At 40.3% G+C, this 72,089-nt stretch overlaps 3 protein-coding genes across 3 annotated transcripts in view; all 3 read right to left on the bottom strand.

Annotated features, from left to right (window-relative positions):
* Window positions 1-37,354: 37,354 nt before the first annotated feature.
* LOC139309789 (vomeronasal type-2 receptor 26-like) lies at window positions 37,355-50,035 on the bottom strand. Its single transcript, XM_070933996.1, has 6 exons — window positions 49,818-50,035; window positions 48,812-49,100; window positions 46,757-47,551; window positions 45,187-45,399; window positions 39,869-39,995; window positions 37,355-38,259 (listed from the first exon to the last, which is right to left on the bottom strand). The coding sequence occupies exons 1-6, from the start codon at window positions 50,033-50,035 to the stop codon at window positions 37,355-37,357; spliced, it is 2,547 nt and encodes an 848-aa protein (XP_070790097.1).
* A 3,466-nt stretch (window positions 50,036-53,501) lies between these two features.
* On the bottom strand, window positions 53,502-61,810 carry LOC139309788 (vomeronasal type-2 receptor 26-like). The gene is made up of 4 exons (XM_070933995.1): window positions 61,784-61,810; window positions 59,245-59,349; window positions 55,143-55,269; window positions 53,502-54,406 (listed from the first exon to the last, which is right to left on the bottom strand). The coding sequence occupies exons 1-4, from the start codon at window positions 61,808-61,810 to the stop codon at window positions 53,502-53,504; spliced, it is 1,164 nt and encodes a 387-aa protein (XP_070790096.1).
* Window positions 61,811-68,871: 7,061 nt separating this feature from the next.
* LOC139309787 (vomeronasal type-2 receptor 26-like) overlaps window positions 68,872-72,089 on the bottom strand; it is a 4,094-nt gene continuing 876 nt past the window's right edge. The window contains exons 2-3 of the mRNA XM_070933994.1: window positions 70,590-70,716; window positions 68,872-69,776 (exon numbers count right to left, since the gene is read on the bottom strand). Coding sequence (XP_070790095.1) covers window positions 68,872-69,776; window positions 70,590-70,716 — 1,032 coding nt within the window. The remainder of the gene's footprint in view (window positions 69,777-70,589; window positions 70,717-72,089) is intronic.

Below are 72,089 nucleotides of genomic sequence, written 5' to 3'. Positions count from 1 at the left end.
GAAGGTACCAGAGAATAGAAGAATTTTCCCTCTTTTAAGAAAAAAGATTTCTTCCCACTGTCAACTGGAAGAGGTCACACTTTAACTACAGGCATTTAAGGTAGGTGAGGATTTCCCCTTCAATCCTCTTCTGGTTCCGTAGAAGGTTAGAGGGGAGGAGCAAGGAGACCAAATTGGACAACAGCTGTTCCCCCATAAGTGGGTCACTTCAGAAATGATGTAGCTCAGAGGAGGGGCAGGCTCAACCCTGAGGTCACCTTTTCCATTATTATATGGTGGTAGAAGTAGGATAGTAAACACTAGAGAGTAACCAGGGAATCAAGAGGGTATTTTTAAAACTCCCCTGACAATCAGCAGAGGTCACACACCGACCACAGGTCTTTATTATTTTTTCCCTAGAAACTGGCAACAATGGAAAGGCCAGGTAGTGCTAGGACATTCACACACCTGAGAAATGATTGGAAGTATCAGTATGCCAACCCTCTCAGTAAGGCACAGGCCATAAAGATGTCTGTTACAGATTTCTCACTAGAAGGCAGAAAGTCCATTCAGCACCTCAGCCCAGAGAAGCTGGAATGGGAGGCTAAGAGAGAGGAAGCTACAAAGAGGGTGAAAGCTGATCAGAGCCAAATGAATGACGATTGCTGAGAAGGAGCACCAAACCCAAATAGAGCTCTTGAAGTTGCAATACTGTATCATCTAACACTAACCCTTCTGCTCCCAATAGAATCAGACCTGGATTGAATTGAAATACCAGTTCGGAAAGAACCATGAAGGGAAAATACAAATATTAATTATTAATTAATTTTATTGTTTGGTTATTACTTTAGATTTTAATTTGATTAACGTAACCGTTTTTATTTCCTTGGATTTTAAATAACCTATATTGTCAAACAGAGGCAAACGAAGCATACAAACCAACAACAATGGCTATCAATAACCAATGATGAACTGTGAGCATAAGAAATAATTTCATTGTCAGTTCCCTACTTTTATCATCAAATGTTCCTTAGTATTTAGATCTGGTCTCAGGATAATAATGTAGCACTTGGGGAAGAAGATGCAACCCAACAGCCCAGCACCGGAGGCCAAGATGGAGAAGACCTGCACGGCCACCATGGACTTTCCTTTGGCACTCAGGTAGGTGGGCAGGAAGGAGATCCAGACACTGCAAAAGACCAGCATGCTGAAAGTGATCAGCTTGGCTTCATTGAAGGCCCCAGGCAGGTTTCTAACCAAGAAAGCTACTGTGAAGCAAATGATAGCTAGGAAACCCATGTAGCTCAGGACAACATAAAACATGATGACAGAGCCTTCGTTGCATTGCAGGATGATCTCTCCAGGCTGGGAGTGCATGTCAGAGTCCGGGAATGGGGGAGAAACTCCCAGCCACATGGCACAGATGAAAATCTGGCCAGAAGAACAAGAAAGGATAATGGAGTTGGCCAAGCTCTTCCCCAACCATCTTCTCATCCTGTGGCCTGGTTTTGAAGCCAGGAAGGCCAGCATCACTGTGATAGTTTTGGCCAACACAGAAGACACAGCTATTGAGAAGACAATGCTGAACATTGTTTGTCGGAGAAGACAGGTGGCTTTTTTTGGTTGGCCAATGAAGAAAAAGGAGGACAAAAAGCAAAGCTGGAGGGAGACCAGGAGGATGAAGGAGAGGTCCCGGTTGTTGGCTTTGACAATGGGAGTTTCTAGGTATTGAAGGAATATGATTAAAACAAGGCCTGTGATTAGGAACAAGAGTAGGGCAAATGACACAAGGATGATTCCAAGATATTCTTCATATGACAGGAAGGTTATTCTTTTGGAGATACATTGGACTCTTTTCTTGGTTGGATATTGATCATCTGGGCACTTGGTACATTTTTCAGTATCTGAAAAAACAAAGTAATATTTCTTTTATTGTCTTTCAAATTTCAAGAAAACCTTTGGATGAGATATGATACCGAGGGACAGGAAAGTCTCACTAATAGTATATTCTTACACTAGCAAAAAAAAAAAAAACAAAAAAAAAACCCTAATACATACAACCTATAAAAACAACAACAAAAATGAAATAAGATGAAACTATATAAACAAGAACAACAAAATAAAATTAAAAGAAGAAATATCTGGTGCCACAACCTCCCTTCTCTGAGAAAATCCATCAGATTCCTATCTTGCACTGAGCTTACCACAGCCCAAATGCCTGAGAGATGTAGCAAGTCTCCAGAGGTTTTGTTGGGGGCCAATTGAATGTTTTAGGGAACAGATCTTTTGCACGCCAATTATATCTGGTCTGGTGGGACAAACAGATACCCTCAAGGAGAGGAAGCTCTGCAGATACCCTGGTTCTGTCTCATGGAGGGGATTGAAGGTGAATTTAATTGCACTTGAAAAGAAACGGGGAGCCTGTGCAGCTTACACAATAGGGGTGTACCATGGAAGAACATAAGGAAACACTGTTCATGCCATTGGATTCTGGACCATCTATAAATTCCAGATGGGTTTTAAAGAGCAACATGAGTATAGGATAGAAACACTGGAACAGAAAACTGACTGAAGGAAAAAAAAAAAACAACCTCCCTTTGAGGGTTTTTTTTTTGTATTTATTTATTTATTTATTTATTTATTTATTTATTTATTTATTTATTTATTTATTTATTTATTTATTTATTTATTTATTCATTCATTCAATTCATTCATTCATTCATTCATTTATTGGTCATAGCTTTATAGGAGGAAAACAAGAAAAAAACTCTACCTCTGCCTCCCAGCATCCATCTGGTATTCATCTAGCTAGCTTACTTGCAGCAAACAGCCAACAGCTTGGTCAGCTTCAGCATGTTATCGCAGGCTCAGCACGTGGCTCGTCGGAGGTCTGCTCTGTTGCGCCTACCACCGGTCAACTGAGCTGAGCTGCTGCCGCTGCCACGGAACACTGGAGACTTCGCGGCCGAGTAGCTGATTGGCAGTTGGATCGGCCTCCCAGAATACCGCTAATCAGCTATTCTAGGCAGTGTGGATTGCCACCACCACTTATTGCTGCCCATTCACTGCTGCCCATTCGCTGCTGCCAATCGCCGCCACCCATTCGCCACCGCCCATTTTCTGTGGCCCGTTCACTGACAATCACCGCAGCCTGTTCGTCAACATCCATCAGCAAATGAGCAGTAGTGAACGGGCAGTGGCGATCGGGCTCGGGTGAATGGATGGCGGCAATCAGTGACGGCAAATGGGCAGCAGCGAATGGGCAGTGGCAAATGGGTGGCAATAGGCAGTGGTGATGGTGGTGATCCCCACCACCTAGAATCTAGATAGGTGGTATTCCGCTGCTCGGCGGTGAAGGCTCCAGCATCAGCCACCTCCCGCCCACCACAATATTCACTCAAACATGCACAGAGACTTCCACCCACTTTTTTTTGGGGGGGGTGTCTTATAGTGCGAAAAATACAGTATGTTTATCCCAATAATGTTTAAACTCAGTTACTGATGATTGACCCACCATTCATGCTCCCAATAAACTTCTCTAAAAATATGGAGCACAAGATAAAAGTTGTCTGACATGGAGAATGTGTTTAGTAGGAAGTGCACAATTGCTTACTTCAAAGTAAGTCATACAGCCCCTTCTAGGAAAAGAAAAATCATTAACAACCCTGAAATTTAGAGTATCTCCAGACTATGAGGCCCTCTAGAAATCCCTTAAAATGTAATAGTTTCCAATAGTCCTGGAGATCCCTTAACAACAGAGTCCTGTGTGATGGTTGCATGGTAGGTAGCATCTTGATGGATTCCTCTCTTGCTTTCTTAGCATTTAGTTCTCATTGTTTAAATTTTTAATTTGTGGTTTAATTGTGTGCCACCAAATGTCCCTATGTCTGAAATACACAACCATATAAATAAATTTGAAAGGAAAGAGATCTTAAGGAAATTAATTCATGAAGGAATTCAAGAAGAGGAACTGAATTTGTTACCTGCAAAATCTTTTTACTCTATAAAAAGGAGAAAGTGAAGCAATATATTTCTATACTCACTAGACTTGGCAACAAATTTAAAGAGAAAACGAATTCAACATTGGTATCAATGGATATTAAGTAGATTGGTCTTTTATTAGTTCTCCATTACCCCCCTCCTTTCTGTTTCTTTTAATCCCAATACTGTATATTAATGTAGTCTTTTTTTCCCTTTCAGAATCACATCTCTATTTCTTTTTTGTTGGTGTTATAATTGTTTGTATCTCAATATTTAACAACAATGAAAATTGGAAAAATAAGAAAAGGTGGGAAGTAAATAGCTACTTGGTGATTTTATGGTGAAATTTCTGTTTGGTTTTCATTGTTCTTTCAACTCAATTAGATATTTCAGTTTAGAAGGATTGATGATCTTCATACAGATTAACTGATGAAATGAATGGTTGATTGATGTATCTTTGGACCTGTAATGTAAAGTCAGGTTAGGTGAGCAAAACCATTGATTTAAAATCATTCCTCAGGTTACAAAGGATTCAAATATTCCTAAGGAAGATAAATATGGAAAGACACATCCAAACTGGTAAATAAAAGAGAGATTTCCTACCAATCCACAACATCCTTCTTCCTACCTCATCCATCCAAATCTTTTTCTTATCCCTCCCATTATGGAAGAAATTGGATACAATGAAAATAAGAACAAAACCATCAAATTTATATATGTCTTTAAGATGTATATTGATACAAGTGGTCTGGATGAACCCAGTAGGTTTCCTTATGGTGTCACCCACCTTCCTGAGTGGAGATGGTCCCCTCTGGACAAGGAATGCAGTCGTAGCAGCAAAATGGCTCTCCTTCTCGAGCCTTCTTCACAAATCCAGCTTGACATTTTTCCACACATTTGGACTGAGGCAGAGACTGAGAAGAAAAAGAAGAAATATGAGAGAAAATATATTGAGACTCATCATCCATGTAAGATGGAGATAGATATGAACATTAGCCAAGTAGTCTCTGGACTTCGCATAGGCAGATATGAAATCTCTGAATTCTTCCAAATAGTTACATGAGATACAATTGCAAGCAGATGCTTCATTTAGTTCCTCCTTTTTTCTTGGGGCATATCGGATTGCAAACAAAAGTACCTTTTTATTTACTAAAGACTGGAGGGATGAAATAGTGAAAATATTTAAGCATCAAGTAACAACCAGGGGTTTCCACCTCACGGTGAAATTACCACATTCCTCTCTTCTTCATATAGGCATGATTTTAAAATAAGGTATCCACTCATACTAAGTTGTGAAGTAAACTTTACTGTAAAAGATTTATTAAGTTTTTATTCCATTAGATTTATTAGAATAAAACTGTGATGAAGAAAGAAAATTCTGACCAGTGGGATCTGGAAAGTTTTTTTCCTGGAGTACATAAAACATTGCAAATCTGTTTATCCTTGAATGCAGTCCAAAATTATCTTCCAGTTAAGACAAAAAGTGGGTGGAGCCTCGCACCGCCCCTGCTACAGGTTTGCCCGAACCGGGGTGAACTGGTAGGAACCCACCACTGGTATGAGCCCTGTGTGAGAAAGGGATATCCAACACAAGTTCCTTTCTGTTGAAAGACTACAGTTTGATTTGGTCCCTCTCAGTGTGTCCTAAGTTAGCTAACAGTCAAAATAAACAATTGCACTGAAGGGAATTTCAGATGAAGTACACTTTTACAAGCCAATGCCAAAATCTAAATAATATTTCCCTCAAAATTGTCCCTTATTGCTTCTCATATCAGGATTATTGTTATTTTATTTTTTTTGCACCAAAGTCATGCTTCAGTACTTCAGTTTTCAAGCCATTATCATGAGCAGCAAATAAATGTACTGAATAAATGACTAAATAAGCTCACAGATCAGAACAGTCATTATAAGTTCATGAGAACGGAAAGCCTTGGACCTCCTTCCTCAATTCCACTATCCCAGCGGGGTTAAAGAGAGGCATTTATAACTATGGTCTCAGCTGATTAAAAGCATCACAGACTCTAGACCTGCAATTTTAGGAGACCCTGACTCCAACCAGGACATGATAAAGCTTATTTCCCAATTGAACCAATAATACTGCCATTCAATCTTGATTCCATTTCATCAGATTCAGCCCAAACCTGAATTCAACAGAATTGATTCATCTTTGATAATTGAAGACAAGGAACAAGTGTACCAGAAGCTATTTACATGAAAATCTTCAGCATATGAGGCCCTCTCTCACCTGATTTATGGTGTTAAATTGCAGGAAGGATATTAAATGGCAATGATTTGTGTCCTAAATAATTATCACCCCAAATCTCATTTTGGATATAGCTGAATCAGTTTATAGCAGTACTCAGCATTATAGCATCTGAAGGATATCTTGGTCAATAGAACTGAAGCCTCCCTATCTGTCTAAGAAAATTATAATGTTTTACTCCACATATTCAATTCTCAGTGAAGGTTACCCACTTTCTTGACTAGGTTTAGTCCACTTGAAATGGGTCCTAATTATTTGGAAAAAAGAGAAAAGACATCAATATTTTCCTCACCTTGTTGAGCCACTTTAGCTGTGACAAAGCATCTTGGTTGATTCTAAGTCTCTGCCTTTCAAAACTCCCCAATTCCTTGTCGATGGGATCGTCCTTGGGCAAAACCACCCTACTAAAGATCTGCAGATCTGCTACTACGTCTCCATTTTGATCCAAGTACACTTTTAGCAGAGAAAGATTGTACAATTCCTTCTTCTTTAGGAATGGATGAAACTACAATGGAAACATCCAGGAATTTTAAAAACAGAAATCTTGGTTTCTAATTCTTATGTCTTTTTACATTTGAATCTTTCTTCTATGGTTTTTTAACTTGTAAATATTTTGAGTTGGGAGAACAAGTGTTGCCACTATCTTCAAAACATAAGAACAAAGGTTCAGTAATAGTTGTCAATCATACAATATATCAGAGATGGCTAACCTTTTTGCCGTCGTGTGCTAAAACTGGGAGAACGTGGGGGGTCGCGGTTGCATGTGCCCACATCCATAATTCAATGCACCCCGCCCTCCCGCGCATGCGCATATGACCCCCCCACACTTCCCCCTGCTTTTGGCACGTGATGGCACAGTGGCCCCAGTAGGCCCGTTTTTCCACCTCCCCAGGCTCAAGAGGCTTTCTAGGAGCCTGGGGAGTGCAAAAACAGCCTTCCCCATCCCCCCAGAGACCGGAAACAGCCAGTTTTCTGACTTCCGGTGGGACCGGACGGCCTGAAAATCAATTGGCTGGCACACGCATGCATGCTGGAGCTGAGCTAGGGCAACGCTTGTGTGCCCACCAATATAGCTCCACGTGCCACGGCATGATAACTAAGTGGATGCATCTTTAAAATTGTACTCAAATAAATTTTAATTTTATTGATAAAATTGGTGAGTTATGAAAAACAATTGAACCTTGGTTATTGATTCTTCTATATTTTCATTAATAAAGGAAGTAGATAAACTATGTCGGATTATTCATGAGCTGGCAGAGACATGGTAACAAGGTCAGTCAATGAATAGGCATAGCAACTAAGTCAGCCAATTGGGAGCTGAGACAGACTGGAGCCAGTGCGTGTCTTAGTTTGCAGCTTCTGAGTCTGTGCAGAAAATTGAAACTGAAACTAGGCAGTCTGTGTGTGCTTGTCTGCTCTGTTGAAATGAAACTATGTTCTCTCCTGCCTTATGTTGTAACTGCTACTACGTTGAAGAAGAATCAGCTATTGATATTGTAAATATTTCATTTGTTATTACGTATATAAAGAAGTTAATGAATCCAGCTGAATCACTTATCTGTGTGTGCTTCTGGATTTGATTTTTGCTAGAAACTCTGATAAACTATGCTTTTGGGATACAAAAATTATAATAATGCTTGAACAAAATTATTTTGACTTCCTTTAAAAAAATTCCCTGCTTCCACAAAATAAAAGTATGTTTTTGTGATAGAGAGAGGTGCTTAAGTAAAGTTCAGTTGGAAACTAGTTTTTAGCATTTAGGACTTGATACATGATTGTATCTTGGATAACAACAAATGAATGGCAGCCACAATCTTTATCTTTCTTTAAGATTTCATTTGTAGTTTCTCTCACATTATTCTATATGTAGATGGGTTACTGGTTATAATAAAGTAGTAGTAAAATTTTAATGATATGATAATAACCATGTTATTACTTTGACAATAATGTCATTAATGATCCAGTGGAATCATACCAGGTTCTCTTGTAGGAAACATTTGTAGAAGACATTGCACAAAATATTCATCAGCTTTAGGCAAGGACAAAAAAGGCAAGGAAGAGCTCAAAGGAGCTGCTTTTAGCCTTGAGGAAAGACAACAAGGAGGAGAGCCATGTTGGTTTACAGGGAGCTTAAAATCAGAAGGAATCTGGGAACAATGTTTTGAATATACAAGTTGTTCTTGCAATAACTTAACAGGTGCTGGTTACCACCTTCAAAGCGCTCCATGGCATAGGGCCTAGCTATCTTCGAGACCACCTGCTGCTACCGACGACCTCCCATCGACCCGTGTGCTCCCACAGAGAGGGCCTCCTCGGGGTGCCATCAGCCAAACAGTGTAGGCTGGTGACCCCCAGGGGGAGGGCCTTCTCTGTGGGGGCACCTACCCTATGGAACCAGCTGCCCCCTGAGATAAGGAGAATCCACGACCTCAGTGCCTTCCGTCGTGCCCTTAAAACCCATTTTTTCAAGCAAGCCGGGCTGGCTTAAGAATTTTTAAATGTTTTTTAAATGTTTTAAATGTTTTAATGGGTAGTGAGTTTTAATTGGGCCAAATTTCTATATATTTTAATTGTTTTTTAATATTTGTCCTGCATGTTTTTTAATTCTGGCTGTATACCGCCCTGAGTCCTCAGGGAGAAGGGCGGTATAGAAATTCAATAATAAATAAATAAAAATAAATAAACAGATGTTGTACAGAAGTTTAAGATCTTAAACAACCAAGCTCAGACAGCACCAAAGACTCTGAAAACGAATTCAGTTTGATGGATCCTTGTTGGGACCCCATACCTTCCATGGCTGCAGCTTTGAAGTTCCCAACCTCTCTTCTCCCTCCTTTCTTCTCCTCTTGACATTGGACATTGCAGCGTTTATGGCATGTGCCAGAATCTTAATGACACTATAAGCAAAGCCTGTATTTCTGATCCACATTCTGTTCTTTTTCTTTTGGGTATCTAGTGGTGTTTTTTGGGTGCATCTTCTCTGACCTTTGACAGAAAAGATATTTTTTGAAACAGAACATTGAAAATACTCATCTTGAAACTCAGGCTCCACAAAGAAATGATCTTTATAGGCATTATCTTTTTCCCAACTCTTTTTCCACTGAAGAGGAAAGGTCCAAATACTATGGACATATTTGAGAAGGTTGTCCTTTGTCATTGAATACACTCCAAGCATTGTCATGATCCAGACTTTCCCTTCAATGGGTCCTGGCAAACCTTCAAGTGCTGAATGGAAAGGAAGAATTCTGTCCCAAATGGAATCAAATTCTATGAAGTGAACAAAGACATTGACTTGTTTCCACTTGGAGAGGGCACCCCTGAGAGGTGCTGTATGTCCAGTTTCTGAGAATTGTTGTGATAAAACAACACAAATTCTATTCTTGACAAGCATAGGAGTAAAAGTCCTCATGAAATTCTCCCCGTTCTCTGTGTCTGGAGCAAAGAGACCAATCAGGATCCATCCAAAATGGAGGAGCAGTTGAACAATTCCTGGGTACTGGAAACCGCCTTTGGGGAGCATCGGATGGAAAAAGGGGAGTTGACTTTTATCATTCAGAGCCTCTGAAGCAATTCTATTACTGAGCTGTGAAAAGCAATGAAGTGCTGGTTATATTTAGGGTCCTAACAACTTCCAATTTTTAGCTTTTAATGAATCCAACTTTTTTCTCATGCACATATCCTGTTTCCCCAAAAATAAGACCTTTTTTTTAAACGTATGTGCCTAATATAAGCCCTACCCCCAAAATAAGCCCTACTTAAATGCCCATGCAGACAGTTGGCTGCCCATTCTGTCTGGGCAAGCAGAAGAAGGGGGCCGGCGGCCTTGCAGAGTCATGCTGGATGGGGCTGCCGGAACTGATGATGTGAGGTGAGGCAGGTGTTGGGCATGAGTGGCCTGGCCTTTGGTCTACATAAACTCCTTTAATGTTGAGGGAGCCAAGATCTAGTCACAGAGAAAAATACCCCAGGTAAGAAAAGGTATGAACTACCTCTATTGGCTCATCATCGAATAGCCCTATATGGCAATGATATCATTTTCCAAAGACCATAACCTTTGACTTTGGCTTATCAATAATCAGATAATTCTTATGAGAATAGGAGTCAAGTCTTCTTAACAGTATATGAAACCCAAATGTCATATGGGCAGTACCCTTGTCTTACCTTTTGGTAAGGATCAGTCCTACTTCTTATGGCTCCATTGATCCTACAACAGGGTACCCCAATCTATGGGCCACACCTACTAGTGTCGCTGTGAGAATATTTTTTTTTTAATTTGATTTATATGCCGCCCTTCTCCGAAGACTCAGGGCGGCTTACAGTGCGTTAAGCAATAGCCTTCATACTTTTGTATATTTATACAAAGTCAGCTTATTGCCCCCACAATCTGGGTCCTCATTTCACCTACCTTTCAAAGGATGGAAGGCTGAGTAAACCTTGAGCCTGGCAAGATTCGATCTTACTTTAATTGCAGACAGCTGACGTTAAATTACAGAGCTCTGTCTGTTGAGCTATCCAGGCTCCTGGGTTTACAACTGGGATGCCGAAACAGTCAGCAAGCGCAAATGTTCATAGATGCATCCTCACTCGGCCTCTTGGATGGAACCATCCCCTCTGCTCCCCCCCACCCCAGTGTACAAAGCTAAAAGCATTAGGCAACTCTGTCTTAAAACACACTCTCAAACAAATGAATGTAGAATATGGAATAATTGGGACAGAAGGGATCTTTAAAGTCTTCTGGTGCAGCCCTCTTCTCACATAGCAGATCATATGTCATTCCAGACAAAATGAATGTCCAGCTCTTTTTGAAAATCTCCAGTAATGGAGCATGTACACCTTGATGAGGCAAGCTGTTCCACTGATTAAGTTATTTTATTTTATTTTATTTTATTTTATTTTATTTTATTTTATTTTATTTTATTTTATTATTTTATTTTATTTTATTTTATTTTATTTTATTTTATTTTATTTTATTTTATTTTATTTTATTTTATTATTTTATTTTATTTTATTTTATTATTTTATTTTATTTTATTTTATTTTATTTATATGCCGCCCTATCTCCGTAGGACTCAGGGCGGCTCACAACAATAAAATATCTAATAAAAGTGTGTTAAAATACATGTTATCCCCCCCCAATCCAGGCTGAACAACCATGTCTTTAAGTCGCGGTGGAAGGTGTGGAGGTCAGGGGCCAATTGGAGCCCCAGAGGAAGTTGGTTCCAGAGGGTGGGAGCACCCACTGAAAAAGCTCTGTCTCTAGGGGTCACCAGTTGACACTGTCTAGCCAACGGCACCCAGAGTAGGCCCTCCCTGTGAGAGCGCTCCGGGTGATGGGGAGCTGTTGCTGGTTGCAGATGGTCCAACAAATATCCTGGACCTAAGCCATGTAGGGCTTTATAGGTCATCACCAGCACCTTGAATTTCACCCGGAGGGCAACTGGCAACCAATGCAAGTCGCGCAGGAGAGGTGTAACATGGGCGTATTGGGAACCACCCATCACGACCCGCGTGGCTGCCTTCTGTACCAGCTGAAGCCTCCGGATGGTCCTCTAGGGCAGCCCTAGGTAGAGAGAGTTGCAATAGTCAATACGGGAGGTGACTAGCGCATGAGTAACTGTGCGTAGGGCATCCTGGTCCAAATAAGGGCGCAACTGGCGCACCAGGCAGACCTGGGCAAATGCCCCCCCCCGGTCACGGCTGTTATATTTTATATTTTATATTATATATAATTTTTCTCACTGTCAGTGCTTGTAGAAAGGGCTTTGAAAAGGGTCAACATTCTGAGTTCCATTGTAAGGGCAGTCAGTTTCCTCCATAATATTTCTTGGTTTACTGTGTCAAATGCTATAAAGACAGTAAACCATTATTACCTCTGACTGATATGTTTTTATAGTAAATGGTTCAAGGCAATGCAATTACCAAGAGTAAATCAAATCTGCTTAAAGACTGCTGGAGCTTCCAAAAGGAATGTACTTTTCATCCACCTACCCTCGACTTTACTCAAGTGGAAGTTTGAATATAATTTAGTCAGAATAACTGTAAGAGAATGGGCCATGAAAAATTAGGGTCCTTTTAATTCCCTTTTTTATACAGTATATATGAACTACAATTGCCATTTTTGACCCAAATTGGAATGGCAATTATTATTTATATGTGTAAATGAACCTGCCTATAGAGTTGGGATATTTATTGAATTGTAAATCTGGTAGAATTGTTCTTAACAAATTTAACAATGAATTTGAACATGAGCATTTTAGGGTAAAAAATAGTTGACATTTGGCTAACATATTTGTAACTCTTTTATAAAATGGTTAATTCATGTTTGAGATTATTATTACTTTGGCTAATATCATTTAGCTAATATTGGCTAATATTGAACATTGGGCACTATCTAACAAAATGAAATTCAACGGTGAAAAAAGTTCTACATTTAGGCAAGAAAAAGAAAATGCACGGGTACAATATATGGTACCTCACTCAATAGTAGTTACTGTGAGAGGGATCTTGGAGTCCTAGTGGACAATTATTTAAATATGAGCAGCAGTGTGCAGCAGCTGCCAAAAAATCCAACACAATTCTAGAATGCATAAACAGAGGAATAGAATCAAGATCACATGAAGTGTTAATACCACTTTATAATGCCTTGGTAAGGCCACACTTGGAATACTGCATTCAGTTTTGGTCACCACAATGTAAAAAAGATGTGGAGACGCTAGCAAGAGTGCAGAGAAGAGCAACAAAGATGATTAGGGGACTGGAGGGTAAAACATATGAAGAACGGTTGCAGGAAGTGGGTATGTGTAGTTTAATGAAAAGAAGGACTAGGGGAGACATGATAGCAATGTTCCAATATCTCAGAGGTTGCCACAAAGAAGAGGGAGGCAAGCTATTCTCCAAAACACCTGAGGGCAGGACAAGAAGCAATGGATGGAAACTAATCAAGGAGAGAAGCAACTTAGAACTTAGAAGAAATTTCCTGACAGTTAGAGCAATTAATCAGTGGAACCACTTGCCTCCAGAAGTTGTGAAAGCTCCAACACTGGAAGTTTTTAAGAAGATGTTGGGTAATCATTTGTCTGAACTGGTGTAGGGTTTCCTGCCTAGGCAGGGGGTGGGACTAGAAGACCTCCAAGATCCCTTCCAACTCTGTTATTCTATTCTATTCTATTCTATTCTATTCTATTCTATTCTATTCTATTCTATTCTATTCTATTCTATTCTATTCTATTCTATTCTATTCTATTCTATTCTATTCTATTCTATCCATGAAAGAAATGTCAGCTTTCTATGAGTGCTACACCTTCCTATTGTCCAGAAGAAACTTTGATTGAACACAGAACTTGCCCTCACCTTCACAAGTGTGCGGTAAAAGCACACTTTTGATCCTTACTCCCTCCCCACTGTTACCTAAATCCCCAGCCATGAAATCTTCATAAAGGTCATAATGAAAAGCAGATTTTGAATTCTATAGAGAAGAAATGGTTGGAGCTATCACTCAAACACCAACATCATCAAACTCACTTGACCAGATAGAAAAATACAAACACAAACCTGGGCAACCTTGTAGGGATCGCCTAAGGTTGACATCTGGACAGAGATGTTTTTGTGAGCTCCATCAAAAATCACCAAAAGGTTGTCCATCCTTCCACAGCTGTAGTTGGGAACATTGGCTTCTCCAGTAGAAAGCATACCTAGCAATGCCTCTGAAGTGCCGAAATTGTTATCATAGTTGTCATAAATGTTGTAGCCAAGTGTCCAATTGCGCAGGAGCTGGTGATTTTTATTAACCACTTCAATATTGAAAATCATGCGTAGTATTCTTTTCTTTTCATAATATAAACTAGTGTAAAACCATGCTCAGGTTAATATTAGCATCATCGATAGCAAAAACTATTTTTTCTCTATTTAATCCTTTTTTTCTCCACAAACTAACTAACTCTTAAGCCAATATTGATCCAAAATCAGAGGTACATGATAGACTCCCATCACCCTTTTATATTTGTGAGTATGGGGAAGATAGCATGGAGATATTCCTCCAAGAGGATTAAAAATCAGACATAAACCACTATTTGTAGAAGGACTAACTTTCATCAGCCCAGTAAACAGGTTGCAAAATAATTCAGTCATTAAAGTAGAACAATCATAAAAGGAAGAAAATATTTGATATGTGACCCAGAAAAGCTATTCTAAAAACAAGTCATCTTCTATTCCTTTAAAAATCAGACATTGAATATCAATCAGTGGGTATAAAAATATGGAAATGAGCTTTGCAGGGGGGACTACAACAATCACTCTTTTCAACAAAACTCAGTATTCACACCATTAATTTAGGATTGGACAGGGAGAGGAAAATAATGTGGACTGCTTTCAGGTTTTCCCCCCTCATGTTTGGATCTGAGCCTCTCCCAGTAAATAAGACAAAAGAGAGAAGCCCTGGAAATCAAAACAATTCATGAAATTAGTCAAGTCCTGCAGTATAAAAGTAAGTAAAAAAAGAAGAAAAAAAAGAAGGTGTTAGAACTGCAAATGGAGGGAATGAAACTCCATCACAGTGAATGACTTACAATTGAATCTGACTAGAAGGAGCCATGTTGAAAGGTAAAGTTGCAAGTGTTATTTCTGATGGAGAGATGACTATACCAAGGAGAAGATCTCCTGGCATATAATAGCTCCATGGCTTTTCTCAATCCTGGTGGTCCAAATTCAGTGGGCACTTCAGCTTCCCAGAGACTGGCTGGGGCACCAGCAGCATCAGAAGCCGAAGCAAAAGCAGGAAGTCCATAATTCATGGGGCTGAATCAATCCTCTTGTTTCTAAAGAAGAATTAGAAGAATTCAAAGCAATCTCAAAGGATGGAATATCCAGTGGCTTTCCTGATTCAAACAGAGACAAATCAAGATTCACCTGGAAGAGAGAGAAAGTACATTCAAGAGCACAGCTCCTGCCAGTCCCATAACTTGAGCCACAAAGAGCATAATCCGTGCTATTGATCCTTTTCTAATGCAAGATCCCTTCCATGTTGCTTCAGTCTGATGTTTACATCAAAGGCAGTCACTGGGAGAAAAAGGAGAAGAGGTCTCAAGGCCTGTAAGGGGATAATTAGAGTGAGAAGTAACTGGTCCTCTTGGGACCCTGAACTTCTACCATCTAATGAGGGGTAGGTGGGAAAAAGCATGTTGGTGAAAAATCACAGATACCCCCCTTGGGGCACTGTCCTATGGTGGCCATAGTCCTTCTTGTTAGGACATGTCCAGAAAGTGATGCTGGAGCAAGATACTTCAACAGTCAGAAAAGTGATTTCTGCTCAAGTGGTCTCTTGCCTCCAGAGACTGCTAGTGAAGGCCACCCAGAGATATGGATTGCCACAGGAACAGGAAGCTCAAGTTCAAAGCCCAAGAGAGGGCATCAATAACCCTCACTCTCCACTCCATGTGGTCAGCTACCCAGGACTTCAAACCCATGTGGTCCATTTCACCATTAAACCATCCTTCCAGGCAGCCCCCATGTTTCCAGTGCCTTTCTCCCCACTTGGAACTGAACCCAGTTGGACATTTCTTCCAACATTTGCTCCCTTGCTTTTCTCTATTCTTTGAGTCTTCGCAGTCAAAAAACTTACAGATTTTGATCCAACCTAGAACTAAGGAGAAATTTCCTGACACTTAGAAGAATTAATCAGTGGAATGATTAACGTCTGTCTCCAGAAGTTATAGAAGTTCCAATACTGGAAGTTTTGAAGAGACTGGACAACAAATTTGTCTGACATGGTAAATGGTAGGGTTTCCTGATTGAGCAGGGGGTTAGACTAGAAGACCTCCAAGGTCCCTTCAACTCTGCTATTGTTATTCTGTTTCAGGCATACAGTATATTTAGCAAATTGTTAAAAAGGTTGTTAGAGATTGGAGGACAGAGGTGGGGAGTTTAGTTTTAGCAGCTAATTTGGGGATGGGGTACACATTTGAAGATGGACAAATTTGCCTCCCCCAGCTTTTTTGTGTTCTTTATTGAAGAAATTTGGGTTTTGGGGGTGTCTGCAGTCTCCCAACAGCCTGATGGTCAGGGTTGAAAGCTTCAAAAGCAGCCGCCATATCTACAAGGACTTGTCAGGGTATTGAAAATGGTGGCCACTTCCAGGAGGCAATGGGGATCAGGCCCAGGCACTGCAGGGTCCATTTGGGTCAATATTGAAGGAGGAGAAGTTTCCAGCCAGAGGGGAAGATGTTACCAAACCACATCTGGAAGGATGCAAGACCCCCAACACTTCTGTACCACAAAGAGGGGCTTGGTGATGGGGCAAAAGAGTCAAGGAGAGGCTTCCACCCCTTGAAGAAAACTCACATTTTGGGAAAGGAGATGGAAAAAGGAGGGGCTCTCCTTGATAGTGGGTGACCCCAGTAGGTAAAAATACGGCTTCATTTCCATTCAGCTCTTATTTTCCCCTGGGTGGCACATTTTGATATGAAGGAAGACAGCAACCATGATCTTTAGTGGGAAAGAAAATTGAAAGTCCTTCTGAAGCTCTGGTTTGTCGTTGTGTGTTTCCAGGAAAGGCTCCTGTCTGGGGGAAGCCACGCAGGGCCTTTGTCTCCAAAGGGAGATCCGGCATTGCTCAGTAGGAGAAGGCAATGGGGGGGTCTCCCTGGAAGGACCCTCAGGGGCTCTGAGGAAGGGGAATCCTGGGGGTCCCTCATGGCCCCTGAAGACCCTCCGGCTGGGCTCTCCTGGGCAGCCGCTGCTCCTACTTGCCCAAGAGCTTCCACTGGAGGAAAATCTCTTCAGGGCAGCCAATGGTGGGCTGTTCCTTGTCTATAGAACCAGTAGTAAAACCGGTGGGAGGCTCCGTCCACTGACCCTGACGTCAGAGCTGAGGTGGCGCAGTGGTTAGAGTGCTGTACTGCAGCTACTTCAGATGACTTGCTAGTTCAGCAGATCAGCAGATCAAATCTCACCAGCTCAAGGTTGACTCAGCCTTCCATCCTTCCGAGGTGGGTAAAATGAGGACCCAGATTGTTGGGGGCAATATGCTATTTAGTATACTGTCTTTGCTGTAGGCCACCCAGAGTCCTCGGAGAGTGGGTGGTACAGAAATATGATTAATAAAATAAATAAATAAATAAATAAATAAATAAATAAATAAATAAATAAATAAATAAATAAATATTAATTATTAATTTATTTTATTGTTTGATTATTACCTTGGATTTCAATTTGATTAACGTAACTGTTTTTATTTCCTTGGATTTTAAATAACCTATATTGTCAAACAGAGGCAAACGAAGCATACAAACCAACAACAATGGCAAACAATAACCAATGATGAGCTGTGAGAGTAAGAAATAATTTCATTATCAAGTCCCTACTTTTATCATTAAATGTTCCTTAGTATTTAGATCTGGTCTAAGGATAATAATGTAGCACTTGGGGAAGAAGATGCAACCCAACAGCCCAGCACCGGAGGCCAAGATGGAGAAGACCTGCACGGCCACCATGGACTTTCCTTTGGCACTCAGGTAGGTGGGCAGGAAGGAGATCCAGACACTGCAAAAGACCAGCATGCTGAAAGTGATCAGCTTGGCTTCATTGAAGGCCCCAGGCAGGTTTCTAACCAAGAAAGCTACTGTGAAGCATATGATAGCTAGGAAACCCATGTAGCTCAGGACAACATAAAACATGATGACAGAGCCTTCGTTGCATTGCAGGATGATCTCTCCAGGCTGGGAGTGCATGTCAGAGTCCGGGAATGGGGGAGAAACTCCCAGCCACATGGCACAGATGAAAATTTGGCCAGCAGAACAAGAAAGGATAATGGAGTTGGCCAAGCTCTTCCCCAACCATCTTCTCATCCTGTTGCCTGGTTTTGAAGCCAGGAAGGCCAGCATCACTGTGATAGTTTTGGCCAACACAGAAGACACGGCTATTGAGAAGACAATGCTGAACATTGTTTGTCGGAGAAGACAGGTGCCTTTCCTTGGATGGCCAATGAAGAAAAAGGAGGACAAAAAGCAAAGCAGGAGGGAGACCAGGAGGATGAAGGAGAGGTCCCGGTTGTTGGCTTTGACAATGGGAGTTTCTAGGTATTTAAGGAATATGATTAAAACAAGGCCTGTGATTAGGAACAAGAGTAGGGCAAATGACACAAGGATGATTCCCAGATGTTCTTCATATGACAGGAAGGTTATTCTTTTGGGGATACATTGGACTCTGTTCTTGGTTGGATATTGATCATCTGGGCACTTGGTGCATTTTTCAGTATCTGAAAAAAAAAAGGAACAAAGGAAAATCTCATTAATGGTATATTCTTACACTCTAGCAAAAAAAATCCCTAATACATACAACCTATAAAAACAACAACAACAAAATTAAATTAAACTATAATAACAAGAACTACAAAATAAAATTAAAAGAAGAAATATCTGGTGCCAACCTTAGCACAGCCCAAATGCCTGGGAGATGTAGCAAGTCTCCAGAGGTTTTGTTGGGGGCCAATTGAATGTTTTAGGGAACAGATCTTTTGCACACCAATTATATCTGGTCTGGTGGGACAAACAGATACCCTCAAGGAGAGGAAGCTCTGCAGATACCCTGGTTCTGTCTCATGGAGGGTTTTGAAGGTGAATTTAATTGCACTTGAAAAGAAACGGGGAGCCTGTGCAGCTTGCACAATAGGGGTGTACCATGGAAGAACATAAGGAAACACTGTTCATGCCATTGGATTCTGGACCATCTATAAATTCCAGATGGGTTTTAAAGAGCAACATGAGTGTAGAGTAGAAACACAGGAACAGAAAAATGACTGCAAAAAAGAAAGAGTGCTCCATCAAATCTGCCCTTTGAGGACTTTTTTTGGGGGAGGGGGGTTGTATTTATTTATTTATTTATTTATTTATTTATTTATTTATTCATTCATTCATTCATTCATTCATTCATTCATTCATGTATTCATTTAATCATTTATTCAAATTGCAATATAGTATTTTCTCCCTATGTACAATTTTACTGTGAGTTTGACGGAGTGGTTTCCACCACTGTTCTTGCTGCCGTTTTGCTCTTAAGTCTGGTCATGTGCCAGCTATGAGTCTTGGATGTTTTGGTCTTTTTGGTCTATGACCACAATAAAGTATGCTATGCTATTCATTCATTCATTCATTCATTTATTCTTTTTTTTTGGCCTTGCTTTAGAGGAGGAAAACAAGAAAAAAACTCTGCCTCTGCCTCCCAGCATCCATCTGGTATCCATCTGGCTAGCTTCCTTGCAGCAAACAGCCAACAGCTTGGTCAGCTTCAGCATGTTATCGCAGTTTCAGCACGAGGCTCGTCGGGGCTCTCCTCTGTTGCACCTACCACCAGTCAACTGAGCTGAGCTGCTGCTCCTGCCAGGGAACACTGGAGCCTTCGCTGCCAAGTAGCTGATTGGTGGTTGGATCGGCCTCCCGGAATACCACCAATCAGCTATTCTAGGCAGTGTGGATTGCCACTGCCACTTATTGCTGCCCATTCACCGCTGCCCATTCGCTACCACCAATCGCCGCCACCCATTCGCCACAGCCCATTTTTTGTGGCCCATCCGCTGCCAATCACTGCAGCCTGTTCATCGACAGCCATCAGCAAACGAGCAGCATTGAACAGGTAGTGGCGATCGAGCGGTGGCAAATGGATGGCGGCACACGGGCAGCAGCGAACAGGCAGTGGGAAATGGACGGTGATAGGCGGTGGTGATGGTGGTGATCCCCACCACTTAGAACCTAGATAGGTGTTATTCTGGGATGCCGAGTCAACCGCCAATCAGCTGCTCGGCGGTGAAGGCTCCAGCATCAGCCACCTCCCCCCACCACAATTTTCACTCAAACCTGCACAGAGACTTCCACCCACTTTTTTTTGGGGGGGGGAAGTGTGTCTCATAGTGCGAAAAATACAGTATATTTATCCCAATAATTTATTTATTTATTTATTTATTAAATTTTTATACCGTCTCCCGAAGGACTGAGGGCGGTGCACTGCCATAGTAAAAACCAATATATACCATAAAATTTAAAAACAATTAAAACAGATTAAATAATTTGGCCCTTATTTTTTTATAAAAACCCAAAGTTTAAAATACCCTTTTAAAATTCAGTCTCTCTTCAGCCCAGCCTGTTGAAATAGTAAGGTCTTAAGGGCACGGCGGAAGGTACGTAGGTCGGGGATCAAATGTATCTCCGGGGGCAATACACAGAGAAGGCTCTCCCCCTGGGGGTCACCAGTCGGCATAGTTTGACAGACGGCACCCTGAGGGGTCCTTCTCTGTGGAAGCATACTGTTAAAACTCAGTTACTGATGATTGACCCACCAACCATGCTCCCAATAAACTGCTCTAAAAATATGGAGCACAAGATAAAAGTTGTCTAACATGGAGAGTCTTTTTAGTAGGAAGTCCACAATTGCTTACTTCAGAGCAAGTGGTAAAGCCCAGGGGTGAAATGCTCCCGGTTCGGACCAGCTCGGGTGGGTAGGTAGCGATGGCGGTGGGCAGTTCGGAGAACCGGTAGCAAAAATCCCTGCCCCCGCCCCCCATGCCCAGCTGAGCCGCACGATCATCAGAGCCTTTTTTTTCTTTTAAATGGCTCTGACGATCCAAGCTCTGACGATCCCAGCTGAGTTTCCTTATGATCAGGCAACTCAACTGGGATCGTCAGAGCCTTTTGAAAGCATTTTTTTACATGGTTTTACATGTAAAAAATGGATTTAAAAGTAAAAAAAAAAATTGGCCATGCCCACCCAGTCACATTAACCCCACCACCACCAAGCCATGCCCACAGAACTGGTAGTAACAAATTTTAGATTTCACCCCTGGTACAGGCCCTTCCAGGAAAAGAAAAATCATTAACAACCCTGAAAGTTAGAGTATCTGCAGACTATGAGGCCCTCTAGAAATCCCTTAAAATGTGATAGTTTCCAATAGTCCTGGGGATCCCTTAACAACAGAGTCCTGTGTGATGGTTGCATGGTAGGTAGCATCTTGATGGATTCCTCTCTTGCTTTCTTAGCTCTTAGTTCTCATTGTTTAAATTTTTAATTTGTGGTTTAATTGTGTGCCACCAAAAGTCCCTATGTGTGAAATAGACAACCATATAAATAAATTTGAAAGGAAAGAGATCTTAAGGAAATTAATTCCTGAAGGAATTCAAAAAGAGGAACTGAGTTTGTTACCTGCAAAATCTTTTTACTCTATAAAAAGGAGAAGGTGAAGCAATATATTTCTATACTCACTAGACTTGGCAACAAATTTAAAGAGAAAATGAATTCAACATTGGTATCAATGGAAATTAAGTAGATTGGTCTTTTATTAGTTCTCCATTACCCCCCTCCTTTCTGTTTCTTTTAATCCCAATACTGTATATTAATGTAGTCTTTTTTTCCCTTTCAGAATCACATCTATATTTCTTTTTTGTTGGTGTTATAATTGTTTGTATCTCAATATTTAACAACAATGAAAATTGGAAAAATAAGAAAAGGTGGGAAGTAAATAGCTACTTGGTGATTTTATGGTGAAATTTCTGTTTGGTTTTCATTGTTCTTTCAACTCAATTAGATATTTCAGTTTAGAAGGATTGATGATCTTCATACAGATTAACTGATGAAATGAATGGTTGATTGATGTATCTTGGGCCTGTAATGTAAAGTCAGGTTAGGTGAGCAAAACCATTGATTTAAAATCATTCCTCAGGTTACAAAGGATTAAAATATTCCTAAGGAAGATAAATATGGAAAGACACGTCCAAACTGGTAAATAAAAGAGAGATTTCCTACCAATCCACAACATCCTTCTTCCTACCTCATCCATCCAAATCTTTTTCTTATCCCTCCCATTATGGAAGAAATTGGATACAATGAAAATAAGAACAAAACCATCAAATTTATATATGTCTTTAAGATGTATATTGATACAAGTGGTCTGGATGAACCCAGTAGGTTTCCTTATGGTGTCACCCACCTTCCTGAGTGGAGATGGTCCCCTCTGGACAAGGAAGGCAGTCGTAGCAGCAAAATGGCTCTCCTTCTCGAGCCTTCTTCACAAATCCAGGTTGACATTTTTCCACACATTTGGACTGAGGCAGAGACTGAGAAGAAAAAGAAGAAATGTGAAAGAAAATATGTTGAGACTCATCATCCATGTAAGATGGAGATAGATAGGAACCAAGTAATCTATGGGCTTCACATAGGCAAATATGAAATCTCTGAATACTTCCAAATAGTTACATGAGATACAATTGCAAGCAGATGCTTCATTTAGTTCCTCCTTTTTTCTTGGGGCATATCCGATTGCAAACAAAAGTACCTTTTTATTTAGTAAAGACTGGAGGGATGAAATAGTGAAAATATTTAAGCATCAAGTAACAACCAGGGGTTTCCACCTCATGGTGGAATTAACACATTCCTCTATTCTTCATATAGGCATGATTTTAAAATAAGATATCCACTCATACTAAGTTGTGAAGTAAACTTTACTGTAAAAGATTTATTAAGTTTTTATTCCATTAGATTTATTAGAATAAAACTGTGATGAAGAAAGAAAATTCTGACCAGTGGGATCTGGAAAGTTTTTTTTCCTGGAGTACATAAAACATTGTAAATCTGTTTATCCTTGAAAACAGTCCAAAATTATCTTCCAGTTAAGACAAAAAGTGGGCGGAGCCTCCCACCGCCACTGCTACAGGTTTGCCCGAACCGGGGTGAACTGGTAGGAACCCAACACTGGTATGAGCCCTGTGTGAGAAAGGGATATCCAACACAAGTTCCTTTCTGTTGAAAAACTACAATCAAGTGACAAAAACCCACAGAGAAACACACACTCATATTTATTATTAGTTTGATTTGGTCCCTCTCAGTGGATAAAGATTTGGTGGGTGATGCAAAATATTCTTAAAAAGAGACTGAAATTTACTCCACAGTTGTTCTTACTGGGTATAACTACGGACTGTACAGTTGCAGAGACTAAATTGATTTTGAACTTGATAACAGCAGCAAGATTGTTGGTAGCACAACATTGGAAGAAGGACTTTTTGCCTACTATTGATGATTGAATATTGAAAGTAACTAATTTAGCTGAAATGGCTAAAATTTCAGCATATTTGAAGGATCACACACAAGAAAGGTATATACAGGACTGGAGAAGATGGATTGATTATATACAAAATAAGTATCAGACCAAAAAATATCAAATAGCTTATGAATGATCTCTTTTATTTGTATAAGTGCTATATAAGTGATATTAGAAGTTTTATGTTTAAGAAATAGGATTTTATATATGGGGGGTTAAGAATTTTTTTTTAGGGGGTGTTAGTTTAATGATTGGTTATGCAATTTAGTTTATTGTTAAAGGTCAATAGAAATACCTTGTGTTCTACTCTGGGAAGTCGGGGAGGGGGAGGGGGGGTTGGGAGGGAGGGTTCTGGGGAAATTGTGTTTCTTTTAAAACTTTTTCAATAAAAATATATATATATATATTTCCCCCACCTTGTTGAGCAACTTTAGCTGTGACAAAACATCTTGGTTGATTCTAAGTCTCTGCCTTTCAAAACTCCCCAATTCCTTGTCGATGGGATCATCCTTGGGCAAAACCACCCTACTAATGATGTCCAGATCTGCTACAACATCTCCATTTTGATCCAAGTACACTTTTAGCAGAGAAAGATTGTACAATTCCTTCTTCTTTAGGAATGGATGAAACTACAATGGAAACAGAAGTCTTGGTTTCTTATCTCTTACCTCTTTTTACATTTGAATCTTTCTTCTATGGTTTTTTTAACTTGTAAATATTGTGAGTTGGAAGAACAAGTGTTGCCACTATCTTCAAAACATAAGAACAAAGGTTCAGTAATAGTTGTCAATCATACAATACATTGTCAAAAAGTATAGTGGGAAGGTGTAATTGACAAAATATGTCAGTTATAATTTTATACGTTTTAGGAAAGGTCACATATCAGTTGAAGAAAATCCCAAAAATAACTGGAGTATTCATAAACTCCTTGAAAACAACAGGGAGATTACCAGAAATCAAAGATTTGTTAAGAAGAAAGTTGCAAGGCCAAACTTTATTCAGGCAGAGCAGACAGGAAAAATGATATATTATTTATTTATTTGTTTATTTATTTTGTCACATTTCTATGCCGCCCCACTCCCAAGAGACCCTGGGCGGCTTACAATAGGGAATAAAACATGATCAGATGAACTAATTCCATTTTATTGTAAGACTACATTATCAGAATCTTGCAAGTGTGAAAGTAGAAATTTTTCATAACCTCATTTGACAGTTACAAAAAAATTATCTCTGAATTTCTTTCTCTGACTGTTACACAGCTGCGGGTTGATTCCTTCCCTCCCCATCTTATCTGATCCATCCTCCCATCTCTTTCTCTGGTCCACATTCCCACATATAATTAAAATTTCTTGGTTATTGATTCTTCTATATTTTCATTAATAAAGGAAGTAGATAAACTATGTCAGATTATTCATGAACTGGCAGAGACATAGTAACAAGGTCAGCCAATGAATAGGCATAGCAACAAAGTCAGACAATTGGGAGCTGAGACAGACTGGAGCCAGTGCATGTCTTAGTCTGCAGCTTCTGAATCTGTGCAGAGAATTGAAACTAAGCAATCTGTGTGTGCTTGTCTGCTCTGCTGAAATGAAACTAACTGTTCTCTCCTGCCTTGTGTTGTAACTGCTACTACGTTGAAAAAGAATCAACTATTAGTATTATAAATATTTCATTTGTTATAATGTATATAAAGAAGTTAATGAATCCAGCTGAATCACTTATCTATGTGTGCTTCTGGATTTGATTTTTGCTAGAAACTCTGATAAACTATGATTTTGGGATGCAAAAATTATAATAATGCTTGAACAAAATTATTTTGACCTCCTTTAAAAAAAATTCCCAGCTTTCACAAAATAAAAGTATGATAGAGAGAGGTGCTTAAGTAAAGTTCAGTTGGAAGCTAATTTTTAGCATCTAGGACTAGATACATGATTGTATCTTGGATAACAACAAATGAATGGCAGCCACAATCTTTATCTTTCTTTAAGATTTCATTTGTAGTTTTTCTCACATTATTCTGTATGTAGGTGGGTTACTGGTTATAATAAAGTAGTAGTAATATTTTAATGATATGATAATAACCATGTTATTAATTTGACGATAATGTCATTAATGATCCAGTGGAATCATACCAGGTCCTTTTGTAGGAAACATTTGTAGAAGACATTGCACAAAATATTCATCAGCTTTAGGCAAGGACAAAATAGGCAAGGAAGAGCTCAAAGGAGCTGCTTTTAGCCTTGAGGAAAGACAACAAGGAGGAGAGCCATGTTGGTTTACAGGGAGCTTAAAATCAGAAGGAATCTGGGAACAATGTTTTGAATATACAAGTTGTTCTTGCAATAAGTTAACAGATGTTGTACAGAAGTTTAAGATCTTAAACAACCAAGCTCAGACAGCACCAAAGACTCTGAAAAGGAATTTAGTTTGATGGATCCTTGTTGGGACCCCATACCTTCCACGGTTGCAGCCTTGGAGTTCCTAATCTCTCTTCTCCCTCCTTTCTTCTCCTCTTGACATTGGACATTGCAACGTTTATGGCATGGGCCAGAATCTTAATGACACTATAAGTAATGCCTCCATTTGTGATCCGAATTCTGTTCTTTTTCTTTTGGGTATCCAGTGGTGTTTTTTGGGTGCATCTTCTCTGACCCTTGACAGAAAATATATTTTTTGAAACAGAACATTGAAAAAACTCATCTTGAAACTCAGGCTCTGCAAAGAAATAACGTTCATAGGCATTATCTTTTTTCCAACTCTTTTTCCACTGAGGAGGAAAGCTCCAAATACTATGGATGTATTTGAGACGCCTGTCCTTTGTTATTGGAAACACTCCAATTGTTGTCATGATCCAGACTTTCCATTCAATGGGATCTGGCAAACCTTTAAACATTAAATGGAAAGGAAGAATTCTGTCCCAAATGGAATCACTTTCTATGAAGTGAACAAAGACATTGACTTTTTTCCACTTAGAGAAGGCATCCCGGAAGGGTGCTGTATGTCCAGTCATTGAGAATTGTTGTGATATAACAACACAAATTCTATTCTTGACAAGCATAGGAGTAAAAGTCCTCATGAAATTCTCCCCCTTCTCTGTGTCTTGAGCAAAGAGACCAATCAGGATCCATCCAAAATGGAGGAGCAGTTGAACAATTCCTGGGTACTGGAAATCGCCTTTGGGGAGCATCGGATGAAAAAAGGGGAATTGACTGTTATCATTCAGAGCCTCTGAAGCAATTCTATTACTGAGCTGTAAAAAGCAATGAAATGCTGGTTATATTTAGGGTCCTACCAACTTCCAATATTTAGCTTTTAATGAATCCAACTTTTTTCTCATGCACATATCCTGTTTCCCCAAAAATAAGACCTAGCATGGTTTTTTTTAAGTATGTGCCTAATATAAGCCCTACCCACAAAATAAGCCCTACTTAAATGCCCATGCAGACAGTTGGCCACCTGGGCAAGCAGAAGAAGTGGGCCGGCGGCCTTGCAGAGTCATGATGGATGGGGCTGCCGGAACTGATGTGAGGTGAGGCAGGTGTTGGGCATAAGTGGCCTGGCCTTTGGTCTACATAAGCTCCTTTAATGTTGAGGGAGCCAAGATCTAGTCACAGAGAAAAATACCCCAGGTAAGAAAAGGTATGAATTTGTTCTATTGGCTCATCATCGAATAGCCTTATATGGCAACGATATCATTTTCCAAAGACCATAACCTTTGACTTTGGCTTATCAATAATCAGATAATTCTTATGAGAATAGGAGTCAAGTCTTCTTAACAGTATATGAAACCCAAATGTCATATGGGCAGTACCCTTGTCTTACCTTTTGGTAAGGATCAGTCCTACTTCTTATGGCTCCATTGATCCTAAAACAGGGTACCCCAATCTATGGGTCACACCTACTAGTGTCGCTGTGAGAAGTTTGCAACCGGGATGCAGAAACAGCCAGCAAGTGCTTATGTTCATAGATGCATCCTCACTCGGCCTCTTGGATGGAACCATCCTCTCTGCTCCCCCCCCCCCCGGTGTACAAAACTAAAAACATTAGGCAACTCTGTCTTAAAACACACTCTCAAACAAATGAATGTAGAATATGGAATAATTGGGACAGAAGGGATCTTTAAGGTCTTCTGGTGCAGCCCTCTTCTCACATAGCAGATCATTTGTCATTCCAGACAAAATGAATGTCCAGCTCTTCTTGAAAACCTCCAGTAATGGAGCATGCACACCTTCATGAGGCAAGCTGTTCCACTGATTAATTTATTTTATTTTATTGATTGATTGATTGATTGATTGATTGATTTGTTTGTTTGTTTGTTTGTTTTATTTTATTTTATTTTATTTATATTCCGCCCTATCTCCGCAGGACTCAGGTCGGCTCACAACAATAAAATATCTAATAAAAGTGTGTTAAAATACATGTTAACCCCCCCAGTCCAGGCTGAACAACCATGTCTTTAAGTCGCGGCGGAAGGTGCGGAGGTCAGGGGCCAACTGGAGCCCCAGAGGATGTTGGTTCCAGAGGGTGGGAGCACCCACTGAAAAAGCTCTGTCTCTAGGGGTCACCAGTTGACACTGACTAGCCGAAGGCACCCTGAGTAGGCCCTCCCTGTGAGAATGCTGATGGGGAGCTGTTGCTGGTTGCAGATGGTCCGACAAATATCCTGGACCTAAGCCATGTAGGGCTTTATAGGTCATCACCAGCAACTTGAATCTCACCCGGAGGGCAACCGGCAACCAATGCAAGTCGTGCCAGAGAGGTGTAACATGGGCATATCGGGAACCACCCATCATGACCTGTGCGGCTGCATTCTTACCAGCTGAAGACTCCGGATGGTCCTCCAGGGCAGCCCTAGGTAGAGAGAGTTGCAATAGTCAATACGGGAGGTGACTATCGCATGAGTATGTGCGTAGGGCATCCTGGTCCAAATAAGGGCGCAACTGGCGCACCAGGTGGACCTGGGCAAATGCCCCCCTGGTCACGGCTGTTATATTTTATATTATATATAATTTTTCTCACTGTCAGTGCTTGTAGAAAGGGCTTTGAAAAGGGTCAAATTCTGAGTTCCATTGTAAGGGCAATCAGTTTCCTCCATAATATTTCTTGGTTTACTGTGTCAAATGCTATAAAGACAGCAAACCATTATTACCTCTGACTGATACATTTTTATAGTTAATGGTTCAAGGCAATGCAATTACCAATAGTAAATCAAATCTGCTTAAAGACTGCTGGTGCTTCTACAAGGAATGCACTTTTCATCCACCTACCCTCAACTCTACTCAAGTGGAAGTTTGCATATAATTTAGTCAGAATAACTGTTAGAGAATGGGCCATGAATAATTAGGGTCCTTTTAATTCCCTTTTTTATACAGTATATATGAACTACAATTGCCATTTTTGACCCAAATGGGTATGGCAATTATTATTTATATGTGTAGATGAACCTGCCTATAGAGTTGGGATATTGATTGAATTGTAAATCTGGTAGAATTGTTCTTAACAAATTTAACAATGAATTTGAACATGAGCATTTTAGGGTAAAAAATAGTTGACATTTTGGCATATTTGTAACTCTTTTATAAAATGGTTAATTCGTGTTTGAGATTATCATTACTTTGGCTAATATCATTTAGCTAATATTGGCTAATATTGAACATTGGGCGCTATCTAACAAAATGAAATTCAATGATGAAAAAAGTAAGGTTCTACATTTAGGCAAGAAAAAGAAAATGCACGGGTACAATATATGGTACCTCGCTCAATAGTAGTAACTGTGAGAGGGATCTTGGAGTCCTAGTGGACAATTATTTAAATATGAGCCAGCAGTGTGCAGCAGCTGCCAAAAAAGCCAACACAGTTCTAGCCTGCATAAACAGAAGGATAGAATCAAGATCACATGAAGAGTTAATACCACTTTATAATGCCTTGGTAAGGCCACACTTGTAATACTCTATTCAGTTTTGGTCACCACAATGTAAAAAAGATGTGGAGATGCTAGAAAGAGTAGAGAAGAGCAACAAAGATGATTAGGGGATTGGAGGCTAAAACATATGAAGATTGGTTGCAGGAACTGGGTATGTGTAGTTTAATGAAAAGAAGGACTAGGGGAGACATGATAGCAATGTTCCAATATCTCAGAGGTTGCCACAAAGAAGAGGGAGTCAAGCTATTCTCCAAAGCACCTGATGGCAGGACAAGAAGCAATGGGTAGAAACTAATCAAGGAGAGAAGCAACTTAAAACTAAGGAGAAATTTCCTGAGAGTTAGAACAATTAATCAGTGGAACAACTTGCCTCCAGAAGTTGTGAATGCTACAATACTGAAAGTTTTTAAGAAGATGTTGGGTAATCATTTGTCTGAAGTGGTCTAGGGTTTCCTGCCTAGGCAGGGGGTTGGACTAGAAGACCTCCAAGGTCCCTTCCAACTCTGTTATTCTATTCTATTCTATTCTATTCTATTCTATTCTATTCTATTCTATTCTATTCTATTCTATTCTATTCTATTCTATTCCATTCCATTCTATTCTATTCTATTCTATTCTATTCTAGAAACTTTGATTGAACACAGAGCCTCTCCTCACCATCACAAGTGTGCGGTAAAAGCCCTCAAAGCAATGAGGATGGTCTCATGAGTAGATGTTTCCATTTTGATCCTTGCTCCCTCCCCACTGTTACCTAAATCCCCAGCCATGAAATCTTCATAAAAGTCAAAGCGAAAAGCAGATTTTGAATTCTATAGAGAAGAAATGGTTGGAGCTATCACTCACACCCCAACACCCCACTCACTTTACCTGATAGAAAAACACAAACACAAACCTGGGCAACTTTATAGGGATTGCCTAAGGTTGACATCTGGACAGAGATGTCTTTGTCAGCTCCATCAAAAATCACCAAAAGATTGTCATTCCTTCCACAGCTGTAGTTCGGAAGATTGGCTTCTCCAGTAGAAAGTGTGTCCAGCAAGGCATCTGAAGTGCCGAGGGTGTTATCATAGTTGTCATAAATGTTGTAGCCAAGGGTGCAATTGCGCAGGAGCTGCTCATTTTTATTAACCACTTCAATATTGAAAATCATGTATAGTATGTTGTTCGTTTCATAATCTAAACTAGTGTAAAACCATGCTCAGGTTAATATTAGCATCATCTATAGCAAAATCTATTTTTCTCTATTTAATCTTTTTTTTCTCCACAAGCTAACTAACTCTTAAGCCAATATTGATCCAAAACCAGAGGTACATGATAGACTCCCATCACCCTTTAATATTTGTGACTATGGGGAAGATAGCATGGAGATATTCCTCCAAGAGGATTAAAAATAAGACATTAACCACCATTTGTAGAAGGACTAACTTTCACCAGCCCAGTAAACAGGTTGTAAAATAATTCAGTCATTAAAGTAGAACAATCATAAAAGGAAGAAAATATTTGATATGTGACCCAGAAAAGCTATTCTAAAATCAAATCATCTTCTATTCCTTTAAAAATCAGACATTGAATATCAATCAGTGGGTATAAAAATATGGAAATGAGCTGGGCAGGGGAGACTACAACAATCACTCTTTTCAACAAAACTCAGTATTCACATCATTAATTTAGGATTGGACAGGGAGAGGAAAATAATGTGAACTGCTTTCAGGTTTTCCCCCCTCATGTGTGGATCTGAGCCTCTCCCAGTAAGTAAGACAAAAGAGAGAAGCCCTGGAAATCAAAACAATTCAAGAAATTAGTCAAGTCCTGCAGTATAAAAGTAAGTAAAAAAGAAGAAAAAAGAAGGTGTTAGAACTGCAAATGGAGGGAATGAAACTCCATCTCAGTGAATGACTTACAACCGAATCTGACTAGAAGGAGCCATGTTGAAAGGTAAAGTTGTATATGTTATTGCTGATTGAGAGACGACTATACCAAGGAGAAGATCTCCTGGCCTATAATAGCTCCATGGCTTTTCTCCATCCTGGTGGTCCAAATTCAGTGGGCACTTCATTCTCAGCTTCCCAGAGACTGGCTGGGGCACCAGCAGCATCAGAAGCCGAAGCAAAAGCAGGAAGTCCATAATTCATGGGGCTGAATCAATCCTCTTGTTTCTTAAGAAGAATTAGAAGAATTCAAAGCAATCTCAAAGGATGGAATATCCAGTGGCTTTCCTGATTCAAACAGAGACAAATCAAGATTCATCTGGAAGAGAGAGAAAGTACACTCAAGAGCACAGCTCCTGCCAGTCCCATAACTTGAGCCAGAAAGAGCATAATCCATGGTATTTATCCTTTTCTAATGCAAGATTCCTTCCATGTTGCTTCAGTCTGATGTTTACATCAAAGGCAGTCACTGGGAGAAAAAGGAGAAGAGGTCTCAAGGCCTGTAAGGGGATAATTAGAGTGAGAAGCAACTTGTCCTCTTGGGACCCTAAACTTCTACCATCTAATGAGGGGTAGGTGGGAAAAAGCATGTTGGTGAAAAATCACAGATGCACCCCTTGGGGCACTGTCCTATAGTGGCCATAGTCCTTCTTGTTAGGACATGTCCAGAAAGTGATGCTGGAGCAAGATACTTCAACAATCAGAAAAATGATTTCTGCTCAAGTGGTCTCTTGCCTCCAGAGACTGCTAGTGAAGGCCACCCAGAGATATGGATTGCCACAGGAACAGGAAGCTCAAGTTCAAAGCCCAAGAGAGCATATCAATAACACTCACTCTCCACTCCATGTGGTCAGCTACCCAGGACTTCAAACCCATGTGGTCCATTTGACCATTAAACCATCCTTCCAAGCAGCCCCCATGTTTCCAGTGCCTTTCTCTCCACTTGGAACGGAACCCAGATGGACATTTCTTCCAACTGCGGTGGCGGTTGATACTCCCAGATTTATGGTCATGGGGGATTTTAACCTGCCATCCATGGGTGAGGCATCTGAAGTGGTTTGGGAGTTCATGGCGTCCATGATGGCCATGGATCTGACCCAGCTAATTCATGGCCCTATGCACATGGGGGGAAACACACTGGACTTGGTTTTTGTCTCCGGACAGTGGTTGAGTGATCTTGAGATAGGGGATATAGTCACTGAGCCCTTGTCATGGTCGGATCACTCTCTCCTTCGTCTCGACTTTCGAACCGCTGCACCCCATTGCAGGGAGGCAGAGCCGGTAAGATGCTTCCGCCCCAGGTGCCTGATGGAACCTGACAGGTTCCAGATGGAGCTTGGGCCATTTCCTAAGGCTCTGGCATACGCCTCGACTGGAGACCTAGTGGCCGTCTGGGATAGGGCAGCCGCTGGAGCTCTGGATCGGGTCGTTCCTTTGCGGCCTCTAATCCGGCGCCAATCTCATTTGGCTCCTTGGTTTATTGAGGAGCTGAGGGAGTTGAAGTGCTGGAAAAGACGCCTAGAGAGTAGTTGGAGGGCCAGTCTTTCTGAATCCGACCGGACACTGGTAAGATCTCATATTAAGTATTACCTAGTGGCGATAAAAGCAGCAAAATGTACTTATATTGCTGCTCGTATTGCGTCATCAGATAACCGCCTGGCCGCCCTGTTTAGGGTGACCCGCTCCCTGCTCCACCAGGAAGCACGGGAGGACCCCTTGGAGGGTTGGGCCGAGGACTTTGTTCAGTATCTACATGACAAAATCACTCAGATTCGGGAAGACCTGGACTCTGACTGGGTAGGTTCAGGGGGGACGACTGAGGCAGGTCTTGAGAATGTTATCTGGGATGAGTTTAATCCTGTGACTCCTGATGGCGTGGACAGGATTCTGTGTAGACTGAACATGACCGCATGTTTGTTGGATCCGTGTCCCTCCTGGTTAGTGCTGGCTTCCCGGGAGGTGATGCGAGGCTGGCTCCAGGGGATTATAAATGCTTCATTGGGTGAGGGTGACTTTCCCGCCGCCTTGAAAGAGGCGGTGGTGAGGCCCCTCCTCAAGAAGCCTTCCCTGGACCTGGCAGTGTTGGCAAATTATCGTCCGGTCTCCAACCTTCGCTTTGTGGCGAAGGTTGTCGAGAGTGTGGTTGCGTGACAGCTCCCCCAGCACCTGGATGAAATGACGTATCTGGATCTGTTCCAGTCTGGCTTCAGGCCTGGGTACAGCACGGAAACGGTGTTGGTTGATGATCTCTGGAGGGCTCGGGACAGGGGTTGCTCCTCTGTCCTGGTCCTATTAGACTAAGCGGCTTCTTATGCCATCGACCATGGTATCATGCTGCACCGGTTGGAGGAGTTAGGGGTGGGGGGCACTGTATTGCAGTGGTTCTCCTCCTTTCTCTCCAACCAGTTGCAGTCTGTGTTGGCAGGGGGGCAGAGGTTGACCCTGAGGCCCCTCATATGTGGGGTGCCACAAGGTCAGTCCTCTTACCCCTATTGTTCAACATTTATGTAAAGCTGCTGGGCAAGATCATCCATGGTTTTGGGGTGAAGTACCACCAATACGCTGACGACACTCAGTTGTACATCTCCACCCCAGACCACCCCAACGATGCCCTTGAAGTGATGTCCCAGTGCCTGGAGGCCATGCCTGGAGGCCAGACTCCTGTCTGGGGGAAGCCACGCAGGGCCTTTGTCTACAATGGGGGATCCAGCATTGCTCAAGAAGAGAAGGAAAGGGGGATCTCCCTGGAAGGACCCTCAGGGGCTCTGAGGAAGGGAAATCCTGGGGATCCCTCATGTCCCCTGAAGACCCTCCGGCTGGGCTCTCCTGGGCAGCTGCTGCTCCTACTTGCCCAAGAGCCTCCACTGGAGGAGAATCTCTTCAGGGCAACCAATGGTGGGTTTCCCCCAGTTTGGACCAATTCTATAGAACCAGTAGTAAAACCGGCGGGAGGCTCCGCCCACTGACCCTGACGTCATCAGAAGCGATCTGCGAATGCATTGCAAACTGGTAGTAAAGGTAAGTAGAATTCACCCCTGAGGGCAGCTATTTCTAGGTGGGGGAGGGAAAACCCTTTCAGGACTTCAGCCTCCCCTCCCTCTGCAGTTCTGGGAGATATTGCCTCTTTCTCTTCACACTGAAAGCTTTTTAATTGTATCCTTTTTTTGAAACTCTCCCTCTTCTATCTTTGTTTGTTCAACCTCTTCTCCATGAGGCTGATTGGTGGCTGAGTTCCCAGGCAACCATTGTCTCTTCCCCTCTTGTTTGATTGGCTGCTGCTGGATTGCCATGATGACAGGGACAGGCCAGGACAAGAGGCAGCCACTGAGGAGAGAGAGGGGCGGGGCTTTTGCCTTTCCTCAGAACTGGAGGAGTTGAAGGCAGAATCTTCTCTCTTTTAGGAAACTCTGCTCAGATGTAGCCCAGAGTAGGGAAAAATAAAAGAATATTTTAAAAAATATATTTTAAAAATGAAGGAAAAATTCAAGACCTTGAGAGATGACACATAGATAAAAAATGTTTTCAAATACAGATGATTTTAAAGAAATATTCAATATTTTATTTGAGGATTGATGGATGATCAGTTAGGAAAATGCCAAGGAATATTGTTTTAATATGTGATTATTGTGGTGGGAATTGCCACAATAGAACTACCCACCGGGGAGGAATGGCTTGTGAAATTGACAGAACTTTCTGAGATGAAGAAACTGCCTACTTTGAACAGAGAATGGGCAACATCTACATGTACTGGTGACTGGAAACCCATTATGGATTTTTTCTTTTTTTAAAAAAAAAATAAAGTTGTGATTTAGGGTTTTCATATGGAGGAAAGTATGGATAAAAAGAATCACAATATAACCTTAGAAAAAGAGACGTTAAAATATAATTGTACTTATAACTGCTGTGAAGAATATTGGGAGGTATTTGTTGAAATTTTTATTTGACAATTTAGACTGTTTAACATTTCCTAAAGATTATTGCTTTTTCCCTACCTATTTTTTGTAAACATTTGTCAAGCCATGCACTCAAAATTGGTATGCTGCTTAAGTAAGAGAAAGTCCAGGGATACAATAAAGCAAAAAAAGATTATTATTTCTAGAGCCACAGATGTGAAAGAGGCATGTAGGGAGTGAATTCAACCCACTGTTCTATACAGGATTGCAAATTAAAGATTAGCTCAGCTATATTTACACTTAGACCAACTGTCAACAAAATGCATCATTCAAAGGAGAACATGGAGAAGAAAAACAAATTTAAAAATAAAAAATTAAAAAAGACATTTAACATCAATCTTTGAAAACTAGTTAATCACATACATGGTTTGAAGAAAATCGGCACATGAATACGGTTGACATATACATGTTTCTTTCCAAAACAACAGAATAACACAAGACACTGTACAAATCTGTCTGCAGATGCATCAGCAAAAACTGTCTTTCTCCACATTGGTTAAAAGTGTAGATTGTGGCCCAGTCCTTAAATGCTACATATTTATCCAGGTCCAAGAAGGGATGAGGAAGGCTGAGAATTTATTGAGTGCTAAAAAAATACAACCACGATAAAGCCAAGAAGGGAGATACACCCAACCAAACGTATTTCTGCTAAATTTGAGAAACTATGTGATAATTTCAGGAGGAAAAAGAGCCTTGGTGGCACAGCAGACTAAAGTGCTGTTAAGTAGCACCAGCTACCTGCAATTACTGCAAGTTCAAATCTCATCAGGCTCAAGGTTGACTCAGCCTTCCATCCTTTCGAGGTAGGTAAAATGAGGACCTGGATTGTGGGGGCAATAAACTGACTTTGTATAAAAAAGGACACAGCTTGGGGTGGGGGGAGGGCGAAAGCCCTACTAAGCAGGTATATACAAAAGTATGAAGGCTATTGCTTAACCCATTGTAAGCCGCCCTGAGTCTCCGTAGAAGGGCGGCATATAAATTGAACCAATAACAACAATAATAAATAATTCCTTCTTTGAATGGGATGTCCTTACAAACATCAATTTCCAAAAATTAAGAACAGGTCTTCTGAATCAGGCCAGGATCCATCTCTATCTCTCAGTGCCTTGGTAAGACCACACTTGGAATTCTGCATCCAGCTTTGGTTGCCACAATGTAAAAAAGGTGTTGGAGACTCTAGAAAAAGGGCAGAGAAGAGCAACAATGATGATTAGGGGACTGGAAGTAAAACATATAAAGAACGGTTTCTGGAATTGAATATGTCTAGTTTAATGAAAAGAAGGACTAGGGAAGACATGATAGCAGTGTTCCAATATCTCAGGGGCTGCCAAAAAGAAGAGGGAGTCAACCTATTCCACAAAGCACCTGAGGGCAGGACAAGAAGCAATGGGTGGAAGCTAATCAAGGAGAGAATCAACCTAGAACTAAGGAGAAATTTCCTGACAGAATAACAATCAGCGGAACAACTTGCCTCCATAAGTTGTAGGTGGAGGTTTTTAAAAAGAGATTGGACAGCCATTTGTCTGAAATGGTAAAGTTTACTGTCTGATCAGGGGGTTGGACTAGACGACCTCCAAAATCCCTTCCAAATAACTTTATTTTATTTTTATTTTATTTTATTTAGACTTCTATACCGCTTCATAGTGCTTTACAGCCCTCTCTAAGCAGTTTACAAAGTTAGCATATTGCATATTAGCATATTGCATTAGCATATTGCCCCCACACAATCTGGGTCCTCATTTTACCCACCTCGGAAAGATGGAAGGCTGAGTCAACCTTGAGCCAGTGAGATTTGATCTGCTGATCTGCTGAACTAGAAGTCAGCTGAAGTAGCTGCAGTACTGCACTCTAATCACTGCGCCACCTCGGCTCATAACTCTGGAGTGTCTACCATCAGAAGAATGAGATGGATGAATTGTTGCAATTTAGTAAGATGTATTTATGCCCAACCCCACCTCCCTCCCTTGCACCACGTTTATGGGACACTTAAATGTGAATACTCTCAATTCTTTAGGAATTGTTTTGTAAAACTTTTATATGGCTGTATTTCAGATCCCCTTTTATTTCATTTCTACATAATTTGACCAGATGGATAATCCAGATTATCCACATCTTGCAATTATATTGGATAAGGATGGAGAACACTATCTTCCAATTGCCCTTTGATTATTTCAGGCCAAAATTGTTGGAACAATTTCTATGCATGGCCTGTTTGAATGTGTTGAGAGTGGCAATTCCTCAAACTCACATTTATACATTTCTTCTGGTCGTAAGATGCTCCTTTGTATTCACGTCTGGCCTCAGAATGATAATGTAGCACTTGGGGATGAATATGCAGACCAGCAGACCAGCACTGGAGGCCAAGATGGAGAAGACCTGCACAGCCACCATGTATTTCCCCTTGGTGCTCAGGTAGGTGGGCAGGAAGGAGACCCAGACATTGCAGAAGACCAGCATGCTGAAGGTGATCAGCTTGGCTTCATTGAAGGCTCCAGGGAGATTCCTGGCCAGGAAAGCCACTGTGAAGCAGATGGCAGCCAGGAAGCCCATGTAGCTGAGGGTGATGTAGAACATGAAAACAGAGCCTTCATTGCATTGCAGGATGATCTCTCCAGGCTGGGAGTGAAAGTCTGAGTCACGGAATGGGGGAGAAATTCCCAACCAGATGGAGCAGATCATAATTTGGACGCTAGAACAAGAAAGGATGATGGAGTTGGCCAAGCTCTTCCCCAACCATCTCTTCACTTGGTTTCCTGGTTTTGTGGCCAGGAAAGCCAGCACCACTGTGATGGTTTTGGCCAAGAGAGAAGAAACAGCAACTGAGAAGGTGATGCTGAAAACTGTTTGTCGGAGAAGGCAGGTGGCTTTCCTTGGTTGACCAATGAAGAGGAAAGGACACAGGAAGCAAAGCAGGAGGGAGACCAGGAGGATGTAAGAGAGGTCTCGGTTGTTGGCTTTCACAATGGGAGTTTCTAGATGTTTAATGAATATAATTAAAACAAGTCCTGTGGCTAAGAACAAGAATAGGGCAAAAGAGACCAGAATGATTCCCAGATGTTCCTCATAAGAAAGGAAGGTTATAACTTTGGTGATACATTTGGTTCTGCCCTCATTTGGATATTTTTCATCTGGACACTTGGTACATTTTTCTGTATCTAAGTAAACCAAAAAAGGAATATTTTTAAAAAATATTTTGTACCTTCTAATTTCAAGAAATCCTTTCCTGGGACAAAATTTGTTACCAGCAGCATTTTCTGAGAAGTATTGCTTAAAAGCTCTACAGAAAGAAGGTAAGAAAAATATCATTTTCTTAAAAAAAAAAAAAGCTATAATTTTATAGTTTATGAAATTGGAAGAAATTTATGAAATTGGAAGAAATTTCATCCTGGAACCTGAATGATTTCTTGTGTAATTTGCAGAACCTACATTCTTAGAAGTAGATAATGAATCAACTAATCTTTCTAGACACATTTCCTGGATCCTACCAGATGGCACCTCTTAATATACTTGACTGTGGATGCCTATCTTTTGAAATCAAATTACCTACAAAAAAAGTTAGTTCTGCAAATAATCTGGATTCCAACCTGAAAAGCAGAAGAGATTTTTTTTTTTCTGGCTGTAGAGAAACTTCTCTAATCTGGTTATCCACCTGGTTATCTACAGGACCGCATTCTGCCACTGATTGCCTCCCACCGACCAATACGCTCCCACAGAGAGGGCCTCCTCAGGGTGCCGTCGGCCAAACAATGTAGGCTGGTGACCCCCAGGGGGAGAGCCTTCTCTGTGGGGGCCCTGACCCTATGGAATGAACTGACCCCTGACATACGAAGGATCCCCGACCTCTGTGCCTTCCGTCGTGCTCTGAAGACCCTATTATTCCAGCAAGCTGGCCTGACGGGATAAAGGATTTTAAATTGGGTTTTGGTAGGGGTTTTAAAATGATTTTAGTTGGATGTTTTAAATTCGGCCAATGATTGAATTATTTTAATTAAGTTTTTAAATTTTTGTTGTATATTGTTTTTACCATGGCTGTTCACCACCCTGAGTCCTTCGGGAGAAGGGCAGTATATAAATAAATATAATAAACTAACTAATCTGCTACACCCTGCTGTCTCTTCCCAGGCCTACCCTCAAGGTTTTTCTGCTATTCCTCCTTCTAGATGGGAGGATGGCACCCAGGATGAGGGCATTCTCTGTGGGTGCACCGACCCTCTGGAATGATTTACCCACGGGCCTTCGGATGGCCCCCGACCTCCGCTCTTTCCACAGTGACATGGCTTTTCCAACAAATCTGCTGATCTGATGGGCACTTTTAACTTTTATTCTTGGGGATTTTAATTGAGTATTTTAGTTGTAATTTTACTGTTTTATTGTTTTATCTTTGTGAGCCACACTGAGTCCTTCGGTAGAAGGGTGGCATATAAATATAAATAAACTAAACTAAACTAAACTAGATATGAAATTGTGAAATTTGAGGATAATAGCAATAGCGCTTAGACCTATAAACCACTTCATGTGCTTTACAGCCTTCTCTAAGCAGTTTAAAGTCAGCCTATTGCCTCCAACAATCTGGGTCCTCATATTACTAATCTCGGAAGGATGGAAGACTGAGTCAACTTTCAGCTGGTGGGAATCGAACTAGCAGACTGGCTGTAAAAACAAAAACAATTAAGCTTCAATCTGTCTTTTAACTTGCACTTTCGTGACAGTGTTTCAGATGAATCCACTTCCACAAGGCCTTCCCTTTTCCTTGGTGTCCCCCACCTTCATGGATGGAGATGGTCCCCTCAGGACAAGGAATACAGTCGTAGCAGCAAGCAGGCTCTCCTTCTCGCTTCCGCTTGACAAACCCAGGATGACAACTTTCCACACATTGGGACTGAGGCAGAGACTAAGCAGCAGAAGAAGAAATGCCAAAGAAAATAGATTGGGATGAAGTTTACATGAAAATGGATGTAGAGATTAACATTAGTCAAATAGTTCCTGGGCTTCACTTAGATAAATATGAAATCTTTGACTCATTCCAAACAGATTTAGGAGAAATAAATATTGGCAGATCGTTCATTTACTCCCCCCCACCATTTGCTTTTGGCATCTAACCTTGAAATAAAGGATTTTTCTACTTAAGAAAGACTGGAGGGATGGAACTGAAAAGATTTCAGCCTTAAGTGACAACCAGTTTGGTTCCTCCTCTTAGCCTTGTTAACCTGCATTTCTCCAGTCTTCAAATAACTGTGATTTTGAAGTACAGTCTTATGATCTTGCATTCAATTTTGGAAAATAAATTATTGTAAATGATTTATTAACTTTTTTATTATATTAGACTTATTAAATAAAATAATACCCTACTAAAGAAAGAATTTGAACCAGTAGGATCTGGATAGGCTTCTTCTGGAGTATATAAAACATTGCAAAATTTCTTCCCTTTGAAAGTTGTCCAAAACCATCTTCCAATTAAGATATAAAGGGGAAAAGTTCCTTAAAAATTAGGGCTTTCTTTATTTGTGTGTTTCTTTCCTCAATTCATATGACTCTCAACAAGACTAAAACTGACTGCCTAGTTTCTAGAACTGGGGTGAGATGAGATGCAGGAGAGGTCATGATGACTTGTCCCTCAAAAAGGCATCTTTTCATCTTCAGCAAGTGGGAGAAGAGTAGGAGACTTGTGTCCAGTTCTGTATCTGAGTCTTTTTCTACTACAATTAGGGGACAACAACTTGCATGGAAAGACAAGTCTACATTTCTTATCAGTTAAATTTGGATCCTCCTATTCTCTCATAGGGACTTAACGTAGCTAACAATTCCAAAAAATGCATTCGAAGTTTTCAGATGAATTAAGCTCTTACAAGGCAAAACCCAAATCTAAGTAGCATTTCCTTTCAAATTCTCCCTTGTTATTTCCAAAATGAGGAATGCCTTTTCTTGGAATCAAAGTCTGGTTTCACAGCTTCAGTTTTCCAGGTTATGGGCATTATCTCACATCAAATCACCCTTTGTGGTTTCATGTGAAACGTGAACATCTTCAGAGCTTCTTCAGAGGAGCAGAAGGCCTATTGCTTATCCCAGTGGGTTGAAAGAGAGATGTGGGTAACTCTGGACAGGTTTGGGCTGCTTCAAAAAGATTATAGAACATCAGTGACCTTTCAAGAGAGACACTCCTCAATCTTGTCAAGGTATAATATAATATAATAACAGACTTGGAAGGTACCTTGGAGGTCTTCTAGTCCAACCCCTTGCTTAGGCCAGAAACCCTACACCACTTCAGACAAATGATTACCCAACATCTTCTTAAAAACTTTCAGTATTGTAGCATTCACAACTTCTGGAGGCAAGTTGTTCCACTGATTAATTGTTCTAACTGTCAGGAAATTTCTCCTTAGTTCTAAGTTGCTTCTCTCCTTGATTAATTTCCATCCATTGCTTCTTGTCCTGCCCTCAGGTGTTTTGGAGAATAGCTTGAATCCCTCTTCTTTGTGGCAACCTCTGAGATATTGGAACATTGCTATCATGTCTCCCCTAGACCTTCTTTTCATTAAACTACACATACCCAGTTCCTGCAACCTTTCTTCATATGTTTTAGCCTCCAGTCCCCTAATCATCTTTGTTGCTCTTCTCTGCACTCTTTCTAGTGTCTCCACATATTTTTTACATTGTGGTGACCAAAAGTGAATGCAGTTTTTCCCTTTATGTAAAGACAGATGCAAAAAAAATTAGTTAAGTAGTTCTGCTTTCTCCCTGTTGCTTGTCACCTTCTTGCCAATTTCTCTCAGCAATGGACTAATTGTTTCCTTGACTTTTTTCTTGTTTTTAATGTTGGAAGAAGCTTTTTTTGTTATTCTTTACTTTTGTCACAAGCCTTTGTTCATTGTGAGCCTTAGTTTTCTTCACTTCATCTTTACAGGCTCAGGCTATTTGCTCATATTCTGCCTTAGTTATTTCCCCCTCTTTCCACTTTTTATACTTGGCCTTTTTGTCTTTCAATTTGGCAGAGTTCTTTATGCAGCCATGCTGGTTTCTTTTGAGAACTGTTATTTTTCTTCTTCATTGGTATTGTGCTAGACTGGGCTTTTATAATCTCACTTTTCAAAGCTTCTTGAGTTGTTTTCCCCTTGAGGATTTTCATCCATGGAATCCTTCTCAAGCTCTCTATAAGTTTATTGAAATCGGCTCTCTTAAAGTCCAAGATTCTAGTTTGACTTTGTTCTACTACTTGTGCTTGCATAATATTGAATTCCAATATTGCATGATTACTTGCCCCCAAGGTTCCTGTAGCTTCAACACTTTCTATCGTTTCATTTCTGTTAGTGAGAATTAAGTCCAATATGGCTGATCCCCTAGTTTCCTTCTCTACTTTTTGGGAAACAAAGTTGTCTGCTAGGTTTGTCAGGAACCTGTTGGATCTTCCACTTGGTGCAGAGTTTGTCTCCCAGTTGATGTTGGGGTAGTTAAAATCCCCCATTACTATTGTGATGTGCTTCCTACCTACCTTAGTTAGCTGACTAGCAAAAAGTTCATCTATTTCCTCTGTTTGGTTGGGTGGCCTACATTATACACCTATGGCAATGTCCCCTCCCTTTTACATTGACCCAAATGCATTCCAGGCAGTTTTCATCATTGTTGTGCTCTATTTCTGTAAACATTTAGTTATTTCTTATATATAGTGCAACTCAGGGGTGAAATGCTCCCAGTTTGGATCGGATCCTCCGATCCAATAGAAATGGTGGTGGGTGGTTCGGAGAACTGGTAGCAAACAGCCCTGCCCCCCTCCCCATGCCCAGCTGAGCCACGCAATCATCAGAGACTTTTTTTTTATTTTTTAAAAGCATTTTTTCTACAATCTCTTCCACCAAAATAATGCTTTTAAAAGTAAAAAAAAGCCTCTTATGATCGTGCAGCTCAGCTGGGATCGTCAGAGGCTTTTAAAAGAGAAAAAACCTCTGCCAATCAGGCAACTCAGCTGGGATTGTCAGAGGCTTTTAAAAGCATTTTTTTACAACCTCTTTAGTCAAAGAGGTTTATTTTATTTAGGGCAGTGTACAGCCAAGATAAAACATAGCATATAAAATTTAAAAAACAATTTAAAAAACAATTAAATAATTTTGTCCCAAGTTTAAAACAACCCAATTAAAACCGAATTCAACTAAAAACTGAGAGGATGGGATCAAGCCAGCCCAGCTAGATGGAATAAGTGTGTTTTCAGGGCCCGACGAAAAGTCCGGATGTCTGATATCGTGCGTATCTCAGGGGTCATTCCAGAGGGCAGATGCTGCCACAGAGAAGGCTCTCCCCTTGGGGGTCGCCAGCCGGCACTGACTGGCCGACGGCACCCTGAGGAGGCCCTCTCTGTGCGAGCGAACTGGTCGGTGGGAGGCTATTGGTGGCAGAAGGCGGTCTCGCAAATACCCTGGCCCTAAGCCATGGAGCGCTTTAAAGGTGGTCACCAACACCTTGAAGCGCACCCGGAAGACCACAGGAAGCCAGTGCAGCTCGCTCAGGAGAGGTGTTATATGTGAGTGCCCCGTCGCTCCCATAATCCCCCATGTGGCCGCATTCTGGACCAACTGCAGCCTCCGGGTGCACCCCAAGGGGAGCCCCATGTAGAGAGCATTACAGTAGTCCAGGCGGGAAGTGACGAGTGCTTGAGTGACCGTGCGTAGGGAGTCCCGATCCAGAAAGTGATGCAACTGGCGTATCAGCGAACCTGACAAAAAGCCCCCCTGGCCACGGCTGTCATATGCTCTTCTAAAGACAGCCATGCATCCAGGAGGACGCCTAAGTTGCGAGCCCTCTCCGTGGGGGCCAATGACTCGCCCCCAATAGCCAGTGATGGTGCCAGCTGGCTATATCAGGACACCGGAAGCCACAGCCACTCAGTCTTGGAAGGGTTGAGTCGAAGGGTTGAGGTTGTAGAAAAAATGGTTTTAAAAGTTTAAAAAAAAAAGTTGGCCACGCCCATCCAGTCACATTACCCCCACACACCAAGCCACGCCCACAAAACTGGTGGTAACAAATTTTACATTTCACCACTGGTGCAACTCCACCTCTTCTTTTATTTGGTCTATTTCTGTTAAATAATTTAAATCCTTCTAGTTGTATGTTCCATTTGTGGGTTTCATCCCACCAAGTTTCTATAATGGCAACAAAGGTGAGGCTTATTTCTCACATGGACCAACTGGATCTCTAACCAGTCATGACTATATTTCATCTGATTCAGTCCAAACCTTAACGCAGACACTGGTTAAAAGAATCTGAGGCTATTAGGAACACAACTACCAGCACTTGGTTTCAGGTCAACATTTGGGGCTCAGGACCCCAACCGCACCCCGGTATCTGGGGATCTGGTGGAATTTTAAAGGAGATTTGGCTTAATGTCAGGGTTCCAAGTAACACCCCCAACAAAAGAAAACTCAAAGGCTTGAGTTTCCTCAAAGTTACATTTTATTAGAGATGTCATATTGGCACATCTGGGAAAACCTGAATCTGAAAGCTTCCAGGTTTTCCTCACTCAAAAGAAAGTTCAAGACCCTGCCCAACACCCACATGTCCATCACATGGTCCAATTCAAGCACCGTCCCAGCTGGATATGCCTCCCAGTTCCAGCCATCCAGGTGCAGGGCAAGATGGCCTTGACTCTCTGAGAAAGGAATGTTATTATGACTATATATCACCCTGGCGTCTTACAATCCCCCCTCCCTGTTTCCCACAGCAGTAAATGTGGCAGGCCTGAAGGCCCAACAAAAAAGATGGCTTCCAGGCCTGACACTGAGGCTATTAGGAACACAACTGCCAGCACTTGAATATTTCTTACCCGCTTGATCCATTGTCTCCATCCTACAGAATAATCACCCAATATTGGACATGACTGAATCGGTTTAAAAGGATATTCCTTATCATGGCATCTGAAGGACACTTTTGTGAATAGTTTTGAAGTCCCCACAATCCATCTAACAAAATGTTAAGTTTTCTCTTCTGTACAATCAACTCTCAGTGAGGGTCATCTGCCATGGTGACTAGAATTAACCCTCCTGAAATGGGTTATAATCTTTAGAAAAAAGGAGAAAATACAGCAATGTTTGACCCACCTTGTTGAGCTGATTTAGCCATGAAAGAGCAAATTTGTTAATAATAATTCTCCGTCTTTCAATACTCCCCAGTTTCCTTTTGATCAAATCCCCCTCGGGTGAAATCACCATGAACTCAATGTCCATATCTGCAGCTATTTCTCCATTATGGTCCATGTAAAGATTCCAGTGGGAAAGATTGTAGAAGTCATTCTTCTCCAGAAAGGGATGGAACTAGAATGGAAACATCCCAGAATTTTAAAAGCAGAAATTTTGGTTTGTTATCCCACTTGCTATTTTCATGTATGAATTTTTCTTCTACATTTTTTTTTAAATATGCAAACATGATAAATAGGACAACAAGTGTTAGCACTAAATTCATAAGTGAACAAGAAAGGTTCAGCAAAATTTGTCAATGGTATATTTGAAAAATATGTATTGAGAAAATATGATAGACACATTGGATCAATTAAAGGGAACATTCTGCACCAAGTATCAAATGAATTGAGTAACAGCCAAAAAGTGATTATTCATAAACTGCTTGACAATAAAAGTTGAGTACCACAAAGCATGGATTTTTTTCAAGATGGAAGTTTCCAATATAATATTCTCCCAGGTAGACAAGACAGGAAATATGACCACAGGAGCAAATTCAATTTTATTGGAGTGCTATTAGGAGAATCTTACAAGTCTAAAAATACATATCTCCCACCACTTCATTTTTCCAGCCTGAAAATTTAGGGAGGATCCTTTGTGAGTTTCTTTTGCTGGCTGTTACGCAGCTGCGGGATCCCCCGGTTTATCTGAAAATGCAGGTTATCTTCTCCCTTTCCTCAAAGTTATTCTCACAAATCATTACAGTTCCTTAACAGTTTATGGGAATGCTGGTGATATAACTTGATTTCAGCAAAACACAGGTTACCCTTCACTTACAACACTTCATTTAGTGACCGTTCAAAGTTGCAATGTCACTGAAAAAAAGTGACCTATGACAATTTTTCACACTTGCAACCATTGCAGCATTCCCAGGGACACATGATCAAAATTTGGATGAGAGGAAACTGGTTCATATTTATGACGGTTGCTATGGGTCATGTGATCCTCTTTTGCGCTCTCCTGACAAGCAAAGTCAATAGGAAAGCCAGACTCACTTAACAACCCTGCTACCAACTTAACATCTGCAGTGATTCACTTAACAACTATGGCAAGAAAGGTCGTAAAAGAGGGCAAAGCTCGCTTAACAATTGCCTGACTTAGCAACAGAAATTTTGGGCTCAATTGTGGTCATAGGTTGAAGACTATGTACTAGCAAATAATTTTGTTATGTGATGATTAGGAACCAAGTTAAGTGATAGCTGGGTGTTATGAATAGAGGAATATTGTTAAAGGTGCAATCATCCCTTTAAAATAAGAAGTGTTTAATATCAAATATATATCTGCTACCAGCTCCTTGGTAAATTATACTCCAAGCAACTAGATTGGCCAAATTTGTTGGCCTTTTGTAGCACAAGGAGGTCGATATGATTCCCCTCTTTCCCTAATGAATTCCTTCTCCAGAGGAATTTGTTGGATCCTTGTTGGGACCCCATACCTGCCATGGCTGTAGCCTTGGAGCCTCCAGTGTCTCTTGGGCCCCCTTCCTTCTCCAGGATCTGGAAGAATATGCAGCCTTCAAGACGTGGGCCAGAGTCATAAAGATAAGGTAAACAGAGTCACTGTTTTCAACAAATACCCCATTCAAATCATCTTCTGTCTCCACTGGAGTTTTTTGGATGCATCTTTTCCGCCCTTTGACAGAAAAAACATGCTTTGGAAAAGAGCACTGAAAATTCTTGCCTTCATACTGGGAGTCTAAAAAGGAAAAGGGTTCAAAAGCACCATATTTTGGGCTCATTTTTTGCAGAAATTCAAAGCTCCAAATACTATGGATGTATTTGTGATATCCAAGATGATGCATTATACAGTTTCCCAAAGTTGTGGTGATCCAGACTTTCTCTCTGATGGGTCCTGACAAAATGTCAAGGGTTAGATGGAAAGTATGAAAAGTGCTTGAAACAATAATGTGTTCTGTGAAGTGAACAAAGACGTTGACTTGTTTCCACTGAGAAAAGCTGGAATCCCTGAAGGGTGCTGGAAGTCCAGTCATTGTGAATTCTTTTGATATAACGACACAAATTCCATTCCTGACAAGCGAAGGAGGAAAAGTCCTCAGGAAATTCTCTCCCTCCTCTGTGTCTGGAGCAAGGAGGCCAATCAAGGTCCATCTGAAGTGCAGGAGGACTCGGACAATTGCTGAATACTGAAACCCTTCTTTGAGGAGCATCCGGTGGAAAAAAGGGAATTTACTTTTATCACTCAGAGTCTCTGAAACAACTCTATGACTGATCTGGAAAAGCAATGAAGAATGCTGTGTTATATTTTGAGTGAGGTCAACTCCAGAATATGAGTTTTTAATAAATCCAACTTTGTTCTGATAAACATCTTAGAATAGTTTGTTGATTGGCCATTGTTTAAAATATTAAACAGAATATTAAGAAGGCTTTATATAAAAATGGAAGACAAGAAACAAAGTAAAAAAGAATAACAATCAAAACACAAATCATATTTCTTGATCACCTCTAATTTAATGCGGTTAGACTCATATGTGGAAACGTTAACTGAAGTATATTGTTCCAATAAAAGGCCATATTATATTTAGCTTTGGAAGATTGCTACATCTTTCTCTTCTTCTATATTTCAGATTCTTTGTGCAGCAATCTTCTTTACTTACTTCTCCAGTTGTACAAAAGACAGGGAGACTATAGTTCCTCATATAATTTGTCAGTTGTATAAGCCAAGAAGTCTTTAGTTGAAATTTTGTCTGTTCTAACAGGCACAATATGGGGAGTCAGTAGTTTCCATAGCTTTTGTTTCTAGAGTTTCAATGTCTTTTTTTATAGTGTGATGACCAAAACTGGATGCAGTATTCTAGGTGTGGTCTTACTAAGGCTTTATATAGTGATATTAGTACCTCACTTGATCTCTACTGTATCCCTCTATTAATGCAATTTAGGATTGCATTGACTTTTTTGGCTGCTGCTTCACACTGCACACAGCTCATATTTAGCTGGTTGTCCACTAAGACTCCAAGATCCCTTTCACAGTTACTAGGGTTAGGGTGGTTTTTTTTTTTTTTTTGGCAGCTGCAACATACTGGTGACTCATATTTAAATCATGATCCAGTAGGACACCTAGATTTCTCTCACAGTTGCTACTGCTCAGCCAGGTATCAACTATTCTATAACTGTGCATTTAGTATTTCTTCTCTAAGAATAGGACCTTACTTTCCTCACCACTGAGAATTGCATTTCATTGGATACGGCCCAGTGCTTAAGTCTGTCAAGATCCTTCTGAATCTTGAGTCCATCTTCCAAAGTGATAGCAATTTTCCCCAAAGCAATAGAGATGCTATCATGAGAGGATATAACTGTTTTGATACATGCTCCCATCCTAATGTGTATCCCAGTTCCCAGTTGTAGGCCATGGCACCTGCAATGGACATAGTGAAAAGCAGCTCTTGAATTCCATAGAGAAGATATGGAAGGATCTTTCATGCACTCACCATCACCCAACTCACATTACTATATAGAAAAACACACACACAAACCTGTGGGACTTTGTAGGTGCCTACTAATGTTGACATCTGGATGGAAAACTCCCTGTCAGCTGCATCAAGAAGGACCAAAATATTGTCCTTCCTTCCACAGCTGTAATTGGGAACATTGGCTTCTCCAGTAGAGAGCATGTCCAGCAAGACTTCTGAAGTGCCAAGTGTGTTCAAATAGTTGTCATGGATATTGTAACCAAGTGTGAGATTGCATAGGAGCTGAATATTCTTGTTGATCTCTTGAATGACGAAAATAAAGCGTTCTATTCCTTTGGAAGCATAAGGTGTACTAGAATAAAAAAATTGCTTTGGTTAATACAACGATCACCAACAATAGTAATAAAATACCTTTTTCCCAATTTCATCATCTTTATCAACACAAGATTATTGAGTCTGAAGCCAATTCTGATCAAAAACTAGAGGCAAAGGATAGTCACCCATTCAACATTTAATATTTGTAAATGTTGAGAAAATGGGAAGCAGATAAGAATCACAAATAGTCTATTATTTATAGCAGCAGTAATTTTCATCACCACGGTACCCAATCTAGAAAATAATTCCTTTTTAAAAGTACAACCATCATAAAAGGAAGAGGATATCTGATAAGTGACCCAGAAAACTGTTCTAAAATCAAGTCATCCTCTATTCCTATAAGGATCAGGCATTCAATATCAATGAGCAGTTATAAAAATATGAAAATGAGCTGATCAAGGTTAACTACAACAATCACTGCTTTAAACAAGAGTCAGTATTCAAGTCATATACTATAGATTGGACTTAGAGAGGAACATAATGTGGACTTCTTTCAGGTATTTTTTTCTGCTCCATCTTGGTATTTGTGTCTCTTCCACTAAATAAGAGAAAAGAGGAAACGTATAGAAATCTGATCAATCAATAAAATTAATCAGTTCCTGAAATATAGGAGTAAGCAGAATAAGGAGAAAAGAATGAAAGTGTTAGAATTGCAGATGGAAGGAATACAATTTCATCACACTGAATAACTTACAAGTGAGACTGACTATAAGGAAGCTCGTTGAAAAAAAATATGTCATGTATTAGTGTTACCGCACTGGTGACTATACCGATGAGATGGTCTCCTCGCCTGTAGTAGCTCCATGGTCTTTCTCTATCCAGGTGCACCATATTCAGTGGACACTTCATTCTAAGCTTCCCAGAGACTGTCTGGGACACCAGTATCATCGAGAGCATAAGCAGGAGGTCCATAATTCATGGAGTTGAATTGATTGCCTGTTTCCAAAGAAGAGTTAGATGATTTCAAAGCACTCTCAGAAAATGGAATATCAAGTGACTTTCTTTTTTCAAACAGAAACAAATTGAGCTTTATCAGGAAAAGAGGGAAAGGTACATTCAGCAACACAGCCCCTGCCTGTATCCTAAATCTCGTGCAAACCATTCAGCATGAGTAGAGGCTTATATCTTTTTCTGATGCAAGATCCATTCCATGTTCCTTCAGCCTGACCTTCTATCAAAGGCAGACACTGGAAAACTAGCAGTAGGCGTCTCCAGGTCTGGGATTGTGATAATTACTGTGAGTGATAATTTGTCCTCTGCCAGGGCTCCATGTACTGAGGGGCAGCTGGAGAAAAGGATTTTTTGTGAAATGTTGCAGATACACCCCTGGAGACACTTTTCTATAATGGTTGTCATCCTTCCTGTCAGGACATGTCCAGAAAGTGATGCTGGAGGAAGATGGTTCAATAGCCAAGGAATTGACTTCTACCGTCCACTATTGTGTCATATGGTCTCCAGAGATTGCTAGAGAAAGTTACCTGGAGCTATGCAGTTTGGTGACAATCTAGGTTCTTGACACTTAACTCTTGCATTCTCTAACACCATCTGCACCCTTGAACCCTGCCTAATGTTAACAGCAGATCTTCTTTGTGATTTTCTTTTCTCCAGATATTAATCCTAATCTGGTTCTAATTTTAAAATTCCTTGCGCCTGAAGTGACATTTCATTTCCATCTGTTCTAGAAGTAGAATTTTTGGGATGAGAGCTGACTAAGAGGCAGGAAAGTGATAGTCTGTAGACTGTATTCTTGGGTAAACGGGGAGAAATTTATAGAAGGGATAGAAATTTTTATTTTCCTTGACACTCTGTTATCCTTCAATATTCATGGAAGACACTAAAATCCTTTATATTTTGATGTTTCATAATTTATTAAATTATTTATTTATTTATTTATTTTATCAATTTGTATACCGCCCTTCTCCTAGTGGACTCAGGGCGGTGCACAGCCAGAACTAAAACACATGCCAATACAAAATTTAAAATTATTAAAATAATTACATAACTAGCTCAAATTTAAAACAATTCAATTAAAACCCAATGATAATTTAAAAGCTAAAAAACTAAAAAAGACTAAAAAAGGGGGAGGGGGTTCACGCCAGCCCTGCTTGATGGAAAAGAAAAGTTTTCAGGGCACGGCGAAAGATCCGGAGATCTGATATCTTTCGGATATAATGGGGATGAAGTCTGCAACTGAGATGGTGGTGGTGCTGACAGTGTTGTGTACAGTTTGAGCTGATTCCTTGCCAGACCCACCCAAAAACTGGTTTAGAGATACATAGTGGCCCTTTCTCTGGTTTTTAACGGATTAACAGAGTTGGAATGGACATTTTAGGCCATCTAATCCAACCCCCCCCATCCAAGCTGGAGACCCTTCACTATTTCAGTCTCTCCTTGAAAGCTTCCAGTGATGAAGCTCCCACAACTTCCAAAAGCAACCTGTTCCACTGGCTGATTGTTCTCACTGTCAGAAATTTTATCCTTATTTCCACGTTGAATCTCTCCTTGTTCATTTTATATCCATTATTCCTTGTCTGGTCTTCAGGTGCTTTGGAAAATAGCTTGACCTCCTCCTCTCTGTGGTTGTATGGATGCACTTGGTGGGATGGGCCCCATTTGACATTCTCATCTCCCAGGCTATGTGTGACACCCCCTCCCCCAACAAACACACAAGTGCTTTGGGGTGCAGTGGGAAGACCTGTGTTCCTTGTTTTCTGAGTGATTTATTGTTGATATTTTGTTTCTTACCTGGAGAACAGATGGAAATGAACTGTCACTTCATATGTACAGTATATTATGCTTGGTGAACATGTAAGAAAGGTAATACAGAGGAGTTTAAAGATAAATGTTCAACATTTTATTTGAGGATTGATGGAGGATCAGTTAGGAAAATGTCATGGAACATTGGTTTGAGAAGATTCAGAACTACCCAGCAGGGAGGAATGACTTGTGAAATTGACAGAACTTCCTGAAATGGACAAACTGCCTATTCTAAATAGAGAAAGGGCAACATCTACATGTATTGGTGACTGGAAACCCATTATGTTTTTTTTTATGTAAAAATAAAGTTGTGGTTTATGGTTTTCATACAGGGGAAAGTATAGATAAAAAGAGTCACAATGTAACTTTAGGAAAAGAAAGGTTAAAATATAATTGTACCAAAACATGGCCATATTACCACATGTTTATGCAGCAAAAACAAACTTTCTCCACATTGGTTAAAGGTGCAGATTTTGACACAGTCCTTAAATGATACATATTTATTCAAGTCCAAGAAGGAATGAGGAAGGCTGAGAACTTCTTGGGTGCTAGAAATATACAGATAAATAAATAAATAATATAAATAAAAAATATACAGATAAATAAAAAATAAATAAATAAATAAATAAAAAATATAAAGCCAACAAGGGAGATACACCCAAAGAAACATATATCAGCTAAATTTGAGACACTATGTGATAATTTCAGGAGGAATTCCTTCTTTGAATGGGATGTCCTTGCAAACATCCATTTCCAAAAATTAAGAACAGTCTTCTGAATCAGGCCAGGATCCATCTCTCTCTCTCAGTGCCTTGGTAAGACCACACTTGGAATTCTGCATCCAGTTTTGGTCACCATGATGTAAAAAAGATGTTGAGGCTCTAGAAATAGGGCAGAGAAGAGAAACAATGATGATTAGGGGACTGGAGGTAAAATGGTTGCTGGAATTGGGTATGTCTACTTTAATGAAAAGAAGGACTAGGGCTAGGCTCACATGATAGCAGTATTCTAATATTTATGGGGCTTCCCCAAAGTCAACCTATTCTCCAAAGCACCAGAAGGCAGGACAAAAAGCAACAGATGGAAACTAATCAAGGAGAGAAGCAACCTAGAACTAAGAAGAAATTTGGTGTCAAAATAATGAATCAGTGAAACAACTTGCCTCCAGAACTTGTGGGTACTCCAACACTGGAGGGTTTTTTTCTTTAAAAAAAAAAAACAGTTTTGACAGCCATTTCTTTGAAATGGTATAGAGTTTTCTGCCTGAGCAGATGGTTGGACTAGACAAGATCCCGTCCAACTTTGTTATTCTATTAGTCATGACCAAAATAACTCTGGAATGTCCACCATCTCCCTTATAGTGGTATAAGGGAGATGGTGGACATTCCAGAGTTATTTGGAATGTCGCTCTTATTTTATTTCTACATAACTTGACCAGATGGATAATCCAGATTATCCAGATTTTCCAATTATATTGAATATGGATGGAGAACACTATCTTTCAATTGCCCTTTGATTATTTCAGCTCCAAATTGTTGTCCCTGCTTATGTATGGGGAGCACCTTGAAACAATTTATGTGCTTGGCCTGTTGGAATGTGTTGAAATGCCTCGAACTCACATTTATACATTTCTTCTGGTCGTAAGATGCTCCTTTGTATTCAAGTCTGGCCTCAGAATGATAATGTAGCACTTGGGGATGAAGATGCAGACCAGCAGACCAGCACTGGAGGCCAAGATGGAGAAGACCTGCACAGCCACCATGTATTTCCCCTTGGTGCTCAGGTAGGTGGGCAGGAAGGAGATCCAGACATTGCAGAAGACCAGCATGCTGAAGGTGATCAGCTTGGCTTCATTGAAGGCTCCAGGGAGATTCCTGGCCAGGAAAGCCACTGTGAAGCAGATGGCAGCCAGGAAGCCCATGTAGCTGAGGGTGATGTAGAACATGAAAACAGAGCCTTCATTGCATTGCAGGATGATCTCTCCAGGCTGGGAGTGAAAGTCTGAGTCACAGAATGGGGGAGAAATTCCCAACCAGATGGAGCAGATCATAATTTGGACAGCAGAAGAAGAAAGGATGATGGAGTTGGCCAAGCTCTTCCCCAACCATCTCTTCACTTGGTTTCCTGGTTTTGTGGCCAGGAAAGCCAGCACCACCGTGATGGTTTTGGCCAAGAGAGAAGAAATGGCAACTGAGAAGGTGATGCTGAAAACTGTTTGTCGGAGAAGGCAGGTGTCTTTCCTTGGTTGACCAATGAAGAGAAAAGGAGACAAGAAGCAAAGCAGGAGGGAGACCAGGAGGATGTAAGAGAGGTCTCGGTTGTTGGCTTTCACAATGGGAGTTTCTAAATATTTAATGAATATGATTAAAACAAGGCCTGTGGCTAAGAACAAGAATAGGGCAAAAGACACCAGAAGGATTCCCAGATGTTCTTCATAAGAAAGGAAGGTTATAACTTTGGGGATACATTGGATTCTGTCTTCATTTGGATATTTTTCATCTGGACACTTGGTACATTTTTCTGTATCTGAGTAAACCAAAAAAGCAATATTTGTTTAAAAAAATATTCTGTACTTTCACCTTTCAAGAAACACTTTCCTGGGACAAAATTTGTTACCAGCAGCATTTTCTGAGAAACATTGCTTAAAATCTCTACAGAAAGAATGTAAGAATATCATTTTATTTTTAAAAAGAGCTTTATTTTTATAGTTTATGTAATTAGAAGTACTGTAAACTGAATGATTTCTTCTGTAGTTTGCAGAACCTACATTATTAGAGGTAGATAAAGAATCAATTAATCTTTTTAGACATAAATAATATGGAATCCAAACTAGAAAGTAGAAGAGAATTTTTTTTTTCTGGCTGTAGAGAAGCTTGTCTAATCTGCTACACCACCAATCCCTTCCTAGGCCTTCCCTTGAGGTTTTTCTGCTAATGATCCCACTAGAAAAGAAATTGTGCAATTTGAAGATAAAAGCCATAGCGCTTAGACTTATAAACCACTTCATGTGCTTTACAGCTTTGTCTAAGCAGTTTAGAGTCAGTCTATTGCCCCCAACAATCTGAGTCCTCATTTTACCGACCTCGGAAGGATGGAAGACTGAGTCAACCTTCAGCTGGTGAAAGTTGAACTGCTGAAATGCTAGCAAAAACAAAAAAAAAAACAATTGAACTTCAATCTATCTTTTAACTTGCACTTTCGTGACAGTGTTTCAGATGAATCCACTTCCACAAGGCCTTCCCTTTTCCTTGGTGTCCCCCACCTTCATGGACGGAGATGGTCCCCTCAGGACAAGGAATGCAGTCGTAGCAGCAAGCAGGCTCTCCTTCTCGCTTCCGCTTGACAAACCCAGGAGAACAACTTTCCACACATTGGGACTGAGGCAGAGACTAAGCAGAAAAAGAAGAAATGCCAAAGAAAATAGATTGGGATGAAGCATCCATGAAAATGGATGAAGAGATTAACATTAGTTAAATAGTTCCTGGGCTTCACTTAGATAAATATGAAATAATTGACTCATTCCAATCAGATTTAGGACAGATAAACACTGGCAGATAGTTCATTTACTCCCCCCCCCGCCTTTGCTTTTGGCATCTATAACCTTGAAATAAAGGATTTTTCTACTTAAGAAAGACTGGAGGGATGGAATTGAAAAGATTTCAGCCTTACATGACAACCAGTTTGGTACCTCCTCCTAGCCTTGTTAACCTGCATTTCTCCATTCTTCACATAACTGTGATTTTGAAGTATAGTATGATGATCTTGCACTCAATTTTGGAAAAGAAGTTATTGTAAAAGATTTATTAATTTTTATTATATTAGACTTATTAAATAAAATAATACTGTACTAAAGAAAGAAACTTTGGACCAGTAGGATCTGGATAGGCCTCTTCTGGAGTATACAAAACATTGCAAAACTGTTTCTCTTTGAAAGTAGTCCAAAACCACCCCCCAATTAAGATAGAAAGGGGAAAAATTCCTTAAAAATTAGGACTTTCTTTATTTGTGTGTTTCTTTCCTCATTTCATATGGCTCTCAACCAAGAGTAAAACTGACTGCCTAGTTTTTAGAACTGAGGTGAGATGAGATGCAGGAAAGGTCATGAGAACTTGTCCCTCAAAAAGGCATCTTTTCATCTTCAGCAGGTGGGACAAGAGTAGAAACTTGTGTCCAGCTCTGTATCTGTGTCTTTTTCTTTATAAGAAACAGGCAGACAAACACTGAGCTCCCCAACAGCTATTCTAATTGGGGGGAGAAGATTTACCTCTCCACAAAATATTTGAGGTTAAAACTCCCTAGGAAGAAAGTGGGGCCAAAGTTTATGGAACCATTCCCCATAGTAAAGACAATCAACCCAGTCACAGTGCAATTGAAATTGCCCCAACTGCTAGGGAAGATACACCTGGTATTCCACAGTAGCCTCTTAAAATCCGTGGTCAGATCGACTCTGAGGCCACTATATTGTGAGCCCCCAGACCCCGTGGTCATAGGGGGCCAAACCCATTATGAGGTGCAGTGAATCTTCGACTCCAGGTGGCTCAGGAGACAACTCCAATACTTCAACAAGTGGAAGGGTTACCCCTTATCAAAGGCATCTTGGGTAAAGAGTCAAAATATGCAGGCTGATCACCTTATAGCTAACTTTCACATGGAGAATCCCAATAAGACTGGGGAGGTGGTCATGACCCTAATTTCTATAACTGTACTCAAACTGTCTTTGTTTTGCACAGGTCGCCTTCAGAAAGTGAGGGGGGGATGGAATGTCAACTTGCTAAGCTTTCCAGATCAACTTCAAGTTGCCATAAAGAGGAGGGAGGAGATTTGGCGGAGCTGCTTGGATATACATTCCTCACATACCTTCCTCCTCATTGTATCCTAGGATACCAGCGTCAGCAGGAGTGGTGGACTTTTTACATCCCCCCAATGTGGTCCATTGGGGAATGTGATTTATGACATGCCCCCCAGTGAGGAGGGGGGAAACAGGATCAAAGGTGAGCTGTAACTCACGCTGGCTGTTGTGGCCCGTCAGCAGCCTGTGCGGATTGTAACTGATTCTGACAGCGAGGAGGCTGGTGTGGTGTTGCGCCAGCAGCCTTTGCAGCTGGCACTTGAGTCAGACAATGAGGAGGCTGGAGAAGATGTGGGTGCCAGAGGCAGGGATTCAGCCAGGGCCTTCAGAACCTCCAGAAGCTCCTTTAAGTGAAGAGGACGAAGAGGAGGAGCCTCTTCTTGATGCACGGGTGCGCAGAGTGGCCAAAAGGCAGGAGTGGCTCCTCAGGAGGAGGTCTCCTCGAGAGTAAGGCTTGGGGCTAATTGGCCACTCCCTTAGCCTATTTAAGGAGGAATGCCAAGTGAAGCAATTTGTAGGGAACAACTTTAGTTCACTCTACTTCGCGTCTGGATTCTCTGCAAATTGCTTCTGGGCTTTCTGCCAACCTTAGTAAGATTATGATTACTTTATCTTTGGTTTCTTGTAGGCTGTTAAGAAAGTTTATTAACAGCCTTTGTTTTGAAAAAGACTGAGTTATTTTAATGAATTAAGTTTTGTACAAACTTCGTGTGTGCTGTGTTCTTTGGGGTCCGTAGCTGGGGCAGAACACCGATAGGGCAAACCTCATAAGAGTAGATGCTATCATGCTGCTCCTAATAAATCATTGGATTCTTTTTGAAGCTTGGCTCGAGTCTCATGCTAGGGCATCGGTCGGAATGCTGACACTGGGTCTTTTTCTACTGAAGAACTACAATTAGGGGACACCAACTTGCATGGAAAGATAAATCTACATTTCTTACTAGTGAAATTTGGATCCTCCTTTTCGCTCAGAGGGATTTAAGGTAGCCAGTAATAAAGATAAAAAAAATGCATTCTAGGTTTTTCAGATGAAGTGCCCTTTTACAAGGCAAAACCCAAATCTAAGCAGAGTCTTCCTTGTTATTTCCAAAACGAGGAAGGGCTTTTCTTTGAATCAAAGTCTTGTTTTGATGCTTCAGTTTTCCAAGTTATGGGCATTATCTCACATCAAATCACCCTTTATGGTTTCATGTGATGCATGAACATCCCTGTCCTACTCTCCCCATTTATATGTAATCATTCTATGCGTTTATGGCTATGTTTTGCCTTATATCCTTTTATTTGTGCCAATTTTTTTCATGTGTCCATGTCTATGTCTATTCTGTTACTTGTTTCCTTGTACTTGTTGACAAACAAACAAACAAACAAACAAACATCTTTGGAGCTTCTTCAGAGGAGCAGAAGGCCTATTGCTTATCCCAATGGGGTGAAAGAGAGACATGGATAACTCTGGCCAGGTTTGGGCTGCTTATAAAGATTATTGAACATCAGAGACCTTTTAAGAGAGACATTCCTCAATATGGACAAGGTGAGGCTTATTTCTCACATGGACCAACAGGACCTCTAACCAGTCATGACTATATTTCATCTGATTCAGTCCAAACCTTAATGCAGACACTGCTAAAAAGAACTTGAGGCTATTAGAAACACAACTGCCAGCACCTGAATATCTCTCACCCGCTTTATTCTTGGTCTCCATCCTAAAGAATAATCACCCAGCATCCAATATTGGACATGACTGAATCCATTTAAAAGAATACACTACAGAAGCACTACAGAGAGTGATCAATTCGGCACAAGAAACAATTGGTTGCCCTCTAACACCACTGAACGACATCCCCAGGATGACTAAGGAAGATACTCAGAGATGATTCACACCCTGGTCAGTGTCTCTTCACACTTCTACCATCAGGCAGAAGACATCGAAGCATAGCCATCTGAACAAATAGGTTCAAAAATAGTTTCCATCCTTGGGCTGTCAGACTCTTAAACACAACCACAATCACTCCATGCACACGCGGAAACGTATGACTAGTTTTTTTTTCTTTTTCTTTTTCCCCTCCTAATTATTTCCATAGGGATTATTCTTTTTACTATTTGGGTTGTTTGCATTTTTTATCATGGATTGCACCAGTGAGGCTAAAACGAAATTCATTGTATACATGATGTACAATGACAATAAAAGCTATACTATACTATACTAGAATATTCTTTATCATGGCATCTGAAGGACACTTTTGTGAATAGTACTGAAGTCTCCACAATCCATCTAACAAAATGTTAACTTTTCTCTTCTGTACATTCAGCTCCCAGTGAGGGTCATCCACCATGGTGATTAGTGTTAACCCATTTGAAATGGGTCATAATCTTTAGAAAAAAATAGAAAACACAGCAATATTTGACCCACCTTGTTGAGCTGATTTATCCATGAAAGAGCAATTTCGTTAATAATAATTCTCTGTCTATCAATACTCCCCAGTTTCCTTTTCATCAAATCCCCCTCAGGCGAAATCACCAAGAACTCGATGTCCATATCTGCAGCTATTTCTCCATTATGGTCCATGTAAAGATTCCAGTGGGAAAGATTGTAGAAGTCATTCTTCTCCAGAAAGGGATGGAACTAGAATGGAAACATCCAGGAACATTAAAAGCAGAAATCTTGGTTTGTTATCCCACCTGCTATTTTCATGTGTGACTTTTTCTTCTAGTTTTTTTTTAAAATTGCAAACATGCTTAATACTGAATGGTTGCAGAAACTGGGCATGGCTAGTCTAGTGAAGAGAAGGACCAGGAGAGATATGATAGCAGTGTTCCAATATTTGAGGGGCTGCCACAGAGAGGAGGAGGTCAAGCTATTTTCCAAAGCACCCGAAGTCCAGACAAGGAACAATGGATGGAAACTAAACTAGGAGAGATTCAACCTGGAAATAAGGATAAGTTTTATGACAGTGAGAACAATCAACCTATGGAACAGAAGTTGCCTTCAGAAGTTGTGGGAGCTTCATCAATGGAAGCTTTCAAGAAGAGACTGGACTGCCATCTGTCAAAAATGGTGTAGGATCTACTTGGGCGGGGGGTTGGACTAGATCAGGGGTCAGCAATCTGCCGCTCTGGAGCCACATGTGGCTCTTTCATCCCTCTGCTCCGGCTCCCTGTCGCTCAAAATATGCATCACAACTGCCAATGTGTGACACCTGCCAGCACACAATTTATTGATCATCTTGACTCCTGGTAGGCCAACCATGGATAAATTGAAGAAAAGAAAAGTTTCAGAAGAAAACAGAACATTTAATGGTACGTGGGCAGATTCATTTGCTTTCACTGCTGACGAGACTGGTTTACCAGTATGCTTAATATGTGGTGAGAAATTGCAAAAAACAAATGTTTAATATCAAACATATATCTGCTACCAGCTCCTTGGTAAATTATCACACGCAACCCAGCAACTAGATTGGCCAAATCTACTGGACTTTTGTAGCACAAGGAGGTTGGTATGATTCCTCTCTTTCTCTAATGGATTCCTTCTCCAGAGGAATTTAGTTTGTTGGGTCCTTGTTGGGACCCCATACCTGCCATGGCTGCAGCCTTGGAGCCTCCAGTGTCTCTTGGGTCTCCTTCCTTCTCCTCCAGGATCTGGATGAATACGCAGCCTTCAAGACATGTGCCAGAGTCATAAAGATAATGTAAACAGAATCACTGTTTTCAACGAATATCCCATTCAAATCATCTTCTGTCTCCACTGGAGTTTTTTGGGTGCATCTTTTCCGGCCTTTGACAGAAAAAATATGCTTTGGAAAAGAGCACTGAAAATTCTTGTCTTCATACTGGGAGTCTAAAAAGGAAAAGGGTTCAAAAGCACCATATTTTGGGCTTGTTTTTTGCAGAAATTCAAAGCTCCAAATACTATGGATGTATTTGTGATATCCACCATGAGTCATTATATAGTTTCCCAAACTTGTGGTGATCCAGATTTTCTCTCTGATGGGTCCTGACAAAATGTCAAGTGTTAGATGAAAAATATGAAACGTGCTTGAAAGAATAATATTTTCTATGAAGTGAACAAAGACGTTGACTTGCTTCCACTGAGAAAAGCTGGAATCCCTCAAGGGTGCTCGATGTCCAGTCATTGAGAATTGTTGTGATATAACGACACAAATTCCATTCCTGACAAGCAAAGGAGGAAAAGTCCTCAGGAAATTCTCTCCCTCCTCTGTGTCTGAAGCAAGGAGGCCAATCAAGGTCCATCTGAAGTGCAGGAGGACTCGGACAATTGCTGAATACTGAAAACCTTCTTTGAGGAGCATCCGGTGGAAAAAAGGGAATTTACTTTTATCACTCAGAGTCTCTGAAACAACTCTATGACTGATCTGGAAAAACAATGAAGAAGGGAACTCCAAAATATGTGTCTTTAATAAATCCAACTTTGTTTTGTTAAACATCTTAGAATAGTTTGTTGATTGGCCATTGTTTAAAATATTAAACACAGAAGACTTTATATAAAAATGGAAGATGAGAAACAAATTAAGTAAAAAGAATAACAATCAAAATGCAAATCATATTTCTCTCTCATCCCTACAATTTAATGCAGTTAGACTCATGTATGCAGATATTAACTGAAGTATATTGTTCCAGTAAAGGGCCATATTATATTTAATTTTGGAAGATTGTTACTTTGATCTCTGCTTCTATATTTCAGATTTTTTGTGCAGCCATCTTTTTTACTTTCTTCTCCAGATGAACAAGAGACAGGAAGACCAAAGTTCCTCATATAATTTGTCAATTGTATAAGCTGAGAGGACATTAGTTGAAATTTTGTCTGTTCTGACAGACACAATATAGGGAGGCTGTAGTTTCCATAGCTTTCCTTTTGCACCAATAATTAATTATGTTAATGATGTTGATTAATATCAAATTAACAATTAAGAAGTAAATAATAACCCAATCAAGGAACTGCCAAACAAACTAAGAGTAAACAGCTCTACCAGAAAACCTCCAAGACCATTCCCACCAGTGCTTACAGGGCAAGTCACTAGAAGATAAAATTGAGAGCATACCCCACACTCCTTACTAGCACTCATCATCTTGCCTAGTTTGGGTAATGAAACGTCTGCAAGAAAATAACCAAGCTCAGAAAGTTAAAGAAACCGACACTTCAACACCGAGCTACAAATATTCTCCTCTATCAATTTGATCCCATCCCTCTATTGATGCAGCCTAGGTCTGCATTGGCTTTTTTGGCAGCTGCAACATACTGGTGCCTCCTATTTAAGTCATTGTCCAATTGGACACCTAGATTTCTCTCAGACTTGCTACTGCTCAGCCAGGTATCAACTTTTCTCTAACTGTGCATTTAGTGTTTCTTGTCTAGGAATAGGACTTTGCTTTTCTCACCACTGAGAATTGCATTTCATTGGATAGGGCCCAGTGCTTAAGTCTGTCAAGATCCTTCTGAATCTTGAGTCCATCTTCCAAAGTGTTTGCAATTTCCCCTGACTTGGTGTCATCTGCAAATTTGATAAGTTCCCCTTCTTTCCCCTCATCTAGATCATTTGTGAAGATGTTGAAGAACACTTAAGCCAGAAGAGGGCCTAAGACAGAATCTTGGGGTACCACACTGCATTCTTCCCTCCATATAGATGCCGTTCCATTGTGGACTACACACTGAATGTGGTTGGTTAGTGAAAACTCTGTCTAAAGTTTGAGGAACCATCTCACCCCAAAGGAGGCATGCTGCAGAACTCATCACTCAGGGAATTCTGATTGGCTGGGTCCAGGAGAAGAATGTTCTCTGCCATTGCTCCTGCCCTTTGGAACATCTTGTCCTCCAGAGTGAGGTCATTTCCCACTCTCCTGACCTTCTGCAAGAACCTGAAGACCTGGCTTTAACAGTTGGCTTGTGGCCCCAATGGGGGAGTGTCATGTTGGAGGTGGTTGATTAATCAATAGCAGATCCCTCCTCCAAGCCTGCTCATCCTACTCCCTCCTCACCCCATGTTTTAGGTATAGTTGGTAATTTGTATTTTTAGTGCTATTACAAGTGCCTTTTCCTGTAGTTTTATCAATTATAATATTGTTAGCTGCTCAGAGACACTATGCAGTGGGACAGGTGGCAAACAAATTTAATAAATAAATGAAAATAAAATAAAACCTTCAGTAAGAAATTATTCGTTATTTGTTCCCTGAGCAACTGTCAACTCTACTCAATAGGAACTTAGCATTTATTTTAGACACAATATCTATTTGATCAATGGGTCAATAATTGATTGACCCGTTGATTGATATATACTTTTTTATATATTTAGAAAATATTATTGCCATCTTCCACCCAACTGGATATAAGAGGTCTTATTTATATGTATGTGTAAATCAACCTGCCAACAGGGGGACTCACAACATGGGAACTTTTTTTGAAAAGTTCAGCTTGTAGAAAATCATCTCTTTTATGATGAATTGTATTTTTTAAATAAAATGATTAATTAATGGTAGTGGTCACTGTAAAACATATATGTTTTATCAACAGTAGATAAGATTGGAATTAACAGAATAACAGAGTTGGAAGTGACATTGGCTGTCTTCTAGTCCATCCTCCTGCTCAGGCACCTGCACCACTTCAGAAAAATGGTTGTCTAATCTCTTCTTAAAAACTCCAAGTGTTTGAGCATTCACAACTTCTTTAGGCAAGTTGTTCCATTGATAGATTATTCTAACTGTCAGATAATTTCTTCAAAAATAATCTAGGTTGCTCCTCTCCTTGATTAGTTTCCATCCAGGACTCCAAGATTCCTCTCACAGTTAGCTTTCTATCAGTGCTGCACTTTCTTATTGTACAGAAGACCCTTTGATTGGACATGGAGCCTCTCCTCGCCTTCACAAGTATGCAGCAGAAGCCCCCAAAGCAACAGAGATGCTATCATCAGTGGATATAACTGTTTTGATACATGATCCCATCCTAATGTGTATCCCAGTTCCCAGCCATGACACCTACAATGGACATAGTGAAAAACAGCTCTTGAATTCCATAGAGAAGATATGGATGGATCTAAGGTGCATCCACTATCACCCCACTCACGTTGCTATGTAGAGAAAAATGCACACAAACCTGTGGGACTTTGTAAGTGCCTACTAATGTTGACATCTGGATGGAATTCTCCCTGTCAGCTGCATCAAGAAGAGCCAAAATGTTGTCCTTCCTTCCAGAGCTGTAGTTGGGAACATTGGCTTCTCCGGTAGAGAGGATGTCCAGCAAGACTTCTGAAGTGCCCAGTGTGTTCAAATAATTATCATGGATATTGTAGCCAAGTGTGAGATTGCACAAGAGCTGGATAGTCTTGTTGATCTCTTGAATGGTGAAAATAAAGCGTTCTATTCCTTTGGAAGTATAAGTTTCACTAGTGTAAAAAATGCTTTGGTTATTAGAAGCATTATCAACTTTTTTCCAATTTCATTCTCTTTATCAACAAAAGATTATTGAGTCTGAAGCCAATACTGATCAAAAACCAGAGGCACCCATTCAATATTTGTAAATGTTGAGAAAATGGGAAGCAGATAAGAATCACAAATAGTCTATTATTTATAGCAGCAGTAATTTTCATCAGCACAGTATCCAGTCTGCAAAATTATTCCTTTTTAAAGTACAACCATCATAAAAGGAAGAGGATATCTGATAAGTGACCCAGAAAAGCTGTTCTAAAAACAAGTCATCCTCTATTCCTTTATGGATCAGGCATTCAATATCAACGAGCAGTTAGAAAAATAATATGAAAGTGAGCTGGTCAAGGTTAACTATAACAATCACTACTTTTAAACAAAAGTCATTCTTCAAGTTATGCATTCTAGATTGGAAATGAAATGGAAAATAATGTGGACTTTTTTCAGGTATTTTTTTCTGATCCATCTTTGTATTTCCACTAAATAAGACAAAAGAGGAAACCCACGGAAATCTGATCAATCAAAAAATAATAATAATCAGTTCCTGAAATAGAGGAATAAGCAGAATAAGGAGAAAAGAATGAGAGTGTTAGAACCGCAGATGGAAGAAATACAATTTCATCACACTGAATAACTTACAAGTAAGACCGACTATAAGGAAGCAGTTTGAAAAACAACATTTTCTGGTTTAGTGTTACAGCACTGGTGACTATACCAATGAGATGGTCTCCTGGCCTGTAATAGCTCCATGGTCTTTCTCTATCCAGGTGTACCATATTCAGTGGGCACTTCATTCTAAGCTTCCCAGAGACTGCCTGGGACACCAGTAGCATCCAGAGCAGAAGCAGGAGGTCCATAATTGATGGGGCTCAATCAATCCCCTTCCTGTTTCTAAAGAAGAGTTAGATGATTTCAAAGCACTCTCAGAAAATGGAATATCAAGTGACTCCCTTTTTTCAAACAGAAGCAAATTGAGCTTTATCTGGAAAAGAGGGAAAGGTACATTCAGCAGCACAGCCCCTGCCTGTATCCTAAATCTCGTGCAAACCATTCAGCACGAGTAGAGGCTTATATCCTTTTCTGATGCATTCCATCAGAAAACATTCCACGTTGCTTCAGTCTGAAGTTATATCAAAGGTAGACACTGGAAAAGGAGCAGTAGACATCTCAAAGTCTGTGATTGTGATAATTACTGTGAGTGATAATTTATCCTCTTCCAGGGCTCCATGTACTGAGGGGCAGCTGGAGAAAAGGATTTTTGTGAAATGTTGCAGATACACCCCTGGAGACATTCTTCTACAATGGCTGTTATCCTTCCTGTCAGGACATGTCCAGAAAGTGATGCTGGAGGAAGATGATTCAATAGCCAAGGAATTGACTTCTGCCTTCCACTATTGTGTCATATGGTCTCCAGAGATTGCTAGAGAAGGTTACCTGGAGCTATGCAGTTTGGTGACAATCTAGGTTCTTGACACTTAACTCTTGCGTTCTCTAACACCATCTGCATCCTTGAACCCTGCCTAATGTTAAGAGCAGGTCTTCTTTGTGATTAGATATTAATCCTAATCTGGATCTGATTTTAAAATTCCTTGTGCCTGAAGTGACATTTCATTTCCATCTGTTCTACAAATATAATTTGTGGGATGAGAGTTGACTAAGAGGCAGGAAAATGACAGTCTGTAGACTGTATTCTTGGGTAAATGGGGAGAAATTTACAGAAGGGATAGAAATCTTTATTTTCCTTGGCACTCTGTTGTCCTTCAATATTCATCGAAGAAACTGAAATCTTTTATATTTTGATGGTTTATTTATTTTATAGTTTCAGAGTTTATTAAATAAAGAATGAGGATGAAGTCTGCAACTGAGATGGTAGTGGTGCTGACAGTGTTGTGTATGGTGAGAACTGATTTCTTGCCAGATCTACCCAAAAACTGATTTAATTTAATTTAATTTAATAATAATTTAATTTAATTTAATTTAATTATTTAATTTAATTTAATTTAATTTAATTTAATAATTTAATTTAATTTAATTTAATTTAATTTAATTTAATTTAATTTAATTTAATTTAATTTAATTTAATTTAATTTAATTATTTAATTTAATTTAATTTAATTTAATTAATTCAATTTATATGTCGCCCCTCTCCAAAGACTCAGGGCAGCTCACAATACATTTTTAAAAATCATTATAAAAAACATTTAAAAAATAAAAACATTAAAAACATTAAAAACTCATTCACGCCATTCATGGCTGGATCTCGCCAGATCACAAGAGCGAGATCAACGGCCCCAGGCCTGCCAGAAAAGCCAGGTCTTCATCGCTTTTCAGAAGGCCAATAGGGTGGGGATGGTCCGGACCCCAGGAGATAACTAGTTCCAGAGAGCCGGGGCAGCCACAGAGAAGGCCCTCCCCCATGGGCCCGCCAGCCATCATTGTTTAGCTGATGGGACCCGGAGGAGACTGGATCTTACCGATCACTGGGAGCTATGCGGCAGAAGGCAGTCTCGAAGATAACATGGCCCTGAACCATGTAGGGCTTTAAAGGTAATAACCAACACCTTGAATTGTGACCGGAGACTAATAGGGAGCCAGTGCAGCTCGTGGAGAATTAGATACATAGTGTCCCTTTCCCTGGTTTTTAACGGATTAACAGAGTTGGAATGGACGTTTTAGGCCATCTAATCCAACCCCCCCCCCCATCCAAGCTGGAGACCCTTCACCATTTCAGTCTCTCCTTGAAAGCTTCCAGTGATGAAGCTCCCACAACTTCCAAAAGCAACTGGTTCCACTGGCTGATTGTTCTCACTGTCAGAAATTTTATCCTTATTTCCAGGTTGAATCTCTCCTTGTTCAGTTTCCATCCATTATTCCTTGTCTGGCCTTCAGGTGCTTTGGAAAATAGCTTGACCTCCTCCTCTCTGTGGTTGTATGGATGCACTTGGTGGGATGGGCCCCATTTGACATTCCCATCTCTCAGGCTATGTGTGACATCCCGTCTCCCAACAAACACACAAGTGCTTTCAGGTGCAGTGGGAAGACCTGTGTTCCTTGTTTACCTGAGTGATTTATTGTTGAGATTATATTTCTTACCTAGAGAAAAGATGGAAATGATCTGACATTTCATATGTACAATATATTATGCTCGGTGAACATGTAAAAAAGGTAATACAGAGGATTTTAAAGATAAATGTTCAATATTTTATTTGAGGATTGATGGAGGATCAGTTAGGAAAATGTCATGGAACATTGGTTTGAGAATATTCAGAACTACCCAGCAGGGAGGAATGGCTTGTGAAATCGACAGAACTTTTTGCAATGGACAAACTGCCTATTCTAAATAGAGAAAGGGCAACATCTACATGTATTGGTGACTGGAAACCCATTATGGTTTTGTTTTGTTTTTTGTTTTTTTGTGTAAAAATAAAGTTGTGGTTTATGGTTTTCATACAGAGGAAAGTATAGATATAAAGAGTCACAATGTAACTTTAGGAAAAGGGAGATTAAAATATAATTGTACCAAAACGTGGCCTTATTACTACGGGTTTCTGCAGCAAAAACAGACTTTCTCCACATTGGTTAAAGGTACAGATTTTGACACAGTCCTTAAATGATGCATATTTATCCAGATCCAAGAAGGAATGTGGAAGGCTGACAACTTCTTGGGTGCTAGAAATATACAGATAAAGAAATAAATAATATAAATAAAAAATATACAGATAAATAAATAATACATAAATAAATAAAAAAGAAAAAGCTAACAAGGGAGATACACTCAAACAAACATATTTCTGCTAAATTTGCGAAACTATGTGATAATTTCAGGAGGAATTCCTTCTTTGAATGGGATGTCTTTGCAAACATCCATTTCCAAAAATTAAGAACAGGTCTTCTGAATCAGGCCAGGATCCATTTCTATCTCTCAGTGCCTTGGGAAGACCACACTTGGAATTCTCTATCCAGTTTTGGTCACCATGATGTAAAAAAGATGTTGAGACTCTAGAAAGAGGGCAGAGAAGAGCAACAATGGTGATTAGGGGACTGGAAGTAAAATGGTTGCTGGAATTGGGTATGTCTAGTTTAATGAAAAGAAGGACTAGGGCTAGGGTCCCATGATAGCAGTATTCTAATATTTATGGGGCTTCCCCAAAGTCAACCTATTTTTCAAAGCACCAGAAGGCAGGAGAATTTTCCTGACAGAATAATGTTCAATGGAACAACTTGCCTTTAGAAGTTGTGGGTGCTCTAATACTGGAGGTTTTTTTAAAAAAAAGTTTGGACAGCCATTTCTCTGAAATGCTATAGAGTTTTCTGCCTAAGCAGATGGTTGGACTAGACAAGGTCCCTTCCAACTTTGTTTTCTATTAGTCATCAACCAAATAACTCTGGAATGTCCACCATCTCCCTTACACCACATTTGTGGGATATTTAAATATGGATACTATCCATTCTTTTGGAATTGTTTTGCAAACCAATTTATACGGCTGTATTTCAGCTCCCCTCTTATTTTATTTCTACATAATTTGACTAGATGGATAATCCAGATTATCCAGATCTTCCAATTATATTGGATATGGACGGATAACACTATCTTTTAATTGCCTTTTGATTATTTCAGCTCAAAATTGTTGTCCCTGCTTATGTACAGGGGGAAACTTGAAAGAATTTATATGCTTGACCTGTTGGAATGTGTTGAAATGCCTCGAACTCACATTTATACATTTCTTCTGGTCCTGAGATGCTCCTTTGTATTCAAGTCTGGCCTCAGAATGATAATGTAGCACTTGGGGATGAAGACGCAGACCAGCAGACCAGCACTGGAGGCCAAGATGGAGAAGACCTGCACAGCCACCATGTATTTCCCCTTGGTGCTCAGGTAGGTGGGCAGGAAGGAGACCCAGACATTGCAGAAGACCAGCATGCTGAAGGTGATCAGCTTGGCTTCATTGAAGGCGCCAGGGAGATTCCTGGCCAGGAAAGCCACTGTGAAGCAGATGGTAGCCAGGAAGCCCATGTAGCTGAGGGTGATGTAGAACATGAAAACAGAGCCTTCATTGCATTGCAGGATGATCTCCCCAGGCTGGGAGTGAAAGTCTGAGTCACGGAATGGGGGAGAAATTCCCAACCAGATGGAGCAGATCATAATTTGGACACTAGAACAAGAAAGGATGATGGAGTTGGCCAAGCTCTTCCCCAACCATCTCTTCACTCGGTTTCCTGGTTTTGTGGCCAGGAAAGCCAGCACCACTGTGATGGTTTTGGCCAAGAGAGAAGAAACAGCAACTGAGAAGGTGATGCTGAAAACTGTTTGTCGGAGAAGGCAGGTGGCTTTCCTTGGTTGACCAATGAAGAGAAAAGGAGACAAGAAGCAAAGCAGGAGGGAGACCAGGAGGATGTAAGAGAGGTCTCGGTTGTTGGCTTTCACAATGGGAGTTTCTAGATGTTTAATGAATACAATTAAAACAAGACCTGTGGCTAAGAACAAGAATAGGGCAAAAGAGACCAGAATGATTCCCAGATGTTCTTCATAAGAAAGGAAGGAAATAACTTTGGGGATACATTGGATTCTGTCTTCATTTGGATATTTTTCATCTGGACACTTGGTGCATTTTTCTGTATCTGAGTAAACCAAAAAAGCAATATTTGTAAAAAATATTCTGTACTTTCACCTTTCAAGAAATGCTTTCCTGGGACAACATTTGTTACCAGCAGCATTTCCGAGAAGTTTTGCTTAAAATCTTTTCAGAAAGCAGGTAAGAAGAATATCATTTTCTAAAAAAACAGCAGTATTTTTATAGTTTATGAAATTGGAAGAAGTCATGGAACCTGAATGATTTCTTGTGTAATTTGCAGAACCTACATTATTAGAGGTAGATAATGAATCAGTTAATCTTTCTAGACACATTTCCTGGATTTTGCCAGATGGCACTTCTTAATATACTTGATGCTGGATGCCTATCTTCTGAAATTGAATTAGCTAGAAAAAAGATTCTGCAAATAATCTGGAATCTGAACTAAAAAGCAGAAGATATATATATATTTTTCTGCTGATAGAGAAGCTTGTCTAATCTGCTACACCCTCCTATCTCTTCCTACACCTTCCCTCAAGGATTTTCTGCTATTCCTCCCTCTAGTAAGAAATTGTGCAATTTGAAGATAAAGCAATAGTGCTTAGACTTATATACAACTTCACAGTGCTTTTACAGCCCTCTCTAAGCAGTTTACAGAGTCAGCCTATTGCTCCCAACAATCTGGGACAACATTTTATCGACCTCAGAAGGATGGATGGCTGAGTGAAAATAGAACTGCCAAACTGCTGGCAAAAACAAATAACAATTGAGTTTCAATTTGTCTTTTAACTTGTATTTGTATGACAAAGATTCAGATGAATCCACTTCCACAAGGCCTGCCCTTTTCCTTGGTGTCCCTCACCTTCATGGATGGAGATGGTCCCCTCAGGACAAGGAATACAGTCATAGCAGCAAGCAGGCTCTCCTTCTCGCTTCCGCTTGACAAATCCAGGACGACAACTTTCCACACATTGGGACAGAGGGAGAGACTAAGCAAAACAAGAAGGAGCACCAAAGAAAATGTGTTAGGAATCACTATCCAGGAAAAATCGAGGTTGAGATGACATCTATGGACTCTCGACTAAGCATAAAAGGAAAAAATGCCAAAGAAAAAATATTGGGATGAAGCATGCATGAAAATGGATGTAGACATTAACATTAGCCAAATAGTTCCTGGGCTTCATTTAGATAAATATGAAATCTTTGACTCATTCCAAACAGATTTAGGAGAGATGAACACTGGCAGATAGTTTATTTATTCATTCCCCTTTGCTTTTGGCCTCTAACATTGAAATAAAGGATTTTTCAATTTAAGAAAGAGTGGAGGGATGGAATTGATTTCATCCTTTTCAGCCTTAAGTGACAATCAGTTTGGTTCCTCCTCCAAGCCTTTTTAACATGCATTTCTCCATTCTTCACATAACTATGATTTAAACTACAGTCCAATGATCTTGCATTAAATTTTGGAAAAGAAATTATTGTAAGTGATTTATTATTATTTTTTATATTAGATCTATTAAATAAAACTGTAACAAAGAAAGAAACTTCAGACCAGTGAGATCTGGATAGGCTTCTTCTGGAGTATATAAAACATTGCAAAACTGCTTCCCTTTGAAAGTAGTCCAAAACCATCCCCCAATTAAGATTTAAAAGAAAAGAAATCCTTAAAAAAATAGGTCTTTCTTTATTTGTGTGTTTCTTTCCTCAATTCGCATGGCTCTCAACTAAGACTAAAACTGACTAGAACCGGGGTGAGATGAGATGCAGGTGAGGTCATGAGAACTTGTCCCTCAAAAAGGGGATCTTTTCATCTTCAGCAAGTGGGAGAAGAGTAGGAGACTTGTGCCCAGCTCTGTATCTGGGTCTTTTTCTACTACAATTAGAGGACACCAACTTGCATGGAAAGAGAAGTCTACATTTCTTATTAGTTAAATTTGGATCCTCCTTTTGGCTCAGAGGGACTTAACATAGCTAGTTTTTTAAGATGTATTACCCTCTTACAAGCCAAAACCCAAATCTAAGTAGCATTTTCTTTCAAACTCTTCCATGTTATTTCCAAAATGAGGAAGGGCTTTTCTTTGAATCAAAGTTTTGTTTCACTGCTTCAGTTTTCAAGGTTATGGGCATTATCTCACATCAAATAACCCTTTATGGTTTCATGTGAAACATGAATATCTTTGGAGCTTCTTCAGAGGAGCAGAAGGCCTATTGCTTATCCCGGTGGGGTGAAAGAGAGACATGGATAACTCTGGCCAGGTTTGGGCTGCTTATAAAGATTATTGAACATCAGAGACCTTTCAAGAGAGACATTCCTCCACTTGGACAAGGTGAGGCTTATTTCTCACATGGACCAACAGGACCT

The sequence above is a fragment of the Pituophis catenifer genome, unplaced genomic scaffold, assembly GCF_029215685.1.
Source record: "Pituophis catenifer annectens isolate HBS135680 unplaced genomic scaffold, rPitCat1.0.hap2 SCAF_2, whole genome shotgun sequence".
Classification (NCBI taxonomy): Eukaryota; Metazoa; Chordata; class Lepidosauria; order Squamata; family Colubridae; genus Pituophis; species Pituophis catenifer.
This window is presented reverse-complemented; position numbering and strand designations above follow the sequence as displayed.

Excerpts from the sequence above, each read along its gene's own strand:
- LOC139309789 (XM_070933996.1), bottom strand. The coding sequence starts at position 50,035 with ATGGACCTCCTGCTTATGCTCTCGATGATACTGGTGTCCCAGACAGTC. Across the intron at positions 45,400-46,756 it reads CAAGGCTACAGCCATGGCAG|TTCCATCCCTTTCTGGAGAA; the intron begins GTATGGGGTCCC and ends TTTCCATTCTAG. Across the intron at positions 39,996-45,186 it reads GGCTAAATCAGCTCAACAAG|TCTCTGCCTCAGTCCCAATG; the intron begins GTGGGTCAAACA and ends TCTGCTGCTTAG.
- LOC139309788 (XM_070933995.1), bottom strand. The coding sequence starts at position 61,810 with ATGATGAGTGCTAGTAAGGAGTGTGGG. Across the intron at positions 59,350-61,783 it reads GTGCTAGTAAGGAGTGTGGG|TTCCATCCCTTTCTGGAGAA; the intron begins GTATGCTCTCAA and ends TTTCCATTCTAG. Across the intron at positions 55,270-59,244 it reads ATATGGACATCGAGTTCTTG|TCTCTGCCTCAGTCCCAATG; the intron begins GTGATTTCGCCT and ends TTTTCTGCTTAG.